The sequence below is a fragment of the Eptatretus burgeri genome, chromosome 7, assembly GCF_056783735.1.
Source record: "Eptatretus burgeri isolate ZD-2024b chromosome 7, Ebu_testis_v1, whole genome shotgun sequence".
Classification (NCBI taxonomy): Eukaryota; Metazoa; Chordata; class Myxini; order Myxiniformes; family Myxinidae; genus Eptatretus; species Eptatretus burgeri.
Window position 1 is genome coordinate 108530460 of NC_140967.1, and position 72089 is coordinate 108602548.

Sequence of the window (72089 nt, forward strand, 5' to 3'; positions counted from 1 at the left end):
TGCGGCAACACCCACATAATGATGATAAAAAATTATCATTTGAGGTGAGACATCTACGATGAAATTAATCAATCATCTACGATATATTTACGATCAAAAATAAAATCACGATGTTAACTTCGTTCTTTTAAAGTATACGATGCATAACTATTTGAGGTGTATATTTGATGAAGTTAGTTAAGATGGCAACCTTTTTTTTGCAAAGAGTTTTCACCCTTGAGAGTTACGTTTTCAGATGAACAGTAAAATTACCTTTCGATCGAATGTGTGGATTGTATTTGTACGATGTTCAGTTTTTGAATGATTCGCACATTTTAGAGGTCTGGTTATTCCTCCTTCACCAATTTTACTGATCATGGTGAGGTCTTAATTGATAGTTATTTTTAACACTTGACACTATATTTGATAATAATCGGAGGTTAATATGGAATAGGCAAAGCCGAGAAGTGAACGTAGAATTTTTCTTACATTCGCTTCTTAAATATATCAAATTAAACAGTCTTTTTGCTATGAAAAAATAAATATTACCTTAACAACTACACCGCTTAGAACAGGATCACATCTGGAAAAAAAAATCCTCAACATTACCTTCACAACAACTACACCGCCTAGAACAGGATCTCATCTAAAAAAAATATTACCTCAACATTATACCTCTAAATTACCTTCACAATAACAACTACACCCAGAACAGGATCTCATCTGAAAAAAAAAATATTACCTTCACAACAACAACTACACCACCCAGAACAGGATCTCATCTGAAAAAAAAAATCCTCAACATTACCTTCACAGCAACAACTACACCGCGTAGAACAGGATCTCTTCTAAAAAAATTAATACTACCTCAACATTATACCTCAACATGACCTTCACAACAACAACTACACCGTCTATAACAGGATCTCATCTGACAAAAAATAAATATTACCTCAACATTACCTTCACGACAACTACCCCGCCTAGAACAGGATCTCATCTAAAAAAATTAATACTAGAAGCGAACGTAGAATTCTTCTTACATTCGCTTCTGACTTTACCGATAACTTGTTGACAACTGTATACGCAATTTCCGGTTACTTCGGCCTGCATTCGGGATCAACGATCAAATAATGTAAATCACGATTAAAAATTATTTTTTGATGATGCGGGAGATATCTTTATTAAAATCAGTGGAGGAAATATACACCATGTCTGATATTATCTGGGTCTTTCATGTCTCCGACGATGCCTTTATCCTCCGGCATGCATCGCTCCCCATGCCAAAAACCAGAAACAAAAAAAAAACCAGAAGCAAAAAAAAAACGGAAGCAAAAGGGTCATAGCCAACGACACGGATTCACAATTGCCAGGGTATTGTGTTGTTTTTGTTGTTTCCTATTCTCTCATGTGCACACGTTAAGTAATATTCACAAGATAGAAATAAAACCCAGTCGTGTTTATACACCGCACAGCGTTTAAAAACAACCGGAAGCAAAAGGTCATAGCCACGACACGGATTCCAAATTCTAGGGGTATTGTGTTGTTCTTGTTGTTGTTGTTGTTTCCTATTCTCTCATGTGCACGCGTTAAGTATGAAGCTCACTGCGTTCGCGACTACTTCACCAAATATATCAGTATCCGGGTTGAAATCCAAAAGAAAATGGGCTTTTTATGAAGCATTGTATTTATGGATCTACCCTTGCTGGGAAGGCGGCAGGTGGCAGCTCGGGTGTTTATAATTTACTCGTGCATACCCGTACGTTTGTGGCCTGCCAAGCGAGTAGTTTGTTCTTCATTCGTTTCAGCTGCACAACGCCTTGCCTCGCATTCAGTGTTGTCTGCCAAGCGAGAAGTTCGTTCTTCATCCGTTTCAGCTGCACAACGCCTTGCCTCACATTCAGTGTTGTCTGCCAAGTGAGCAGTTCGTTCTTCATCCATTTCAGCTGCAAGACGCCTTGTCAAGCGAGCAGCTCGTGCTTCGTTAGATTCCATTGCGCGTGCATGACACGCAGATTCATTCCTTCGCTGGCGTAAATGGCGACTGGATTGGGGTATTGTGTTTAACAAATTGAGAAAGTACAGAAATCGAGAAAGAAAGAATACAGTAAGTCGATAAATCGAGAAAAAATGGAGAAAGAATACAGTAAATCGTCACTATCTGGAAGTCCAGAAGTTAAGTCCTCACTCTCCGGAAGTTCGCATATCACAGTTACGATTATTCGCAATTTAGTTTTAATGGCCAATTATTCAATTAGCGCCAACGTATTTTGCCTTTTCGCAATGTCATCGCAAGGAAAAACACAAAGAGAAGTGAAGAGAAAAAAAACAAACAAAAACACGTACGTGTAAAAAAAAACATGTGCAAAAAAAAACAACCTTTCAAACAACCACACAGGCCGTTCCTTCGTTCTCGTAAACGACGACTGGATTGGGGCATTGTGTTTATCTAGAAATGCGCATAAGAAATCGAGAAATTATTAGAATACATTGTCATCACTATCCGGAAGTCCATACGTTGTAACCCGTAATGGGGAATGTGACCGAGGTTCTCTTCCCCATCGGCCACGCCCACGCAGCAACGTGTCTTGTCATTGGTTGGTAAATAAATGGCCATAACTTGGGAAGCACTTGTCCGATTAATATCAAACCTTGAAAAGGCATATCCACAGGGCCCCAGCAATATACCTGGCAAGTTTCAATTATATTGGACCAGTGGTTGTCGAGAAACAGTGGTCACAGACACACACACACACACACACACACACACACACACACACACACACACACACACACACACACACACACACACACACACACACACACATTGCTGGAATTATAGATAGATGATTAATGAGAAAAAGACTGTTTAAAACCCCTATTTAGGTACACCTTGGTATGTAATGTGATCATATAAAATTTCGTAGTGATTAACCTGAGGGGCTCAGAGGAGTAGGGTCACAAACAAACAAACAAGATATTTCACATTTATATACATCTTCTTCTTCTTCTTTCGGCTGCTCCCGTTAGGGGTCGCCACAGCGGATCATCCATTATGATCCGCATAGTGATTTGGCACATGTTTTACGCCGGATGCCCTTCCTGACGCAACCCTGGTCGCCTCTTACGACACAGGGATATGGTACACCTATTTTAACCGGGGTATACACCGGCCCAGTATACTGGTACTCATTTCGCCGACCTCGGAAGGATGACAGGCTGAGTCAACCCCCTGGTGTATTAATTCAGTGGCCCAACGGGGCTTGAACTCGGGACCTCTTGGATCCCAAGCCGCTGCCCTAACCACTGCGCCAACACCAGGCTCATATTTCACATTTATATACATATTTGTGTTATAAGACATATAAATAACTGAAAACAGTGATTGGAAGTTGAAAAATTAAGCTCAGTAACATTTTATGATTTACTAAATAATAAAAGTACTGTTAATTATTTCTGGTCATTGTAAGTCTTAATATTACTTTCGATGCATCACACAATGATATGATCACGTCTCCAAAATTCTGGGAATGGATAACTGGTCTCTCAAAATCTGGGAGTGTTTAATCACCATGGTGAAATGATACTTTTAAGGTTTATGGCACAGTGCATGACAAGTATGCTAATGGAATCACAGAAGCTTTATTACATTCCAAAAACCAATTACAGAATTGGAAGTGTTTCCACCAAAGGTAATTTAGACCAAACTAGTGGCCCTAAGGATTGATGTCTGCGGTATTTCCGTAATCGAGCTGGTCTTCCTGTACTTTAGCACATTGGGGCATACCGAGCAAGCGACCAGAAAATTGGTGAAATGTATTCATCATTTGGTTAACCTATTATGATCATTCAACACTCTTCACTGTCCTCGCAGGGAAGTGGGTACAGCTTTGTGATGATCTTGGATGTCCAGATTATAACTTCACCCGTTCTTCTTCATATTAAATAATAGGATGTGAACAACCAAAATTGTGAGAATTAGGGTTGAAGAGTTGATGAAGGATACATATTGGCACTATTACAGATAAACAATGAAAGGGGTGTGAAGGTGCCAAAGACATGCAAATGGAAATGAGTGATGAGATTGAATTTAAAATATGAAAGAAGAAAGAAAAGACCTGATACAATTATAAACTATGAGTGTACAATGGTGGTCGCCTCGCCATGAACAAGGTGCAGACGGGAACAATGCAGGCTTGCAAGGACCTTGAGGGCCCCTCGTCGTCGTGGAGTGATTCGCTCTTGCAGCCGCACAGTGCCACCTGCCGCGATGGATCTGGGGTGTAAAAATAGTGTGGTCTTCACTCATATTTTCAACAAAGATTTTAAATCTTTGTTTTCTGAACACATGCCACAACCTTTCACTCTTCCACCTTCTTTCCCATAAGTTGCCTTTTCCTGACTTACTGTGGCTGATTTTTTTTTTTTTTAATCTTCTGATTACAGTATTTTAAAACAAAGTTAGTCATTCAATTTCTTCTGATTGACGATTGTGGCTCAGCAGTTTGTGTACAATTCAAAGTGTGTATTGAAAAACCAATGATGACAAATGTGAACTCTGGATGGCAACTTGTGCGTGAACACATAGACTTTGCACCAGACCTTTGTTGGATGCGGCGGCTCTCCTGTGCTCCCGTGGCTTCAAAGAGGAACTCAACATCAGTCAGCTCCTCAGGAAGAGGGTTGTGGAAAGTGATTTCTATCAAGATGTCACGTCCCACAACAGGCTCACCGAGAACCTGAAAGTGCAATAGTTGCAGAAAGGTGATCTGCAGTCCTCATTTTCATGCACTTAAATCATTTTAACAAGGGAGAACAAAGAGCTTCCCAAATGGTAAGGAAACATATTTGGATCTATAAATGTGTATATATATATATATATATATATATATATATATATATATATATATATATATATATACAAACATACATGTACACACACACACACACACACACACACACACTCATGTATATGATGCAGATGGGCCAATCCACCGTTGGGTTAATGAGTGTCGAGAAGTGTTTTAGGCACCCACAAAAAAGCATTATAGGCTCTATCTGTCTATCTGTCCAGGACAGAGCTTCAAAATCAAAATCACCACCATTTTGTTTGCTCCACGTTGGCCGAAGGCTTCAGGCCTCTGGTGTACATTTGAAGACTGAACAATGTGTCTTCTATCGTGGAATAAAGGTGTGTTTTGAGAAAATAAAGGTAGATTTTGATTTAAATTCATGTAGAGAAAATGAGGTAACGCATATTTGGTTCGGAGTGATCGAGGCAGTGGTCTGTTATACACCACCAAAATAAGGAAGGTATGTTCTCATAATGCAGAGGAAAGAAAATGGTAGAGTCTTTCACAAAAAAAAAATTGATTTCACCCGAGTTTTCAAGACTGAATTGTGTGCAAATGCAGGATTTTATGAACAAGCTGTATTTCACATGTGAATGGACATGTAATTCACAAATTATGTGAAATAAATAAACATACGTGGGTCGGCAGGAATCGAAAGCAGATTTTATTTTATTTCTTTACTCTTCCCAAATGTGGTGAAAACGCGATGATTCGACATTGTCAGCGACATGAAATATACCGGAATACTGAGATCGGTGTTTATTGACGAGTAATGATAGGGATTAAGGAGGTTCCAAGAAAGACAACATCAAGCTTGGTGATTGTGATGACACCATATTATACACGTAATGATCCACTTAAGAATGCCTTCACTTTTATGAGCGGGAGTAGAGGAGGTGGGGGGTAGTGGGGGGGGAGAAATAAAGTTTGGACAGAGTTGGGAGGGAGAGATTTAGGCTTTTGGGTGGGAGGGGGTCAGTCGTTTAGGACTTTCCAGGGGGATTGAGGAATTGGAGTAGGGAGAGAGGGTTTTGGACTTCGTGTTTGATTTGGGGTGGGAGGGGGGGGCAAAGTGGGGACAGAGAGTTAGGAAAGGAGGATAAGGTTGAGAGAGGGGGTTAAGTTGAGGACTTGAGGAAATTTAGAGTTCTTTGTCACTTTTGTTTCACATTGTAACAGGAAGATTTTTTTTTATTTTTGACCATTAATATATTATTTCAGCTCTGTTCATTATTCACAAGGAAATCTCCTTACATGGAGAATCCAAACTGTTAGATTGTGCAAGACCCTCTAATCAGTATTATCATGCAGGATATGTTTAATTAGCATAACAAAATCTTGCTCACTTTGATGTTGAGCTGAGGTAGCCGCAATCGAATGGTCTTCTGTTGCATGATTGGTTGGTTAGTTTCAGCCACACGGCCCGTTATTGTGAGTAGCATCGCAGCTTGGGTAACCAGCAATGGGCCATATTCTGAATAGGGCAGTTGTAGCCATGTAGTGATGCCTGTGAGAGGAACGATAAAGAGGAAAGTTGGAATCCAGGTAAGACCGAGTGAGAGGTGTTGATGGACAGGTTACCAAAAGCATCCTCAGTCAGCTGGGTTCGGTGGCCTGAACAGTCGTGATTGTTGTTGTAAAGATGAACATACTTGGCAAAAGGGAAAGGTTTAATTCCTAAATCCTTTGATATTTTACTTGAATTATCCAATATTTCTTCTTATCTTCTGCTGAAGGCTCACTACCGAGGGCTGATATGGTGGCTGCAGCCAACCTCCAAAGGATAAGTGCAATTTGTTTGTGATCCAGCATAAACTTCCAATATCTTTTCAAATGATACAATGAAATACTGTATTTTCTCAACTATGTCCATTTTTATTTGTCTTTTCTTTTGTTTTCATGTTTGAAATGACCTCATTTTTAATGCTGTGCATTGTTCCTCCACATCACTATTAGCATCAGGCATGTTTTGAGGAATAAACATGAGAACAGAAATGCGAAATGTATATATTTATCCATATTAATAAATGTCAGTGTGTCAGCGTGTCAGTGTGTCTCCTCCATAACTCCAAAACCATGAAACCGAGGAGCCTGAAACTTTGCATGGATACCAATGGAACTCCAAGGAAGTGTGAGGATGAAAATTGGATGTTTGAGTTAATTAAAACACACATTTTGAAGATAATTACGTCCTTATTCAATTATTTATTTTATCATGCATATCCCCAGACACTTCGCTCCCCCTTCGATGGGGTCTTAATTCGGCATTTTTTGGGGAGGGGGGACTCCTCAACAATGCTTCGACTTGGAACAGGCCACAATGATTTCTTAACGATAAAGTTTTGTTTTTCACTTTCCTCGCTTCTATGATCGAATGCTTAATCAACATAGCTATGAATCGCTAGATACATTGCAATGCTTATAAACACCTGGATACACCAGCATTAATGGCTTTATTTCATTTCCGCACATGCAATAAACTTGAGAATCTATGAACCTGAGTTGAATAAAAAAAAAATTAATCTCCAGATTTGAACTTATCAGCAGTTCCGACGCTAAAAAAATAGTGTTCATTTGTCTAATTCCGAAATAGTTTGATATTTTGGGTGTCTCTGGGAGGTGTGTAATGTGACGGATTGTTGATCGCTAGTCACTTGCTAAGCCAGCTGTTCCTCATCAACCTTTTTATTGGAGTGCTTCCTCGAGTGCATAATGTACTTGGCGAGCACTCTACAATATTCGCACTATCACTGAATACTGTATATTTGATCAAGTTGAACAAAGTTCAGGGGCCACTTGCCTGTGTTGGCCCCACTATGTTGTGTGGTGCATCGGGTGGTGGCTGGCTCATTGAAAATGGGCAATTTTATTTTACACCACGTTTCCCCTTTTTATATGATCTTCTTTTGGCATCGCCCCCCACTCTTCCTCGCTCTTCTCCGTTCCTGGCTCCACCTTTCCTCACCCCTCCTAGCTCCCTCTCACTCTTCTTCCCTTTTCCCTGGCTCCCCTTCTCCTCCATCCTCTCTCTCCCTCCACTCCCTCCCTCTCTTCCCTCTGCCCTTTCTCCCTCCTCTGCCTTGTTCTCCCTCCCCCTCATCCACCCTTTAGTATTCCCATCAGCGAAGTAACAGGTTGTACTTGCAAGAATAAAATAAGTGCATGAGTGGAAATACAGTACAAATACAGAGTGGAGTTTCTCGAAGCCCTTCAACAACAGATGAACCAAAACTTGACGCAAAGGGGAAAGGAGAGAAGAAACAAATGAATCGAAGGAGAATGCGGTTGTCCTGTTTCGAGAAAGGGGATAGTTTTGTTCAGTGTGAGATAACTGACATTTTTACATGGTATTGCTGAAAAATGTACCTGATATCAAGATTGAACGGGTCGAGAAAATGTCAAGGTCATGCTCCGGACCCGCTTAGCATGTGACGGCTAATTGAATTAAAATCGTGTTTGCTCTCATTTGTGAGTGATGGTGACAATCAATAACAAGACAAGGTGGAGAAAGGTGGAAGGAAGAAGATGTTAGGATGTATGCTGTTGTGGAAGTGGAAGAGAGATGTTGCCTTGAGATGCCAAGTCAACCTTGCTCTGGTGGCACTTCCACATTGAAAGATTCCTTGTGTGCACAGCCGTGCACAACGCCGGTGTAGTACATGATGTCACAGCGCACGTGCAGAGTCACGTGACGCCAAGCGGATTCACTCGCGCTGGCCACGTGTAGTCCAACCGTGATGTCTCGGCCCATTTCTGGGATTCCGTGCACGACGATTGTTAACGAGACGTCATCTGGCTGCGGACGCGGTTCAGTAATGGGCTCTCCGACTCCCCGTTCAAGCAGTCTGCCGTACAGACCCGGCTTGCTGCCATAACGGCATGCCATCTCCACGGCGATGCGTTCTTTCTCTGAACCTTTGGTGGGAAAACATTGTTCAGTTCAGTGTTGCATTTGGTGGTCAGAGGGATGGAATTGGCTGAGCAGCAATTAATAAGCTCAACCAAGATGCAGTTTTGAGTTTTGAGTTGATGATCAAGCCAGATTTGACATGGATCAGGGATGGCTAGAAAGATCAATCATGAACACAAAAACCAATGAACTATCCCTGATGCCCCATACATGCAGAGATCAGAAAGAGTAATAACTTATGGAGATACAAGCAAAGTTTGACTTCAAAGTGAAACAGGAAAACAATGACTCCCGATATTCCCACGAATCCCACAACACATACCACTACTACTATGCCTCATACTCCTCATACTCCTTCCTCTGATCCTGTGGAATCAGCCAGTCAGGACTGATATTCGATTGAAGGTAATTTTGGCAGTAGTTGGTAATTTGGTCAGGATGACGGCAACAACTTGCCTTTTCTTCATGAAAGTTCCCGCCGGATCTTTAAAATTCACCAATGAGCAATGCTGCCAGATGGAACACTGGGCTTAAAGTTCATTTGAGGAAACAGTGCATGTTACGATGCAATGTTCTGCTTGAAATGTCCCAATCTGACAGTTTACAGTCAGGATGGGGGTGGAACCCAGACAAGACAACTCAAAGGTAAGAGAATGATCTCTTTTTTGTTGGATATGAGTGCCTTTGTGCTCTGTGTCATCCTGTCACATGAGAGCGAGCCAGGAAATGCAATTCCATTCTCTATGTGATAAACTGCAATAATATATCATGTTAGATTGGGTGAACCTGAGACGGATTCCAATACAAGTGGAAGAGCAGTCATTTGATTTGGATCAGGGTTATGGTTAGGTACCTTCAGTGTGCTTGTACTGATGTGTGATGTCTTCTCTTTCATCGGATCCGATGGCCTTGGTGCTGATGTTAACGCCAACCACGTTGCGATCCACACAGATGGCTTTGAACTTCCCATCATCGCCCAGCTGCCAGTATACTTTGTCGCTGTTTACCTACAGCAACCACAACAAGAAGATAACACTGTTTGTCATAGAGGAAGATTTAGGCAGGAAGACAAATTTAAATAGCAACAGCAGCTTCTCCAAAGTCAATCCCTGGGCTGTTGCTCAGGCAGCTGGGTTTTTGTATTCTAGGCTCAGGGAAGAGCATAAAACCAGTTCATGGAAGAAGAGCTGAGTTTCTGCCTTGTAATCTCGTGCATGAAACACAGGCAGTCCGAGAAAGTCCCACTTTGTAAACTTCGCTGATTTGGTAGTCAAAATTGATGCATCATTTGTATTGGTTTAAAATGGAATGACATCAACAACCAGAAAGCCTCACCAATCGAGGCCATAGGTTAACATCATGTATGCAGGACATTCATCTGAGAAATACAACACAAACTCATGGTTTCATGGAATTCCCAGAATTTTCAGAAAACTTCATTGTATCCTTGGGAGAGTGAAGGGAAGCAGATAAGTCCCAACATACATTGTAGATGAATGAACATATTAGAACACGAGCAGAAAACGCAACCGGGTCGTGAGATCGAGATTAAGGGAAAGATTGAAGTGAAAGCTAATCGCTCTTCCACAAGCCGAGAGCATGGATACCTATATTAATAAATGGCAGTGTGTGTGTGTGTGTGTGTGTGTGTGTGTGTGTGTGTGTGTGTGTGTGTGTGTGTGTGTGTGTGTGTCAGTGTATCTCCTCCATAACTCCAAAACCATGAAACGTAGTAGCCTGAAACTTTGCATGCACACACAGAAAACTCCAAGGAAGTGCAAGAGTGAAAATTGGATGTTTGGGTTAATTAAAACACCCCTTTTGAGGATAATTAACGGCATTATTTAATTATATCCTTTATCAGGCACATCCTCGGGTACCTCACTCTTTGGAGGCTTAAGGCCTATCCGAGGTAACTTTGCTGGGGTCTGAAGCCGCCATGTTTTTTGGCCTGCTCAACCATGTCCTGACTAGAGAACATTGTACTTTACGGTACTTCTACATATCGACGGTCCCCTGTGCCAGTGCGCATGCGCAGCCTGAGCCGGAGCCAGGGATGTTGTGGGTGTTTCAACCTGTTCAATACTTGTTTGATTATTGTCGTTCCACGCTAATAAAGTGGTCGAACAAATTGAACTCTGTTCTTATTTATAATCAAACAACTTGATGCAGTCGAGTAAGGATCGTCGGTGCTGAGGAGGACACGACTGGGTGAAAACGGACCACGAGAACATCGACAGCGAGTTTGGATTTCTCGGGTACTGTACCCAATCTTCGCACCCAGGACACTGTACACACGTGTGCATCACCGAAAATAGAACGTTTACTCCAGAATAACTGTTCCTATGGCGCCGGTGGAAGCAGAGTGCCCAATCGAGGGTTGTGACTATATGGCTACACACACAGAGGCGGCAGTGGTGGCGGCCATGTTGAGTATACACGCCACTGTGCACGTCGCCGCCCCCAGGGCGGCGAGCTCGAATGCCAAGGTGGAGAAACTCAAGCGTCCCTCCATAGCACTGGCCGGAACGGGCGAGGCCTGGTCGTACTTCATAACCCGCTGGGGCGAATATAAAACTGGTACTAAGCTTGTCGAACCCGACATGGTCACGCAGCTACTGGAGTGCTGTGAGGAGGAGCTGAGAAAGGACCTCACTCGTGCGGCGGGTAGGAGCCTCGTGGGCAGCAATGAAGAAGACGTCCTCGCCGCCATGAAGGCGCTAGCCGTCCGGACGGAGAATACGATGGTAGCTCGAGTGGCCCTGTCTAACATGCGGCAGGGACACGAGGAGCCTGTCCAGTCGTTTCACGCCCGCATCAAGGGGCAGGCGGACACGTGCAAGTATGAAATGAAGTGCACTAAGGCGGGGTGCGATCAGATCAACGACTTCACGGAAGAGATATTGCGCAACGTGGTTGCCCGTGGCATCGCGGACCAAGCAATACAACTTGACCTACTCGGTGAGAAGAACCAGGACATGCCATTAAAGGACATGATAGAGTATATCGAGGCCAAAGAGTCTGGAAAACGCTCGGCATCACGCCTGCTTGACACTCAGAGCACGGACGCGATCAGTAGTTCGTATCGGTGGGGAAAGCAACAGGACGTCCGCGCCAGAGTAGGAGCCAGGCCGGAAAAACGGAAGGCCAAGCCCGAAGGAGTATGCATCTACTGCGGCGAGGTGGGCCACGGCAAAACGCCTCAATGGCGCGCCAGACGCGCCGAGTGCCCCGGATACGGTAAAAAGTGCCGGAAGTGTGACCGCCAGAATCACCTCGACAAGGCGTGCCTGGGTGGCCGATCGGCAAGACCCCCATCTAAGGAGACCGACGGGATGTACGACGAGCAGAGGGCAGCCTTCGTCGAGCTATGCACGGTCACCATGGCCAGCACAGAGGACGAAATGCGCGTGCTTCCCCTCGCTCACCACCTGTACGATGATCTGTGCGATAAGTGGATGAAACGCATATCCGACCCGCAGCCATACGTCAACCTCACTCTCACCAACAAGCGCGAGGATTACAAAGCGCTGGGTTTTAACCTCCTGAAACACACCCGCGCGGTAACCCTACCCGCTATGGCAGACATGGGGAGCCAGAGCTGCCTGATCGGCATTAAAGTCGTCCAACAAATGGGCCTGAGTACCGAGGACCTCATACCTGTATCCATGACCATGAAGGCCGCAAACAACAAAGGAATTTGTATCCTTGGAGCCGTGGTAGTCAGATTCGCCGGTAACAGTGACGACGCTCGGAGATTGGAGACGCGCCAAATCGCGTACGTGACGGACTCTTCGGACCGCATATTCCTCTCCCGCGCGGCCTGCATGGACCTGGGAATGATCTCGGACAGATTCCCGACACTCGGAGAGGTGAATCTGACGACCTCAGAATTGTGCGACTGCCCGCGACGCGCGGAGCCGCCGACCAAGCCAACCGCACTCCCCATGCCAGCGACCGAGGCCAACAGAGAGGCACTACAGTCACATTTACTCAGGATGTATGCTCAGAGCACATTCAACACGTGCCCACACCAGCCACTACCGAGAATGACCGGCCCGCCACTACGTCTTATGCTCAGTGAGAACGCGACACCGGTTGCCCACCACACTCCCATCTCCGTGGCCATACATTGGCAAGATGAGGTAAAAGCAGGCCTCGACCAGGACGTTCGGCTCGGCGTGTTGGAGGAAGTACCCGTCGGCACGCCGGTGACATGGTGTCACCGCATGGTAATTTGCGCGAAAAAGAATGGCAAGCCGCGACGCACCGTCGACTTTCAGGCCTTGAACAAGCATGCGTTCCGCGAGACCCACCACACCCAATCCCCGTTCCACCAGGCGAGACGCGTACCTAACGGGAAGCGCAAGACAGTATTCAACGCATGGAACGGTTACCATAGCGTCCGCCTACACGAGGACGACTGCCACAAGACGACCTTCATCAATCCATGGGGGTGCTACGGGTACCTATCTGCCCCACAAGGGTATATGGCATCGGGGGACGGTTACTCACGACGATACGATGAGATTGTCGCGGACATTGGTAACAAGACCAAGTGCGTAGATGACACGCTACTATGGTCAGACACGATTGAGGGGAGCTACTTCCAGGCGGTCCAATGGCTGGATATATGCGGCCGGAATGGAATCATCCTCAACCCAGAGAAGTTTGTCTTCAGCGCACCCACTGTGGACTTCGCAGGCTTCACCATCACCATGACTGACGTGCGACCGTGCAGCCGCTACCTGGAAGCAATCCACGATTTCCCACAACCGCGTAACATCACCGACGTCAGATCGTGGTTCGGGCTTGTCAACCAGGTGGCATACGCCTTTAGTATGGCCGAACGAATGCAGCCATTCCGGAAGCTCCTGAAAAGTGGAGAACGTTTCCAGTGGTCCATGGAGTTAGAGGACATATTCCGCGAGTCGAAAGACGTGATCGTACAAGAAATCGAACACGGTGTCCGCATATTTGACAAAACTAAGCCAACATGCATCGCCACGGACTGGTCGAAGGAGGGAATCGGATTCTGGTTGCTTCAAAAGCACTGCCGATGCGTACCAGTTAGACCATTCTGCTGCACTGATGGATGGAAAATAACCCTGGTCGGCAGCAGATTTACACACGCGGCAGAATCCAGTTACGCGCCCATAGAGGGTGAGGCTCTCGCAGTCGCGGACGCCTTGGACAAGGCGCGCTACTTCGTACTGGGCTGCGAGAACCTGATCGTTGCGGTAGACCACAAACCACTGCTGAAACTCCTTTCGGACAGAGCACTTGACGACATACCCAACCCCCGCCTCAGGAACCTCAAGGAGAAGACCCTGCGTTATCGCTTCCGCATCATATATATCCCGGGCATGAAGAACAAGGCGGCAGATGCCATGTCGCGCAGGCCGGTCGGCACCACGCGACCTCCACTCATGAACCTTCCAGATGACAATGCCACCATAGCGACCCACCTCCAACCAAGCACGCACACCGACGTCCTTTCTCTCCTACGCCAAACTGAGCCGGAGTATGACGACGACGTCGAGGAGGACAACCTGGCATGGTGTGCCGCGGGCCTCGAATCATTGCGATCAGTAACATGGGATCGCGTCAGGGAAGCCACCAGCAGCGATGGCGATATGCACATATTGGAGGGAATGACAATGAACGGCATCCCCGACTCAAAAATCGAGATGCCAGAGACAATTCGCGACTATCACCAGCACCGCGAGAACATTAGATCGACAGATAGAGTGATCCTATACAAGGACCGAGTAGTCATACCACCCTCACTCCGCGGCGATGTGCTGAGCGCCCTACACGCTGCCCACCAGGGTGTATCAATGATGACCGCCCGCGCAAAATCCTCTGTATTCTGGCCAGGCATGTCGGCCGACATCAGCGCCACTCGGAAAAACTGCGAACACTGCCACCGGATGGAACCATCACAGCCTGGAGCGCCACCAACTCCACCTATCCCAGTCGTTTACCCCTTTCAGGCAGTGTGCTCGGACTTCTTTGTACACAGGGGTGCACACTACCTTGTGACGGTGGACAGATACTCGAACTGGCCGATCATCTCAAAGTCGACGGGTGGTGCCGCCGGACTCATAAACCACTTACGTCGCGCCTTCGTGACGTACGGGTCACCAGAAGAGCTCGCGTCGGATGGGGGACCGGAGTTCACCTCCACCGAGACCAGGTCATTCCTGCACAGATGGGGCGTGCACCACCGTTTGTCATCAGTGGCCTTCCCTCACAGCAACTGTCACGCGGAGATTGGAGTTAAGACAATGAAACGACTTATCACGGACAACACCAGCCCGCAGGGAGAACTTGACACTGATGCTGTGCAGAGAGCGATACTACAATATCGTAACACGCCTGACCCTGACACGAAGATCTCCCATATTTCGGTTGATTGAAACAAGTGTTTACAATCACAAGATCATTCTCCATGTAAAACTCAAGTATTTCACTCCCATTAGCTCATTTTGGATTCCAAGCCCGTTCATTTCTGCAATCCCTGGTGCTCCTGCCTCTGCAAAGTTTGCATTAAAGTCTCCCATTACAATTGAAACATCTCATTTAAGCACCTGTTCTACCAGTTCCTCCAACCTCCCACAAAACCTCTCAATATTTTCTTCATGCGCTGCAGAAATTATAGATCTGGCACAAAAATATCCTACCACGGCACCATCAGATTTAGTTCAGCAACAAGTCCATGGGAGGTTTAAGCTTGTTCCGCCAGAGGGGTACTAAGCTTTGAGCATGTGAAAACATGCCGAGTCATATGCCTTGAATTGTATCAACATTTCTCCATGGAGCATTGATGCAACAATATGCTGGATGTGGAAAGGCAACGCAATATTTTTTTTTTCATGCACTCAGCTTGGCAGCGGCAGATAACTGCCTGCACGGAGCGAATCTTCATCACAGCCAATCAGGACATGAGCATCACTCCCAGATTACTGTCATGCTAGTGTACAGTGATAATAACAGAGATTGATTACAGTGGAAGGTTACTGTTATAAAAACCACAATTTGTGAGAAAGTTTTGCCCTTCATGTCAAAGAGCTGGAGGACTTTTGTGGAATGTGCCCGGAAATTGAAGAATTTGGATGGTGAATGGCCATGAAGTCTCTGTATCGAACGAACTCACAAAATATTCCGGCATCTCTGAATAGACTCAACAGCATACGGTTTCACCCACTGTGTTATCAAAGATTTACTGACAAAAAGCGTCTGCAAGCTCATGAAAAAGGTGCTGTACTCATCCTGCTGTTGGAAATGTGCTGATGACACAAACAGAATCACAATCCGAATCTCTTAATGCCTCCAGAACACGCTTGCAGTCAAATATCCCCCTAGCTCCATCATCAGCGACGAAGGTCCTGCTGAAGATTTGCATCATTTGTGGAAAGGAGAGAAATGTGAAGAAAATATCACAAGGGACACACCTGATAGATGCACTCCTCCAAGCACAAACCATCAGTGCTGGTGTGTACCCTCGATACTCATCATGACCTGTTTTGTAAGATATTGATCAGATGAAGTCCATCTTAGGTTAAACTAGGTGTTTCTGCCTGTCCTTCCATCCATCCATCAGGACCATACTCTGTGCAGAGCATTGCTGCTGCCTAAGCAGTCTCCTTGGCTATTGGGCACAATTCTGGATGGGTCGCCACTCCGACACAGGATACCAGCAAACTGGTACTCATTTTTCCGACCTCGGAAGGATGACAGGTAGAGTCAACCCCACCTGGTATTAATTCAACAGCTGAACGGGATTTGAACTCAGGATCCTGGGATCCCAATCCCACCACCCTAACCATTAAGCCAATACCAGGAATGCTGTCCTTCGCTGTCGGGTTTACTCATGTCGGATATGATTCATGATAGTCTTGCAGTTTCATTGTTTGTATGAAATCACGTTTCCAGGGCATTTGTTGGAAGCTGCCTCCTTCAAAGCCAAATATGGAAATACAATGGATCAAAAACAGCCGAGCATGTGCTCTTGCACTGCAGTGGGACAGATTGTTTGGCAGCAGAAATACGATACGACCACAATTGTTTGTTGCTGTTCACTCAATTTCTGACAAAGTCTAAGAAAGTAAACCCGGTTACTTGATACACAGACAGGTAGATTCATGGAGCATATCCAAGTCAAGTAGTCCTGATTCATCCTCTTTTAGTCAGAGGCGGATACGTGCCTCTTGCTGCACACACGTCATGCAAGTTCCGACCATGATAGCATCATCATTCACAGACCTAATACTGATGTAGCCATCAAAGCTAAAAGTTTGTCGAAAAACATTCAGTCGAAGCTTTTGTTCTCCACTGGGAATTAAAAAAAAATACATCCAGAGTAATTGATATCGGACAAATCCGTAGTCGTCTTGGTGACAGGGTCAGCGATAGCCTGATCGGGCTGCAAATTTTTTACCAGATGGGATTCCACCAGTGCTTTCAAAGCATGAGGAAAACGGCATCCATTCACGATGTTATTCAAATACTCAGCATATCAGACAGCCTTCACTGAGCTGGGATCTACATCGTACAACTTGAGCGAACGCATCAAGACTACATCGGAGAAATTTGTCTGTTCTGTATATGTCCGTTCAAAACGTCCTCATATTTTCACCAAACGAGCGAACACTTCCATGCATGTCCAAAAGATGCAAGTTCACCAGCATGCTCTTTGAAACACGTTTCAGGCTTATATTCATCGTCATTCACTCTCCGATGAATCATGCGACTTCACCAAGTGGACGTTGGTGAGTCGTGGATGAGGATGACTTCAACAGAATCTGAATGATCAAATATCCAGCCCCAAAATCTATTTCGGAGGGAGTGAGTTGTTCCTGCAAACTATCAAAATCGGCATCTGGTCGATGTTTTTAGTAGATGTCGGGTCTTTTTTGGACCGATATTTGTTTCGTGCCTTAATTGTGAAAATTGCTCAAGAACAACCACTCAACTTTCCTTGGTGAACGGGGATATCGAGGATTTGAGTGATGAAGAACAAATTGAGTGATGACTGATGTAAATGTTTGAGCAACCTGCCATTAGCAAAGTTCAATTTGGATGTTAATTGTGGATATGCATATTGTCAATCAGAGAGAATTTTTATTCCATGTTCGTTTTTGCAAGTTTCCTCTTATTATGATAGAAATTGAAATATTTGGAATTTGAAATATGAGACTCCTATTGATGTATTAAATGTGAACATTGTTGTTTTCAAAAGTGAACAAAGTCTTAACAAGAAGGGCACTTGATAGAACGCACACCTCCGCCACACAATGGATGATCCACGAGAACATATTGAGCCCAATACATTTTTTAAATATCATGCTGTATATCCAATTTGCTGTGGTCACACATCCAACTGCTCCACAAAGTTTCATCTGAAAAAAATTATCAGTTCCACATTCAGATCTTCACCAAAATTGAATCAATTCGTCCTTGTCACAAACTGAATGTGTCCACCAAGTTTCGTCTCAATCTGTCCAAAACCTTTTGAGATATCGTGCTATATATCGTTTTTGGCCCTATCTCTCAATGGTGAAGAATCACTTTAAAAATTCGAGTAGTCAGATCTTGATCCAGATCTTTACCAAAATCTAATCAGTTGGTCCTTGTCACACACCCAACCTGCCACCAAATTTCATCCGAATCTGTCCACAACCTTTTGAGATATCTTGCACACAGGCAGGCAAACAAACAAACAAGAAAAAGACGTCGTGCAGAGCACGATACTTGCAAAATCCACCCCTACCCCTCTCAAAAGGTTGCCATGGATACGTCAAATGGTCAATTTCATCAAGATTAAAATTGACAATCTTAATCAAAGCTGAGGTCAATCGGATGAAAATTGATTATTTTTCAGATTGAAATTGATGATTTTAGAGGTTTGACCTTGAGTTGACCTTTGACCCTATGACCTCAAAAATAGTTGCTTTCCCAATTCAGTGATGCACGATGAAGTTGCTGTTTCATTTTCAAGTCAATCGGATGAAAATTGACTATTTTTCAGATTGAAATTGATGATTTTCGAAGTTTGACCTTGAGTTGACCTTTGAGCTTTTGATGTCAAAATAGTTGGTTTCCCAATTCAGTGATGCAACGTGGGAATTTCAAGTCAATCGGATGAAAATTGACTATTTTTCAGATAAATAAATGATGATTTTCGAAGTTTGACCTTGAGTTGACCTTTGACCTTTTGATGTAAAAAATAGTTGGTTTCCCAATTCAGTGATGCAACGTGGGAATTTCAAGTCAATGGGATGAAAAATGACGATTTTCGAAGTTTGACCTTGAGTTGACCTTTGACCTTTTGATGTAAAAATAGTTGGTTTCCCAGTTCAGTGATGCAACGTGGGAATTGCAAGTCAATCGGATGAAAAATGACGATTTTAGAAATTCGACCTCAAGATGACATTTAACCTCAAAATCAATATAATAGGCTTCTCCGATGAGACTACCACTACAACTTGGTAAAGTTTCGTGAAGATCGATTTTAATTTGTGAGCGTCTGCGATAAACAAACAGACAGCCAAACAGACAGACTAACAAAATCAACTAACCAACACACTGGAAAAATCTTCGATTTTGCAACTAATGACCGGTTCACGTGAATGCATCAGGATCTTACGTGGAGAACTTTATATACAATGTTTGACCGGGTCTGGAGGGACATATTGCATTGATTTGTGAATGCCTGTGATTCCAGTTATGACAGCAAATGCACACAGCACGTGTGAACAGGTCGCTTACCGACACAGTGGCTTACCTCCGCAAAAACAAACTTGATGTCGTACTTCAAGTAAACGACACCATCTCTGACTGCATTCACAGGTGCTGGACCACAGCGAAACACTCCTGCACAGGTAATTGCGGTCAAGTGTGAGGCAAACCGTACAGGTGGTCACTCTGAGGGTGATGATCCATGATCAGGTGAAAAATACATAAAGTTAAAATAATAATAATAATAATATTGTTTCTTGTGGAACTCATGTAGCAGATACATTCCCTTGAATTACTTCCCAAATAATTGGCAATTAGTTGTTGTAAATGACTGCTGTGGAGATGTACACACAGGGATAGTGCATTTGAGGGTGCAGTGCCCCTCAGTGGAGACAACGACACAGCTCTCCTGATGATAGTACTGACTTATGGCCACAGGTTATGCAATCAACTGCGATAGGCACAATCCACCTTCACTAGTCTCCTGTGGTGTGGGGTCTACCACTTGCCAACCACCATTGCCAAGTGGTAAGTCTGGTCGTGCCATCCAGCCCTCTGCCCAGCTGTGGTAATTCCTGCAAAAGGTCACAAAGCAAGGTTGCCTCTGTAGTCACGTTTTTAGTATTTCGGGTTATTTTGTAGAAGACAATTTCATGACGAACAGTGGCGGTGTACACGGGCCTCAATTCATCAGCAGTGAGGACATGGGAATGTTAAACCATGAACATGCAATGGAGGCCTCAACATAACCATCTTGGGAAGTGAAATTGATCATCCCGACACACATGATGGAAATGCTCCCAAAGCAAAGACACACATCTTGCAATATACATAGAAGACTGAAAACAGCAACAAATGTGAAAAAAAATCTTTAAATCCTACCATTTTGAATCCTTCATGCGGTCCTTCAAAATCTTCATGTTTTCATCGACAAAGATATCGAATGACAGGCTGGCGTCAGCATCGTGAGCAGACTCGAAGTTTGTGACAGGGCGACTGGGAATTCCCAAGGAGCGCAGAACTGGAAAACCAAAAAAACATCCTTGGTGGGATCAGGGAGTGAGACAGACATTCCGAGAAAGGCTGCAACTGTACGCCACGAGAGATTGGGTTTGGATGCAAATATCGGTCCTGGTTTACTCCGAGTCGTTCTGTTGTACTCGAACAATGATTTAGCTTACAGGTACTGCCGGGTATGACTCACCTGTAGTAGCAACACCAGAAAAGACCCAGCATTGGCCATAGCAGACAGGGCTGCGTGTGGCTCTGTAGTCCAGGAGAATTGCGGTGCTGCCATTCCAGGCCTCGGGGGGTGTTCCTAAGCCATAAATCCCAGACCAGTTTCCCTCCAGCACTCCGTTGTCATCTTTCGAATTGACCTGTAACAAGGCATTTTCAGACATTGAATATATCACGATAATGGTCGATATGAAGCCAAACATGTCACAGATAATGACATTGTAAACCAGGTTCATCATTGTTAACTTGTGCAGATCATAAGATCTTCAGGATGACCTTCACCTCTGTAATCATGATGATGATGATGATCATCATCATGTTATTTATGCGAAGAATCCAATTTCCTTCCATCTCAAACTAGTTTCAGGTATATCTATTTATTTGTAGATAAATTATTTTATGTGCGCATCCTTCTTCATGTCATCCCTCTTCCATTATCAACTTGGAGGAAGTTCAGATCAAGAAGACAAAGCTATCATGTGCTACCCTCAGGTCAGGTCAAGTATGGGAGCATGCGCCGGAGCAGCGCGTCGCAGCGTCCACTTTCCACCGGTACTCCAGAGACCTCCGTCTGGCCACCCACCCCCCCCCCCCAGGCAGATGCCTGGCCCATCCCAATCTCCTTGAGATGCCAATCAAACTGCTGCAACCATGTGGAACGTGGTCGGCCCATTGGCCTCCTCCAATCACAAGGCTCCCTCGCTGAGAGAATCTGATGAGCAGGATCAGCATCAGGAAAACGAGCCACATGTCCATACAGCCGTAGTTGACACTCACGGACTATGCGGGTAACAAATCTTATTTGAGTCTCTCTCTCAGCAACCACTCGTTGGACACAAAGTCCAATCAGCGATAGCCAAGGATTCTCCGAAGAGACCTGGTACCAAAGGAATGAAGTCTCCATCTCAGATCCTTTGTCAGAGTCCAAGTCTTGCATCCATAGAGGAAGACTGGAAGCACCAAGGACCTGAAGACTCGGAATTTCGTCCTCCTGCACAGGTACCGGCAGCACCACACCCCATGATCCAATGAATCCATGACTCCCCAGGCTCGACCCAGATGTCTGTTGACCTCTGACTCACAGCCAGCAGAGACATGAATATCACTGCCAAGGTAAGTGAATCTCTCCACGATCTCAACATCCTCACCACAAACAGGCACATATAGGACAGCAGCATCCAAGATGTCATTGAAAGCCTGGATCTTAGTTTTGACCCAGGAAACCCATAATCCCAGCGGCTCCGCCTCCTCATTCAGCACCGTGAGGGCCCCCAAAAGGATATCTAAAGTCTCTGCAAAGATGACTGCATCATCTGCGAAATCGAGGTCAGAGATCTGGACATTCCCAAATGATGCACCGCAGCTTGATCTCTCAGACATCCTCCTTAGATTCCTGTCCATACAAGTGCTGAAAAGTGAGGTGGTCAGTACACACCCCTGACGAACTCAAGTAACAACTGGAAATAAGTCAGAGATGGTACCACCACATCTCACAGCACTCTCAGTACCAGAGTAGAGTTCAAACATCAGTTCAATCAGTTTTGGTGGAACCCCACGAAGACCAAGAATCCTCCAGAGGACATCCCAATTCACTGAATCAAACGCTTTACAGAGATCAACATAAGCTGCAAGCAGCCCCTGCCGAAACTCTTGTCTGCGGTCGGTGAGGACCCGAAGAGCAAGGATACGGTCAATCGTTGACCTCTTTGGTGTAAAGCCTGACTGCTCTGGACGCTGGTGCTCAAGGAGATGGTGGCGAACCCTATCAAGAATTATCCGAGCAAAGACCTTGCCCGGCACTGAGAGCAGCATCACCCCTCGGTAGTTGTTGCAGTCTTGGCGATCACCCTTCCCTTTCCAGAGAGGGACAACAAAGCCCCTCTTTCAGACAGTTGGGATGATGCCTGTGTTCCAGGCAGAGCACAAAACTGCATGCAACAACACGAGTGCAGCAATTCCACCAGCCTTGAGAAGTTCAGCATGGATGCCATAGATCCTTGGAGCTTTAACCCATTTCAACCGGTTCACCGCAGCCTGTGTTTCCACAAGCAAAGGTGGACCACAGTTGATTGGAGGGTCAGCAACAGGGATTGTAACACCATTGACGTCCAACTCGACAGCTGGGGGATCAGCCTGTAACAACCGCTCAAAGTAACGGGCCCAGCGGGCCTTCACTTCGGACTCCTCTGTCAAGAGCCTACCACCCTCTGCTCTCACTGCAGTAAACCGATGGATGGGCTTGGATGAACGTAATGCGCGAATTCCCCTGTAAGCGGGACGAGAATCACTTGCCCACAGGTGATGCTCTACCCCCTCACAGATTCCTCGCACATAGGCCTCCTTATCCACCCTCAGTGCACGTACAGTTTTACTCCTCAGTTCCCTGAACAGCTCAGCTCTGCCATTCAGCCTGGCCCTGCGACTCTGGTCAATGGTATCCAGTGTCCCTTGAGAGACAAAATTCTTCTTTGCCCTGCGGTGAGTTCGAAGACATCCACCAGCAACATCAAGGATGGTGGTCTTGAAGGCACTCCACAACTCTTCAGGACCTCCCAAAGCACCCAGACCACCCAAATCTCCACTCAGCGTTTTTGCAAACTCCTCAGCTGCCCTCTTATCCTTGAGCTTGCCAACATCCAGCCTAGGCTGGGATAGTACCATTCTCCAGGATTTAAGGTGCAGCTTTAGAGTTGCTACAACAAGCCGGTGGTCGGTATTGAGGAACTGAGCACTCCGGTAGACCCTGCAGTTTTGGATCATCCTTCAGTGACCATCAACTAGAACATGGTCAATCTCCTTTGCCACACCGCCAGCGTTGGAATACCAAGTCCAGCGATGAGCTTGTGGGTGCTGACACCATGAACCAGCCACCCTAAGTTCATGACTTCTTGCAAAGTCAAGGAACTTAGTGCAATTCTGGTTTATAGTTCCTGACCCATGGGGACCAACACATGTCTCATAACCATCCCTATCAGTTCCATTCGATGCATTGAAATCCCCCAAGACTAGAAGTGTATCTCACCTGGGGCAGTGATCAACCACAGACTCGAGCGTGGCGTCGAATGTGTCCTTCACGGTGAAGTCACTGGCCTCAGTCGGAGCATATACACAGACCAGGGAAATGACACCCAAGGAGTGACGAATCATTAGTCTCATAATACGCTCGTTGACTGGTGTTACTTTAATTATCATTGGAGTCAGTTTGTTGGACACAGCTCCAGCAACTCCTTGGGAATCGTAACCATCAGAGCGACCAGACCAATAGTAGGTATAACCACCCACCATGATCTCGCCGCAATCCGGTGTCCGAACCTCAGAGAGTGCTGCAATACCGATGTCCAAACGCTTGAGCTCAGATGATAACAGACAGTTGATCATCGTCTCTTTGGGATAGGACATTCCAGGCACCCACCCGAAGGGACCGCCTCAGGTTAACCCAAGGAGACTGCCGTCTGGTGGATGACACCTCAGCACCACTCCCACACACTCTCCCGCAATCTGACCCAGGAATGTTACCCCGTGGTTTCCCTCCTATCATCAGCGATTGGGGGTCCCGAAGGCTTTGCCCCAATCCCGTCATCCGATGAGCTGCCCTGCGAAGGGAAGCTGCACAGGAGGTACTCCCACGGAGTGGGTTTTCAGATTTCCTTGCGTTTTTGTGTTTTGTGGAATGAAGGGTTTTACGGTGGCCGGAGTGCAAATCCTGCCACCAACCTCCTAATAAGAAGTCACCAAACTGCAGGACGACGTCCGCAGACACAGTTGGGCACTAGATATGGATGGCGTTGGCTCACAAGGAGCTCCTCCACCCTTTGACAGGTTTTGTTTTTAATCCTGCTGGGTGTCCATATCCAAACACCCTCCTCACCAAAAAACCTGGTGGGGGAGATGGTTTAGTCACCGACAACCCGACCATGGAACAGTTTAGTACAGGTTTACATGATACCTGTGCTAAGTCACCGGTCTAATCTGGCCTGACCTGACATTAATCTGGCCTATAGGGTCTTAGGGTCCTAATGGATCTTCGGGTTATAAAGGTTTGAAAGGGACAGAGCAGTTTAAAGCGTCTTAAAGAGTATATAGGGTGTAACAAGTATAAAGGGTCTGAAACGGTCTAAAGAGTTTAAAGGCTTCAAATGGTCTAAAGGGGTCCAAAAGGTATAAGGGCTCTATCACTCTGTATGTCTAAAAGGTGTGTTCCAATTGTCTGTAATTAATAGACGTAGTCACGGTCCAATAATAAGTAATTAATAGACATACTCACAGGGGTCGACCAATACTTCACCTTTATGACCATCCACCCATGCCTTTCAGTATGAATTACATAGATATCAAGTGAATTGGTTTATAATTATTGACGATTTATGTAACCTTGACATTTGACCTTTTGACCTATTGACCACAAAAACAATAGGCTTCCAGCTTGTCACTATGTATAATACGTGGTGAAGGACCATTATGACAAACTCTACCATGTGGTGAAATTTCGTGAAGATCGGTTTGAAATTGTGATCTCGAGGCGATTGATAAACAGACAGACAAGCCGGTAGGTGGACATGGGTTGTCGATCAAGTCGAATTTAGTCGTTTTTCAGCTGTTACTAGCCAACAAAAGCGTCCATAGCAACGGTTCTTTCTCACACATAACTAGGACATACCATGAACCTACCATACCAGTTTCATGTAAACCTGACTCATAGTCTCTGAGATATAACGAACTTCGTTTTTTTTTGTTTTCGACCAGGGTTCATTCAAAGTCTATCTTCTCCGACAGTTTTCATAAGATCCGGCTGGAAATTTTTGACAATATGGCTGAATGTACTGCCCACAGTCGCTCGTGGCCCGATTTTTGATTTTCGAAAAAATAATTTTTGAGATGTTTTTTGAAAATTTCAAAGGTCCGTTGCTAGGCAATGGATTGGTCCATAGCAACGGTTCTCATTTGCACACAACTAGGTCATGGTATGAACCTACCAACCAAGTTTCATCGAAATCGCCATTGTATTAACGGAGCACTGGACCGAACAGACATACAGACAGACAGACAGACAGATAAACATATCGACGGAAATACTGATAATAAGGGTAGACTAGATCGACTACCCAACAAACAGACAGAATAACAAAATGGAGTGACCAATATACTTGAAAAATCTTCCATTTTTCAAGAAACAAACAAACAAACAAACAAATAGACAAATGGACCCAAACGCAATTCCCTCTCCTTCGGCGAGGGTAAAGAGGAGCTGATACTCTACGTCCCCCCCGCATTTTCGGTGGTATGAGGAATAGATTTGTGTCATACGAAAGCTCAACCTTGAACGGCTTTTGAAATATCGCGTACACAAGTCAAGTTACCGAAATCGTTGTCACGTCAACAGAATTCAGCCAATCACGGCCTTGATCTCATGAGGCTGAGATCATGTCATGAGGAATAGGCATCTGCAATGAGAAAGCTAAATGTTCAAAGGTCTTCAAAATGGCCATATGCAAAATGGACGGATAATCAGACGGATGATCGGTTGGATCAAGTAGCTCATTTTAATGCCCCCCCTCCCCCAATCCCATCGTCAACAACATTAAAATGACAAGAAGGAAGGAATCACAAATGCGAGGCATCTTTGAACCATATTGCCAATTAAATTGGTTCATTATCGATGAAATGAAATGTTCTTCGACCACGTGAGATGAAGGATATCAGGAAGCATTCACAAGGATTTTCCAAAAACAAAGACTTGAACATTAACAAACAATACATAAATATCAAAAGACAAGGCAAAAGGTCATTTGACCCATCACACCCATCTCACCTAATTTGGTACACAATACTTGGTAGGGATAGGCATCTGATATTTTATCAATCCATTAACCCAAACTCTGAAACAAAATGATGTTCTGCATAATGATGACCACACCTGACACCTTTTTGCATAAAAAAACGGAAAGAAGAGAGGGAAGGAATCAGGATGGTGAGGGGAGGCTTTCATGGATAGAAAACCGTCACGAGTAAGGATAGAGGATGACCTAAGGAGGCGGTGGTCTCCCGACTTGCAGCCCTGGAGGAACAGACTGAGGAAAGGTAGTTCCACAAGTTTGAGAAAAGAGGAAGAGAGGAGGTGAGATGCAGTGAGTCTGGATTTTGGGAGTTTCGCAAGGAGGGAGTTCCGAGAAGAAGGTGTATGATCTAAACTCAGAGAGGGATCGGAGAGAGATTGTGGAATGAAAGAGCTGATGAAGGTAGATGGGAATTGTACCGCAGTTCAAGAGTTTGACTTACCAATGCGGAGACGACTCGAGATATCGTCACTGGACTATCCCTGCCTTGCAGAGGAAGCTTTCCTTGATCCAGCAGTAGGATGCAGGCATCCAGAATGCCAAAGTCAAACTGCAACAGGTGAAACAGGCAATGATTAAAGGTGGGTGTCATCCGTGATTAAAGATATGGACACAGGCAAATGAAGGTTAGTCTTTGGAAGATGAAGTTTTGTCCCAGAAAATGTCCTTTCGTGGATAGTTGGTGGAACTTGTATGCGGCAGGAATGATGGATGTCTGGTCTGTCCTCGGTAGACATGCTTGCAGTGCTATATAAACACACATTCATATCTTTGTGCGAACCTGCCCGAAATTCCAGGACCTCTGCATGATATCGTCTGCTGAACCATAGTAGATGTGGCCCACATCTTGCAGTACGTACTCACGCCGTTGTGCCTCGTTCTCCATGTACACCAAGTCATCTGTGGCCACACCCAATATGCACCAACTCATTATAACTTATCAACTTTCATCATTATCGTCTCTCTCCTCATCATGCCCATTGTGTGTACCGACTAACATCCGTCTCCACCGTGTGTACCAACTACCATCCATCTCCACCGTCTGTACCACCTACCATCCATCTCCACCGTGTGTGCCAACCACCATCCATCTCCACCAACTACCATCTATCTCTACCATGTGGACCAACTACCATCCATCTCCATGCTAGTGCCACAGTAATACAGCATGGCAGTCCCATAGCAAGATATTATTGTGAGGGGGTGAGACGTGGAATTGATACAGACATGTTGCCAACAGGATGGGTAATGGTAAGTTCAAAGGAAGCATTTTTGCATACATAATAAATCGACTGACCATTGTCAGATTTGACATATTTTGTGCTGAAGGAAGGATTTGTTTCATCCAAGGTTATCGGAAATCTTAGTAGAAATTGTCGTTGGCTTGTTAAATGTTCCTGTAATGAAATATCTTAGTGGTCCAAGTTAAACTGGGTTCACCAATGTTGGTGCTACAAGTTAAACTGGGTTCACCAATGTTGGTTGTACAAGTTAAACTGGGATCACCAATGTTGGTGGTACAAGTTAAATGATGTTAACCAATGTTGGTGGTTCAAGTTAAATGAAGTTAACCAATGTTCATGGTGCAGGTTAAAAGGACATGACCAATTTTTGTGAAACAAGATAACTGGGTTCACCAATCTTTCTCGTACAAGTTTATTTCTCTGGATATTCACAGAGAGCTGACTCAGCTCCAGTGAGTCTGGCAGTTCACTCAGGAAGATTGGCTGGGACTGAAAGGAGTCATCCCTCTTCAGGACTGGTCTCCCATATTTACTGCCCCTGATGTTAACTTAGTCTGGGAATTCTTCCATATATCTATCTCTATCTCTATCTCTATCTCTATCTCTATCTCTATCTCTATCTCTATCTCTATCTCTATCTCTATCTCTATCTCTATCTCTATCTCTATCTCTATCTCTATCTCTATCTCTCTCTCTCTCTCTCTCTCTCTCTCTCTCTCTCTCTCTCTCTCTCTCTCTCTCTCTCTCTCTCTCTCTTCAATTATCCGACTTTTCTTCTGGACCATGGTACACTGAATCCTGTGGTGAGTCAGTTGCTCTGAAACGATTTGTCTTCTCTTCCTGGAAGGCAAATCCGACTGTAGGCAATCTCAGCTCATTCCAAAAAAAGTTCCCTAAAAACGTGGGTCCACTCTTGGGAGCACCAGAAAACATCTGTCCAACCTCAAAAATGAACTTTCAAACTGGTCTCCCTCCTCTAATACATGGTGACACCTTGTTAAGTCTGTCTCTGGAGTGTGCTCCCCTTACATCCCTTTCCTCTCTTCAAAATAGCACCACACAGATTCCGCTTGTGAGAAGGTTGAATACCTCAATTCCATGTTTGCTACCAAATCTTGTGCCCCCAACACCTCGCTCTCTGTACCCACCCTACCCTCTCATACCCAACTGTCCCTGGAATATGTGTCTTTTGCCCCTGTGAAGGTGGATCATTTTTGGGCAACCCTCGACTCTGATTCTGTAACGCAACCAGACGGCATCAGCTCACGTGTCCTAAAATCCTGCTCTGAAGATCTTGCACATTCTCTCTCTCTGTTCTTTTCACCCTGTCATTTGTGCTAGGTCATCTTCCTTCTACTTGGAAATCTGCCCACATCACTGCACTACATAAAAAGGTGCAAAAACTGATCTCCTCAACTACACACCGATCAGCTTATTTCCAATCATCAGCAACGTCATGGAATCCGTGATCGCAGTTAATATGAAATCCTTTTCTCCAACAACCACATCTCAGATTACCAATTTGGTTTCAGACCACGTCACTCCACATTGGACATGCTGCTTCGACTCTCCCAACAATGGATGGAGGCCCTCAATGTCAGACATGATGAACATATCGCAAGCCTTCAATACAGTCTGGCATCCTGCCTTACTCTCCAAACTCTCTGTCTATGAAATCCAAGGCCAACTCATCACAAAGCTTCCTGACTTCCTCTACTCTCGTCGACAACATGTGACTCTCAACGGAATCCATTAATCTCCCCTCCCTGTCAAAGCCGGAGTGCCTCAAGACAGTGTTCTCGGCCCAGCCCTTTTCCTGATCTTCATGAATGATCTCTGACTCTGGAAAATCCTCCTTTTTTCTTTGCTCCACCCTCTGATCAACATCGTTCATCCTTCATGGGCAGGCAGCAGCCTCTACCCACTCTTCAGACCTTGACAAAAATCACAAGCTGGTCAATTACTTGGAATACGTCTTTCAATCCTGACAAATCTCACACTCTCACTTTTCAAAAGGACCATCTGGCAAACCCTCTTATCCACTTTCTTATCTTTCCTCTTGAGGAAACTCAGTCATTCAAACTCATGAGTTTGAATGAGTCTCACGATCAGCCATGATCTTTCTTTGGCAAAACCACAATTCAAAGTTCGCCTCCAAATCCAGCCACCGACTGAGGCATCCTCCGTCATACAAAGTCCTCTTTTGCACACCTGAACTCCTATCCACCTACAAAGCCTTCATCTACAGATTGGTGGAGTACTGCTCTCCCCTCTGGACTACAAGCTCCCCTGCCTCACTCACATGTTGCTCGGCTTGATGCTGTGGAAACCAAGGCCTTCAAGATCATTAGAATCACCTGCGTTGAGGCAGCATCTATGGGCCTATCACTTCACCATCACTGACAGGTGTCTGGTCTCTCTGTCTTATATTGCCTCCTTTCTGGTCTTTCACCCTCTGCTCTCTCTCTCTCTCTCTCTCTTTCTATCTCTCTCTCTCTCTCTCTCTCTCTCTCTCTCTCTCTCTCTCTCTCTCTCTCTCTCTCTCTCTCTCTCTCTGCTTTGTCCCCCACCCCACCCAAGTTTCTGCATGGTGCATGTGATCCACCATTAACCCCTTTCTGGTGAAACTCCAAAAATTCAGAATGACTGCTCACCTCCACTCATTTGTTCCTCTTTTTTCCCCACCTGTGAAATCGACTTGCACATTCCCTTCAATCTCATTCTTCCCTTCAGGTATCAAGACAGCTGTTCACCACCATCTCAGATCATCCCCCATTCAAAACAATGATCTTTTCTACCCTCGGTAAGCCCTCCCCCACACCTAGCAGTCCACCTCCATGCCGACCTCCTCCCAAGTTTCCATTTTTCCGTCCTGACAGTTTGCTTCTGTATCCATCTTGTTAACCCCGTGCGTCCCCCCGACACTTCTTTCCTTATTTCTCCAAGAATCCCTCTATTTTATCCCTTCCCCTTGTTTTTGGTAACCCCCCCCCCCCGGTCTCCTGTTCTGATGTTCTGTTGCATCCTGATCCATTCAGTGTTCTCGCTCTTCCACAAACCTTGACCGTCCATAACCTTTTGAAATATCGTTTCATCCGAATCCGTCCACAACCTTTTCAGATATCGCGCTACGTATCGTTTTTAGCCCCGTCACTCAATGGTGACGAATCGCTTAAACTTTCATATCCAGATCCAGATCTTCACAAAAAACGAGAATCATCTTGTCCTTTACACACACCCAACTGGTGCGCCAAATTTCGTCCGAATCCGTCCCTAACTTTTTGAGATGTCCTGTTCACAGACAGACGGAGACAAATAGACAAGAGTGAAAACAACCTCGATCCACCTTCGGTGGCGGAGGTATTTATACATGATGTGAGCAGTGCCTTAATCGTTAATGTGATCAGTAGTACAATCTTCTTAAAACCCCAACTTACTCCGAACAGTTTCACCTTGTCCAACAAAAACAATACCATCACTTAGCAAAAAACTTGAAGGAATTCCCCTCCAAACCACTCTCTTCTCACCTGGACACCAAGGGTTGAAGATGAAGTAGACATTTGGTGCAAGATGGCGCGCCGTGCGGAACAGGTAACCGTGGCACAGCGTAGCCACGCACACCTGGTATTTACCCACAATGGATTTTGGTGACGTGTGCACAAGGAGCGTGAGAACGCTTCCCTCCGACTTTAAAACAGTTGTCCTCCACAAGAGAGTTTCCCGTGTCTGCAGCTCGTCCACCAGTGGTATGGGAATGTACGTGCCACGCTCAAAACTCGGCCTCGACCCTAAACGTCCATAAACACACCAACAACCGTTCTTCGTGCATCCTGTTATTCTTGTACTCACGTGTGCATGTTTAGAAATTGTCCATCAGCTTGTCTGTAGTTCATATCTAAACGTTTTCAAGACTTGGTTTAGTGACAACTATCATGGGGACAAACAAGGTGAAGGTTCATGTGGGTGGACACAATGTAATCAGAACAAAGGGTCTTACAACTGCCACCTCAAACACAACAAAACATATTCAAGAGTCTAATACACAGAACAGGACACAAAAGGATGGAACAAAATCGAAAAAGGACAAGAGTGATGTCAGAAGAACGCAGCGTTCGACAGGTAAGCATAAATATTGACTTACCGATAAAAAGTTCCATTTGCAGGCGATCTGCAGATGGTTCGAATGGGCGGCTCAGTCTGAGTTCTACCTTGAATGGAAACCCACGTCGTAGAACCGTGTATGCACTATCATAGTCTTCGGTGTGATGGGTCTTTTTCGCCTCGATATGGTCTATATTCACATTCCTCACCTGCAACACCTTGGATTCTGCACAGACACAATTCCATGTCTGGTTCTCCTGGGATCGTCGAGGAGTACAACAATGCAAACATGAATTATCAGGGAACTTCATTCACAAGTGAAAAACCTTTGGGAAAGTGAGGTCCTCTGAGATCTGAAGTCATTGCCTAAAGTTTCCAGAGCGAAACAAGCAGGAAGGATGGAACCCTGACCATCACTGTTATCGTGGAGGACTTGAGACAATTTCACCCAAACTATAGAAAACATGCCACTTATCATCGGTCAGGAGGCAGTTCCTCCAAGGTGCCACAGACCCTGAACAAAATCAAGATTAATTTCAAACTTTCTACTTCCAAATTAAAATGGTGCAGGGACCTGATTTGGAGCAGATATCATTATGTATGTTAAGGAACAGATTTTTTTAAAAGATATTAATCAAACCAAACCATTTTTGCATCAATCAACTGCTCCACAGAAAACAAAATACATTGTTTCACTAAAACTGCACTTGGTAGAGTGCATACCTCCGCCAGGTTGAACCGCCAGGCTGAAGTTTTCTCATCATCCATCCACTATTCACAAGTCCCAATTTCTCAATGCAGAACAAACAACTTATAAAAATGAAAAAAAATCCTCATATACGGATCCGGATTCAGATCTTCACCAAAATCTAATCATTTCGACCTTTTCACACACCCAAATGGTCCACCGAATGGTCCACCGAATCCGTCACGAACTTTTTGAGATATCTCGTTCACAGACAGACAGGGGTTAAAACAACCTCCATCCGCCTTCGGTGGTGGAGGTAATTATACATGACGTCACAGTGCCTTCATGGTTCATGTGATCAGCTATGGCCGGGGTATTGTTTGAGACTGATTGGCCCTGGTGATATCAAAATACACAAAACCATGAAACTTCGAAAATATGTTCCATGAACAAGGATGGCATCGAGTTTAACTCGAATATATATATATATATATATATATATATATATATATATATATATATATATATATATATATATATATATATATATATATATATATATATATATATATATATGTTAGTAGATTGATAGATAGAGATAAAGATATATTTTATTTTTTATTTTTTAGAAAAACATTTTGTTTCCTTAACATGTAGAACAATCATAAGAAACTGGTCTTTGTGAAGTCAATCACAAAGTTTTGGTAATTGAAATAAATCATCCCTGTTGAAGATATCAGCCATAAGTTCATGTCAATCCCATCGAAAGGACTTGCCTTGTTGATAATGTGGTCCTCCAAAGCCCCTGGGTTTAAATGCAGTCTCTGTATTTGGATCGAGGTCTTGTCCACTTGGTGGCAAAACACCTTCACAAATATCCGGTCCTTCGCACCTGCATCCATTACCAGGTGAGGTCTGTGTCAGCAGCAGGAAATGGAAAAAGTTGCCACCACATTTTAGTGTTTACCTCCTTACGACTGAATAATTATTGCTAAATCACCAAAACATTTTGTTTTCGTCTGAGTGCCATAGGCACGTGATACGGTGTCCTGTACCCAAACGCAATATCGAGGGGCACCAAGGTGCTAGGCCTCGACTTTCGGCCTTTGTCAAATCCCGAGTCACCAACCACGAAGTCCGTATCCCACATAGTGTGCACCTCGACAACTGCTGACCTGCAAAGAGAAACAAGAGCATCAGACAAGCAGCCAAGTTTGGAGTGATTTCCATATCTTGCCAGAAAATGTGGTGGCACCAATAGAAGTGAAGAGATCGATGTGGTGGCACCATTTGGAGTGAAAACATAAATGTGGTGGCACCAATTGGAGTGAAAACATAAATATGGTGGCACCATTTGGAGTGAAAATATAAATGTGGTGGCACCATTTGGAGTGAAAATATAAATGTGGTGGCACCAAGAGTAAAAATATAAATGTGGTGGCACCAAGAGTGAAAATGTAAATGTGGTGGCACCATTTGGAGTGAAAATATAAATGTGGTGGCACCAAGAGTGAAAATATAAATGTGGTGGCACAAAGAGGAGTGAAAATATAAATGTGGTGGCACCAATACAAGTGAAAATATAAATGTGGTGGCACCAATAGAAGTGAAGAGATCTATGTGGTGACACCAAGAAGAGTGAAAACATAAATGTGGTGGCACCATTTGGAGTGAAAATATAAATGTGGTGGCACCATTTGGAGTGAAAATATAAATGTGGTGGCACAAAGAGGAGTGAAAATATAAATGTGGTGGCACCAATAGAAGTGAAGAGATCTATGTGTTGACACCAAGAAGAGTGAAAACATAAATGTGGTGGCACCATTTGGAGTAAAAATATAAATGTGGTGGCACCAGGAAGAGTGAAAATATAAATGTGGTGGCACCAAGAGGAGTGAAAATATAAATGTGGTGGCACCAAGGAGTGAAAACATAAATGTGGTGGCACCAAGAGGAGTGAGAATATAAATGTGGTGGCACCAAGAGTGAAAATGTAAATGTGGTGGCACCATTTGGAGTGAAAATATAAATGTGGTGGCACCAAGAGTGAAAATATAAATGTGGTGGCACAAAGAGGAGTGAAAATATAAATGTGGTGGCACCAATACAAGTGAAAATATAAATGTGGTGGCACCAATAGAAGTGAAGAGATCTATGTGGTGACACCAAGAAGAGTGAAAACATAAATGTGGTGGCACCATTTGGAGTGAAAATATAAATGTGGTGGCACCATTTGGAGTGAAAATATAAATGTGGTGGCACAAAGAGGAGTGAAAATATAAATGTGGTGGCACCAATAGAAGTGAAGAGATCTATGTGTTGACACCAAGAAGAGTGAAAACATAAATGTGGTGGCACCATTTGGAGTAAAAATATAAATGTGGTGGCACCAGGAAGAGTGAAAATATAAATGTGGTGGCACCAAGAGGAGTGAAAATATAAATGTGGTGGCACCAAGAGGAGTGAAAATATAAATGTGGTGGCACCAGAGGAGTGAAAATATAAATGTGGTGGCACCAAGGAGTGAAAACATAAATGTGGTGGCACCAAGAGGAGTGAGAATATAAATGTGGTGGCACCAAGAAGAGTGAAAATATAAATCTGGTGGTACCCTTTGGAGTGAAAATATATGTGGTGGCACCATTTGGAGTGAAAATATAAACGTGGTGGCACCATTTGGAGTGAAAATATAAACGTGGTGGCACTATTTGGAGTGAAAATATAAATGTGGTGGCACTATTTGGAGTGAAAATATAAATGTCGTGGCACTATTTGGAGTGAAAATATAAACGTGGTGGCATTATTTGGAGTGAAAATATATGTGGTGGCACCATTTGGAGTGAAAATATAAACGTGGTGGCACCATTTGGAGTGAAAATATAAACGTGGTGGCACTATTTGGAGTGAAAATATAAATGTGGTGGCACTATTTGCAGTGAAAATATAAATGTGGTGGCACTATTTGGAGTGAAAATATAAACGTGGTGGCACTATTTGGAGTGAAAATATAAACTTGGTGGCACTATTTGGAGTGAAAATATAAATGTGGTGGCACTATTTGGAGTGAAAATATAAACGTGGTGGGACTATTTGGAGTGAAAATATAAATGTGGTGGCACTATTTGGAGTGAAAATATAAATGTGGTGGCACTATTTGGAGTGAAAATATAAACTTGGTGGCACTATTTGGAGTGAAAATATAAATGTGGTGGCACTATTTGGAGTGAAAATATAAACGTGGTGGCACTATTTGGAGTAAAAATATAAACGTGGTGGCACTATTTGGAGTGAAAATATAAACGTGGTGGCACTATTTGGAGTGAAAATATAAATGTGGTGGCACTATTTGGAGTGAAAATATAAATGTGGTGGCACCATTTGGAGTGAAAATATAAATGTGGTGGCACAAAGAGGAGTGAAAATATAAATGTGGTGGCACCAATAGAAGTGAAGAGATCTATGTGTTGACACCAAGAAGAGTGAAAACATAAATGTGGTGGCACCATTTGGAGTAAAAATATAAATGTGGTGGCACCAGGAAGAGTGAAAATATAAATGTGGTGGCACCAAGAGGAGTGAAAATATAAATGTGGTGGCACCAAGAGGAGTGAAAATATAAATGTGGTGGCACCAGAGGAGTGAAAATATAAATGTGGTGGCACCAAGGAGTGAGAAGATAAATGTGGTGGCACCAAGAAGAGTGAAAATATAAATCTGGTGGTACCCTTTGGAGTGAAAATATATGTGGTGGCACCATTTGGAGTGAAAATATAAACGTGGTGGCACCATTTGGAGTGAAAATATAAACGTGGTGGCACTATTTGGAGTGAAAATATAAATGTGGTGGCACTATTTGGAGTGAAAATATAAATGTCGTGGCACTATTTGGAGTGAAAATATAAACGTGGTGGCACTATTTGGAGTGAAAATATATGTGGTGGCACCATTTGGAGTGAAAATATAAACGTGGTGGCACCATTTGGAGTGAAAATATAAACGTGGTGGCACTATTTGGAGTGAAAATATAAATGTGGTGGCACTATTTGGAGTGAAAATATAAATGTGGTGGCACTATTTGGAGTGAAAATATAAACTTGGTGGCACTATTTGGAGTGAAAATATAAATGTGGTGGCACTATTTGGAGTGAAAATATAAACGTGGTGGCACTATTTGGAGTGAAAATATAAATATGGTGGCACTATTTGGAGTAAAAATATAAACGTGGTGGCACTATTTGGAGTGAAAATATAAACGTGGTGGCACTATTTGGAGTGAAAATATAAACGTGGTGGCACTATTTGGAGTGAAAATATAAATATGGTGGCACTATTTGGAGTAAAAATATAAACGTGGTGGCACTATTTGGAGTGAAAATATAAACGTGGTGGCACTATTTGGAGTGAAAATATAAATGTGGTGGCACTATTTGGAGTGAAAATATAAATGTGGTGGCACTATTTGCAGTGAAAATATAAATGTGGTGGCACTATTTGGAGTGAAAATATAAATGTGGTGGCACTATTTGGAGTGAAAATATAAATGTGGTGGCACGGAGGAGTGAAAATATAAATATGGTGGCATGAAGAGGAGTGAAAATATAAATGTGGTGGGACGAAGAGGAGTGAAAATATAAATGTGGTGGCACGAAGAGGAGTGAAAATATAAAATCTGGTGGCACGAAGAGGAGTGAAAATATAAATGTGGTGGCACCAAGAGGAGTGAATATATGAATGTGGTGGCACCAATTAGATGAACGAAGTGACAAGAGATCAATTCTAATCTCAATATAAAATTAACCCTTTCCATCCCTGTCGTGTTGTAACTTTTAGACCAGTGGTTCTCAAACTTTATTTGACTACAACCCCCTTCTGCCCTGTTGGACCGGCCCAATGCCCCCTTGTCCTATCGTTCGTGGTCGGACACCCAGTGGGCAATAGGATAGTCCGAATTTATGTAGATAGGAAGCAAAATAATAGAAGCCAAATATTTTCTGAATAATATTTTACTTTACTCTTCCTTTACTTTTCTGTTTTATTTTGCACTACCTACAATGTTTCAGCAGAACAGGTCCAGGTGAGGCAAACTGGGAATGTGTTATCACAGGTCCAAATACCGTTCGTGTGAAGGGTGGGCCTGGTGACTCGCTGCGAGATTACAAACGTTTGGCTCCATCTCGGTGAGGTGGAGACGCAGATCGCCCCTCTTGGTAATGTCAAGGCGGTTTCGATACTTGGTCAGCGGCACCATCATGGCGCTGAACTCTCTTTCAACGAGGTATGATGTGGGGAATGCCATCAGCAGCAGTTCTGCCTCTGTCCACATTGTGGGGTATTCGCCCCGTCCAGAATCCAGAATTTGCCGTATTCATGCTGTGAGAATCTTGCCTTCACCTCATCATCATTCCACAAGTTGATAATTTCGTCCTGTAATTCGCGCTTCACATCTCGAATGTCACATTTGAATGGGTTGATCACCCATGCTGGCACCGACAGTTCTAGCATGTCTCTGAAACGCTGCTCCATATCTCCACGAATCTTCTCAAGGTGATTGCAACAAACGAGCAACTCTTCATCAGAAACAGCAGTTTCCTTTGCCAACCGGGGAAAGTGGTACATATCTCTGCGGCCGAGGGTTTCCCTGTGCAGAGTCCCCTTGGTTACGAACGTGCCGATCACTTTCTTTGCTTTAATCAGCCTCATATTGTCACCCTGGAGTTGTTTGTTGACATCATTCAGTATACTGTATATGTCCGTGAGGTAAGCCACATCATGCTCAATCACATTCACTTTCTCCAATAACTCTGTATCAATTTCCAACAGAAACTCGACCACTGTCGAGAAGAGGGCAAGGAAACGGGTCAAACGAGTGCCTTTGGACAACCACCGAACTTCGGTATGCAACAAGAGCCTCTCGAATGGTTCATCATTCTCCTGGCAAAGCTGACGAAACAGCCAATCATGCAGAGACGACACCTTGATTTTATTCACTGCTTTGTTTACTATTTTGAGTGATGTATGAAGTCTGATGCTGAGAGCTTTTGCTACAAGATGCTGGCGGTGCACGACACGGTGAATGGCGAACACGGACGGTACCTGGTTCTTCAGAAGCGCAATAAAACCACGCTGGCGGCCAACCATCGCTGGTGTAAGCGAGAATGTCCTCCATCGGTATGTTCTTATCAGTAAAGTACTTCTCCAACGTTTGGAAGATTGAAGAACCCTTCATATCGGTCTGGAGAGAGCGGGCAAACAACAATTCTTCCACCATTTCCTGATCACGGATAAAGCGCACATAGCAGAGAAACAGAACTTCACTGTCACGCAAAGTGGACTCATCCAGCTGGATGGTGAAGTGCGTGCTTCTTAGCTCACAACACAGCTTATCTTCTACATCTGATGACATTTCATCAATCCGCCTGGCCACGGAATCATTGCTGAGCACAATCGACGAGAGAACTGGATACGGATCCTGGCCCATAACAGTTTTTTCACTTCCTCAACAGCCGGTTTGATCAACTGTTCGCCGATTGAATACGGTTTTCCAGATCTGGCGATGAGCAATGACAGCTTATACGACGCTTCCAGTCCTTTATCGACGAGCTTTTGGCTGGCTTTGAACATTGTCGTTACCATGGATCGCTTCTCAAATTTCTCTTTCAGCGATTGGAAATAGCTGACCTCTGCACGAGCCTTATCATTGTGCTTTTTACTCAGGTGCTCGCTCAGTCGAGATGGTATCATTTCTTCATTGGACAACGTGATGCCACACAACAAACACATCGGTAACTGTATGTTCGCCAGGGATGGAATGAATCCATACTTGATGTATTCAATGGAATACTGACGACACTTTTTCTTTGAGGCCGACATCTTGAAGCCGACTGGATGTGAAGCATATTTGAATAACGAAATCAATACGCCAAGATGTCGAAAGACTAACACCAGTGATAAAGGCCCTGTCACACTTTGACGTTTGAGCCAGCGTATGCTGACGTATCAACAATTTGCCGAATACGTTGGCACACGTCGAATACGTTATGGGTAAGTTTCGTATACGTTAAGAGCATGCTGAAGCATGCTGGCATACGTCGTAGTACGCCGAGTACGTCGACAAATTTTCAGCATGTTGAAAAATTTTCGACATATGCCAGCGTATGACGCACACGTTCCGCATACGCTGGCCATAAGTTGTAGGCACGTTACGCAATCATTGACACACGTCGACACACGCTACTTGTAAGTTACTCACAAGTCGAAACACGTTGAGGGAATGGTTAGCGTCAGTGTTCCAGACTCCCTGATTTTTGAAATTTTTTTTTCTGCGGTATGACGGTGATGTTGACACTTCGATTTCTAGTGTGGTTATGATTTAAATTGTTGAGCGGCAGCCTATTAATTATATTATAACCGCACTAGAAATTGAAGTGTCAACATCACCGTCATACCGAAGAAAAAAGAAAAAAAAAAACAGAGAGTCTGGAACACTGACGCTAACCATTACCTCGACGTGTTTCGACTTATGAGTAACTTACAAGTAACGTCTGTCAACGATAGCATAACGTGCCTACAACTTATGGCCAGCGTATGCGGAACGTGCGAGTCATACGCTGGCATACGTCGAAAAATTTCAAGCATGGAAAATTTGTCTAACAGCTCGGTGTACTATGACGTATGCCAGCATACGACGACATATGCCAGGGTGCTCTTAAAGTATACAAAGCTTACCCATTGCGTATTCGACGTGTGCCAGCGTTTTAGACAAATTTTTCATACGTCAGCATACGCTGGCTAAATTGTCAAGGTGTGACAGGACCTTAAGGCCAAACAATAATAATATATTTCCGGTCTCTGGTCAGTCCGCATCGATCCCTGCACATCAAAAACATTTATTCTTCACATTTCCAACGGTAGCGACAACAGCGCGCGCCTAAAACACAATGCCGCGCCGCTTCAGTACTCGTACCTCACTGGGAATTGCGCTGCCGGATCATAACACATGTATATGGTATTCATACCATGTGTGTATTAAAAAAACACTGACTTGCATTGTTCGTAAACAAGTCTGTAATATGTTTGAAGAACTTAATGATTTTCAGAATAAATACATTTTAAAATGTTTTCATTATTTACAAAAAGGCCGACCTGTCCCATTGCCTGCCTTTAATTACTCTTTGGACGGTGTCACGGTAAACTAGGAGGACCACAACGGGCATTGTATGGCCAATTCGCTGAATGGCGCCGGGTAACCTGTTCAGACTGCAGGAAGCCCAATGAGCGCTCCGAATCGCCGCTGCTCTTCGAAATCGCCAGTGCCCCCCCAAATCATTGCCAGCGCCCCCTACCACTCGTGGAGTCTGGAGCGCCCCCCTGAATGTTCCCACAACCCACTGGGGGGCGGTAGGGACCACTTTGAGAACCACTATTTTGGACTGTTCGAGAAACCAGAAACATTTGCGACGTGTAGAAGAGATGTCGCAACTCATTAACACTCATTTAACACAAACAGCACGGACATGACCATGGTGTACGATGTCACATGAGACACTCACAACAACAAAAAAAAAAAACTTTGTAACTTACACCACCAACAGCTCTTACATGTCGCTCAAATAAATAATTAAGTTATAAAGAAGTGAACAAAAATAAATGAAGGCATACATGTTTCAAAGTTTGTTTTTAGCTTTAAATTGTTTTACAGTAAATGTTTCGAACAAAAGTAAAAGTGCATATCCTCTACATTGCGCAGTAAAAACCAATAAATACCTTCTCGTTTACAAATTGCCTTCCTCGATTGTGCCTGAGATCGCAGTCTTCCCAAGAGCCTTAAACACGGTCACTCCTCCCAGACACACTCGCTGGGCCTGTCCTCATAACCATGGTCACTCCTCCCACAAACACACACACCATGGCTGGGCCTGCCATCATGGCCATGGTCACTCCTCCCACGCACACACCCTTGCTGGACCTGTCCACATAACCATGGTCACTCCTCTCACACACACACCCTTGCTGGGCCTGCCATCATGGCCATGGTCACTCCTTCCAAACACATTTGGTGCCTGTTCCTCATTACTAGTCAGCCTCACAGGGAAACAAACAGAGGAAAAGAGGGTGGGAGGGAAGGGAAGTATGATGAACAGGACTGGACGAGGAAAGAAAAATGGAATTTAAGAGGAAAGAGGATTTTAAAACTTGAGCAATAAATGAACGTTAAATATGAAGAAAGATAAAGGATGAGGAGCAAGGAGTGATCAATAAATCTATGGCCTCACATAAAACCTTTTTCACTGAGAATGATGACTGAGAATACATGGTGTTTGAAGATGGATATACCAAAAAGGACATTATTAATAATGATATTATTATTATAATATTATTAATTATTAAGATTTATAATAATAATAATTAATATAATACTTTTTAATAATAATTAATATAATAATAATATATATTATTATACACCACATGTTGGTGCCACCCTTCGATGACAAGGTATCAACAATATGATGTTTAAGGTCTTCAAGGTGCCTTAGTTTGTGAGTGCAGACTTTACTTTTTTATAAACCCCAGAGATAAAAAATCTAAAGGTGTTCAGTCAGGTGAACGTGCGGGGCCATTTCATCGGTCCTCCTCGACCAATCCAACGGTCTAGTGAAGTTTTCTTAAAAAACAGTTTTATAATTTTTAAATATTCTCTCTATATCTTACAATTGTGACGATTAACTTTGCCCGATATGTGAAACGGAGCCTCATCAATAAAAACGAGGGTTGATAAAAAACAAAAAACAAATGTTCGTCCGATTCTATCCATTCAATTAACCATTATTGACAAACGTTCACTCTTGTTTCATAATCGTCTAAAAGTTTATAAACTGTTTACATTTTATAACATTTAAACCTCAATTCTTTATCAAGGATATCATGTACAAAGCTTTTCGGAATGTTTAACTCAAGTGATGCTTTCCCTCTCCCAATTAAATTGACTTTCTCGGGCTGTTGGTAAATTCCTACATAACAGCATTCGACCTTTCACTTGACTTTCTTGACCTTCCAGCAGATTTCTCCTTCAGGACAGATTCTGGAGTCTCAAACTGAGCCAGCCACCTTCATATGGAATGTCTTTCATTGTGTTCATTTCATTGTGTTCAGTGGAAACACTGGTTTGTTCATTTCACAATGAAAACACCTTTGGGATTGAGTGATTGAACCACATTCATGTACAAATCTCACAAATTTTGTTTTCTCTTGAAGACTTGTCATTATATCAGAAAATGATAAATATTCACAACAAACTAAAACGTACAAAGTATAATTGCATGCATTCAATTTAAATTCATGTCAGGATCGAGAACAACAATAATACGATTCAACGTTCTTTTTGGTAGAAACATCTTCAGATGCTATCCATCCATCCATTGGGACCATACTCTGTGCAGAGCGTTGGTGCTGCCGAAGAAGTCTCCTTGGCTATTGGACACAATCCTGGACGGATCGCCAATTCGACACAGGATACCAACAAGCTGGCACTCATTTTGCCGACCTCAGAGGGATGACAGGCAGAGTCAACCCCACCTGGTATTAATTCAACAGCCAAGTAGGATTTGAACTCAGGATCCTCAGATCCCAATCCCACCACCCTAACTTCAGACACTATGTATGTATGTCATGTATATGTATGTAATGTATGTAATGTATGTATGTAATGTTATGTAATGTATTGTTGCGAATTCGCGCCCGCTGGCGTGCGGACGGCCACGTCACAAGAATCGCGACCGCGTCGACCACCGGACGGACAATTCAGTCGTGACCCTCTCGGAACAACGCCGGGAGCTAGTCACGGGTGGGTGTTTAACCCCACCACGACCGTGCCAATTGCCCACCCGCGCAGGATAGGGTTGCTCGCCAAATTCGATCTCCCTAAGTACCTGCATGGATGGTCGACTGGGCGATTGTACCACACCACAGGCCGACTCCGGACACGAACCGCTAAAGCGGTCTGTTCCGTGATACAGTAATAACCGAGCAGTGTTATCAACGGCCTCGACGGTTCCGATTAATTACTAGGTGTCAAGCCCACGATGAACCCTTTACGTGAAGCAGGATGGAGGGTCAATAAATAAAAGACGAAGCGAAACGGGAAAACAGTTAACACAAAGCACATTTATTTCCCGGCACACGGAAAGTACACATCTACAGCCAAACAGTCATAATGCACATAGAGCAACAAAAACAAAAGCAACAACGACGCAGAGTTACTACCGACTACGCGCACACACGGCAACACTTATACAGTTCTACTTTACAGACGGCGCCAACACACATTTACTCAAAAGCAAAGGAAAGAAGCCACCCTCATAGACAACGTGGCAGATGGGCCTATAGGCCAATATGCGCGCGTGACTTGAAGGAGCGGCCAGGCCCGCGAGACCAGGAGGGGGGGGGGGTCCTACCCGCGTCCTCGTGGCGCGTTGGCGGACGAGCCGCAGATGTGGCCGCGTGGCTGTGCCCCGACTCCGTGCTCCTTGGCGGGTCTCGTTGGCACAACATTTGGAGTGGGATGGGAACGGGGCCCCCTTGTTGCACTATCTCAGCACGGGGCAAAGGGGGAATTGTTGATGCCTTGGCTGGCTTGGGTCCTGCGACAAGCGATCCCACACCGCGACCTCGTCGCCGACCGCCGTCCTTCTCGCCTCGGACCTGAGCTCCTTGGCATCTTCGCACAACCCTTCTCATCCGATTCCAGAACCCAACTCGATGACACTGATGACTTTGCCACCCGACTCGACTCACTCTCCACCCGAATCGACTGACTCTCCACCCGACTCGACTCACTCTGCCATGATTCGCCTTGCGCTCGCCATTTTATAGGCTGGCAGGAACAGTTAATATGCAAATATTAGACAGCCCGTCGCTCAGTGTTCACAGGTGATGCGGGAATGGCCGTAGAAGGAGAGAGGCGAAGGTGGTGGAGGGTTTTCTTTGGTGGTTTGATGGTTATGGTGCCGTCTGGGAATGGCGGTGATGCGATGATGTGCGAGCGAGTTGTGAAGGTAAAGGTCGTGGCCGTTGGCGTTGTTGTTGTTGTCCGAGGGTTGGAGTGTGGTTGCAGTTGGTGACGATGGCTGGCGTGGTGGTTGTTGTATGATGGCGGTTGAGACGTGGTTGGTTCAAAATAAAGATCGAACAGAAAAACGGCTATCTCAAAGCGTTGCATCCCGGATGAATCACATAAATTCCCTCTATACAACGGGTTTGGGGCTAACTACACATGTACTTGGAGATATCTCACCTACGGGCCCTGAATGGTGTAATGCGAATTCCCACAGCCGTAAGACGACCTCCTCCCTTTTTACAGACTCGTCCCGAGTCGTCAAATTTTCGTGTGCCATCATGTGTATTTCTCCCCTAGTATGTTTTACCTACGGATCCCTGAGTGCGACATTCATGGTATTCGTGTCCCCAAAATAAATAACCTGAGGGCTGAGTAACTAACTAAACAAACCCACTCATATGGACAACTTAAATAAAATTGCCGGCGCTAGACATACATTCCGGGGGCGCACTCATATTTACAGTGCAACTTAACTTTAACTTACAAATTTTACACTAAACCATGGCCCAGGATCAATGGACTCTGCAGGAGAAAGGTAAAAGAGTCAAAAGAGAACCGGCGCACGGGCCGCCAATGCAGGCCCGTGTTGTAGCTGCCAACAGGACAGTTCTTGCAGCTTGCAAACTGTTGCTACCATCCTGGCGCACATGGCAATGAACAAGGGGGGCAAAGCAAAATTGAACGGGTGCAAAAAGTAGATGAGGGCAGTGGGCATGGCATGGCAAAGGCAGCAGGCAAACACAGAAAGCAGAACAAGGCCGTTGCAGGCAAACACAGCCGGCAGACGAAGTGGCCGGCATAGGCCTTGCAGTAAAAACAGCCGACAGATGAACTGGCTGGCACAGGCCTTGAAGCACAGCAGCTGCACATGATCCGGCCGGAACAGGCCTTGCAGCAAAACAACAGCTGCCGATGAAGTGGGCCGGCCTTTGCCCTGCAGTGGAGGTTGGTAGAGGGAGTGTGGTGGTGCTGGCCACTCGGAAGGCGGGCTCGGACCTACCCTACGGTCTCCCTCCCAACCTATCGCATTTGACTGTTACTGTCCATACCCACTCCCTTAATTTGTAAAACCCAATTTAACCCCAATTAATTTTTTTTGTTTTATTTCCTTTATTTCTTTTTACTCTTCCCCATGAAAAATCGTCCCCTAACCCCCTTTATGTCTCTGTTCGGCTGATCTATCCTGTCACTGAGCCTCCTCCCAACCCCTACGTTCCCTTCCCGGAGGGGAATGAGGGAGAGAGCATCATGTGTCGAGGCCGAATTCAAGCGTCAGGATGGCCTCCCCAGACTTCAGCGATCGAAAACCCAAAGTGGGTCCAGCAGCCCAGAACGAGAGCGAAGGGATGGATGGTGTGGAGGGGTACACTTCCTAATATACCCCATTCATTAACTCTTAAACTACCCCGGGGCTTTCAACAAACGCCTCTCTCTTAAGCTATCGGTTCGAACAACCAAGATTCCCATCGCCTGTGTTGGTGTCCTCTCAATTTCGGGCCTCGCCCCTCAATTTTCTTTACGTGCCCTCACACGGTCTCATGGCTGGGACGCGTGGCTCCCCTTGGCAGGCACTACCCTCTGCTGATTCTCCGACGATGGCACCCCCGGGTACTATACTGCCTCCGAGCCTACCAGCTCCCTAAACACCGGGGAGTGCCCTCCCTGGCGACTCCCCTGAAACGCTCACATGGCAGGCTGGCTTCCCGGGCCCCTTTCCGAGGGTCACCCGTGCCTACAACACTGCCCACGCGGCTAATGGCACCCCGGGCCCCCGCACCATGCGAGCACTTCCGTGCCCACTACGCTAACCCGGCCCCCCATGGGCCCTTGGCCTACTAGCCCGGTGCCCGGGGTACCCACTCAGCGATACTCACCGTTCGTAGCCATGCTCCCAGCCCGTCAACAGGGCTCCTGCACGCCTCTAAATTGGTATCGAGCCTACATTCACACCAACAGCAAAACGACCTCCATTTTTGTTAATTTGACTACCCCAGCTAACTCACTTTATTCTGACCCCGGGGTCCCTTGGGCAGAAGTCACTCCTCCCCCCAATCACTCATCGCACCAGGCATTCCACATTCGCTCCATTCACACAGACCTGCTGGCCTCACTCACTCACCAAGCACAAGTTTCCACCCAACTCACCAAATCTTAAACACACCCACCGCTGAACTCTGCCATCCTTCTCACTACTTCCCCTAACTACCTCGTGCTCCCATGTCGTCCCTTTTAACAATACGTAGCTAAGCTACGTCCCCACTACACATGCAAAGTCTGTCTCTGTCTCCAAATAATCCCATTAATCAATTTCCCAACCTAAATCACAACTAAAACCCTCCACCAAATCCATTCTATGGGCCCCGTGAGGAGTTACCCCTGCCCCTTGAAGCCGGTCTAGCTAAACTTAGCCTTCCCCCGAGCTAGTTCCATCCTGTGCCCTGGCAGGGGGGTCTTCCATCCCATGCCCGGGAATCCTGTTCACCCGAAAGCGAGGCTTTCTTTCGTTAATTTTAATTTTTTTTTTTCAAAATTTTGCGCAGCACCAGCGCGGCAACTCACAGCTCGCACATTTGTGCCTGCCCGTGACGTCATGCAGCTGTAAGTGTACCTCACCCCTTCTTGGAAGGCACCATCTGGCAGGGTTTCAACCTCCTGCCGGATTCCAACCCTACGTGCAGCCATGACGTCACCGTGCGCACCACAAAAGCAAACCTCGCACTCCAAGGGGCTCCCCACGCAAACACATGTGCTCTGCCCATTGGAGCTGAACAGAAGCTCGTGTGGAGAACCCGTCCGGTTCAAATCCGTCTACCTGCCTAAACTTTGTCCATCCACGGGATCGGCAACATTCACCGCTGGCGTTTCCAGACCGGGCTTCACTCCCGCAAGCGAGCACGTAATACCCACAATTATGTACCCAGCGAGATTGTAACACCCAAAATAATGAGAAGAAAACCAAGAGGGTATCACAGCCTGTAAAGCATGTAATACCCAAATAAAGAGAAGAAAAACAATGGCGTATCACAGCCTGTAAAGCATGTAATACCCAAATAAAGAGAAGAAAAACAATGGGGTATCACAGCCTATAAAGAATGTACTACACAAATAAAGACAAGAAAAACAATGGGGTATCACAGCCTGTAAAGCATGAACTACCCAAATAAAGAGAAGTAAAACTATAGGGTATCACAGCCTGTAAAGAATGTACTAGCCAAATAAAGAGGAGAAAAACAATGGGGTATCTCAGCCAGTAAAGCATGTACTTCCCAAATAAAGAGAAGAAAAACAATAGGGTATCTCAGCCTGTAAAACATGTAAAACCCAAAGAAAGAGAAGTAAAACTATCGGGTATCACAACCTGTAAAGCATGTACTACCCAAATAAAGAGAAGAAAACAACATGGTTTCACAGCCTGTAAAGAATGTAATACCCAAATAAAGAGAAGAAAAACAATGGGGTATTACAGCCTGAAAAGAATGTAATACCCAAATAAAGAGAAGAAAAACAATAGGGTATCACAACCTGAAAAGAAGGTAATACCCAAATGAAGAGAAGAAAAACAATGGGGTATCACAGCCTGTAAAGCATGTACTACCAAAATAAATAGATGAAAAACAATGGGGTATCACAGCATGCAAAGAATGTAATACCCAAATAAAGAGATGAAAAACAATAGGGAATCACATCCTGTAAAGGAAGTACGACCCAAATAAAGAGAAGAAAAAAAATAGGGTATCACATCCTGTAAAGCATGTACTTCCAAAATAAAGAGAAGAAAAACAATAAGGTATCACAGCCTGTAAAGAATGTAATACCCAAATGAAGAGAAGAAAAGCATTGGGGTATCACAGCCTGTAAAACATGTAATACCCAAATAAAGAGAAGAAAAACAATGGGGTATCACAGCCTGTAAAGCATGTAATACCCAAATAAAGAGAAGAAAAACAATGGGGTAACAAAGCCTGTAAATAATTTACAACCCAAATAAAGAGACGAAAAACAATGGGGTATCACAGCCTATAAAGAATGTACGACCCAAATGAAGATAAGAAAAACAATGGGGTATCACAGCCTGTAAAGCATGAACTACCCAAATAAAGAGAAGTAAAACTTTAGGGTATCACAGCCTGCAAAGAATGTACTACCCAAATAAAGAGAAGAAAAACAAGAGGGTATCTCAGCCAGTAAAGCATGTACTTCCCAAATAAAGAGAAGAAAAACAATAGGGTATCTCAGCCTGCAAAGCATGTACTACCCAAATAAAGAGGAGAAAAACAATAGGGTATCTCAGCCTGTAAAGCAAGTACGACCCAAATAAATAGAAGGAAAACAAGAGGGTATCACAGCCTGTAAAGCATGTACTACCCAAATAAAGAGGAGAAAAACAAGAGTGTATCTCAGCCTGTAAAGCATGTAAAACCCAAATAAAGAGAAGAAAAACGATAGGGAATAACAACCTATAAAGCATGTACTACCCAAATAAAGAGAAGAAAAACAAGAGGGTTTCACAGCCTGTAAAGAATGTAATACCCAAATAAAGAGAAGAAAAACAATGGGGTATCACAGCCTGTAAAGAATGTAATACCCAAATAAAGAGAAGAAAAACAATAGGGTATCACAGCCTGTAAAGCAAGTAATACCCAAATAAAGAGAAGAAAAACAATGGCATATCACAGCCTGTAAAGTATGTAATACCCAAATAAAGTGAAGAAAAACAATGGGGTATCACAGCCTGTAAATAATTTACTCCCCAAATAAAGAGAATGAAAACAATGGGGTATCACAGCCGATAAAGAGTGCACTACCCAAATAAAGATAAGAAAAACAATGGGGTATCACAGCCTGTAAAGCATGAACTACCCAAATAAAGAGAAGTAAAACTATAGGGTATCACAGCCTGTAAAGAATGTACTACCCAAAAAAGAGGAGAAAAACAATGGGGTATCTCAGCCAAAAAAGCATGTACTTCCCAAATAAAGAGAAGAAAAACAATAGGGTATCTCAGCCTGCAAAGCATGTACTTCCCAAATAAAGAGGAGAAAAACAATAGGGTATCTCAGCCTGTAAAGCATGCACAACCCAAATAAAGAGAAGGAAAACAATAGGGTATCACAGCCTGTAAAGCATGTACTCCCCAAATAAAGAGGAGAAAAACAATAGGGTTTCACAGCCTGTAAAGAATGTAATACCCAAATAAAGAGAAGAAAAACAACGGGGTATCACAGCCTGTAAAGCATGAACTACCCAAATAAAGAGAAGTAAAACTATAGGGTATCACAACCTGCAAAGAATGTACGACCCAAATAAAGAGAAGAAAAACAATGGGGTATCACAGCCTGTAACGAATTTAATACCCAAATAAAGAGAAGAAAAACAATAGGGGATCTCAACCTGCAAAGCATGTACTACCCAAATAAAGAGAAAAACAATCAGGTATCTCAGCCTGTAAAGCATGTACTACCGAAATAAAGAGAAGGAAAACTTTAGGGTATCACAGCCTGTAAAGAATGTACTACCCAAATAAAAGGAGAAAAACAATAGGGTATCTCAGCAAGTAAAGCATGGACTTCCCAAATAAAGACAAGAAAAACAATAGGGTATCACAGCCTGAAAAGAATGTAATAACCAAATGAAGAGAAGAAAAACAATGGGGTATCACAGCCTGTAAAGAATGTAATAACCAAATGAAGAGAAGAAAAACAATGGGGTATCACAGCCTGTAAAGCATGTAACACCCAAATAAAGAGAAGAAAAACAATGGGGTATCACAGCCTGTAAATAATTTACCACCCAAATAAAGAGAAGAAAAACAATGGGGTATCACAGCCGATTAAGAATGTACACCCAAAATAAAGAGGAGAAAAACAATAGGGTATCTCAGCCTGTAAAACATGTACTACCCAAATAAAGAGAAGGAAAACAATTGGGTATCACAGCCTGTAAAGCATGTACAACCCAAATAAAGAGGAGAAAAACAATAGGGTATCTCAGCCTGTAAAGAATATACTACCCCAATAAAGAGGAGAAAAACAATAGGGTATCTCAGCCTGCAAAACATGTACTAGCCAAATAAAGAGCAGAAAAACAATAGGGTATCTCAGCCTGTAAAGCATGTACTTCCCAAATAAAGAGAAGAAAAACAATAGGGTATCTCAGCCTGCAAAGCATGTACTTCCCAAATAAAGAGGAGAAAAACATTAGGGTATCTCAGCCTGTAAAGCATGCAATACCCAAATAAAGAGAAGAAAAACAATAGGGTATCTCAGCCTGTAAAGCATTAAATACCAAAATAAAGAGAAGAAAAACAATAAGGTAACACAGCCTGGAAAGAATGTAATACCCAAAATAATGAGAAGAAAACCAAAAGCATATCACAGCATGAAAAGCATGTATGACCAAAATAAAGAGAAGAAAAACAATAGGGTATCACAGCCTGCAAAGAATGTACCACCCAAATAAAGAGAATGAAAACAATAGGGTTTGTTTTTACAAAAAAGAAAAACAATGGGGTATCACAGCCTGTAATGAATGTAACACCCAAATAAAGAGAAGAAAAACAATTGGGTATTACAGCCTGTAAAGAATGTAATACCCAAATAAAGAGAAGAAAAACAATAGGGTATCTCAGCCTGTAAAGCATGTAATATCCAAATAAAGAGAAGAAAAACAATGGGGTATCACAGCCTGTAAAGAATGTAATACCCAAAATAATGAGAAGAAAACCAATAGCGTATCACAGCATGGAAAGCATGTATGACCAAAATAAAGAGAAGAAAAACAATAGGGTATCACAGCCTGTAAATAATTTACTTCCCAAATTAAGAGAAGAAAAACAATGGGGTATCACAGCCTATTAAGAATGTAATACCCAAAATAATGAGAAGAAAACCAATAGCGTATCACAGCATGGAAAGCATGTATGACCAAAATAAACAGAAGAAAAACCATAGGGTATTACAGCCTGTAAAGAATGTACTACCCAAATAAAGAGAAGAAAAACAAGAGCGTATCACATCCTACAATGTATGTGCTACCCAAATAAAGAGAAGAAAAAAAAATAGGGTATCACATCCTGCAAAGCATGTACTTCCAAAATAAAGAGAAGAAAAACAATGGGGTATCACAGCCTGCAAAGCATGTAATACCCAAATAAAGAGAAGAAAAACAATTGGGTATCACAGCCTGAAAAGCATCTACTACCCAAATAAAGAAAAGTAAAAGTATTGGGTGTCACAGCCTGAAAAGAATGTACTACCAAAATAAAGAGGAGAAAAACAATAGGGTATCTCAGCCTGTAAAGCATGTACTACCCAAATAAAGAGAAGGAAAACAATTGGGTATCACAGCCTGGAAAGCATGTACTACCCAAATAAAGAGAATAAAAACAATAGGGTATCACAGCCTGTAAAGAATGTACGACCAAAATAAAGAGAAGAAAAACAATAGGGTATCACAGCCTGTAAATAATGCACCACCCAAATAAAGAGAAGAAAAACAATAGGGTATCACAGCCTGCAAATAATGCACCAGCCAAATACAGAGAAGAAAAACAATTGGGTATCACAGCCTGTAAAGAATGTACTACCCAAATAAAGAGAAGAAAAACAATAGGGTATCACATCCTGTAAAGCATGTACTCACAAAATAAAGAGAACAAAAACAATAAGGTATCATAGCCCGTAAAGAATGTACTACCCAAATAAAGAGAAGAAAAACAATGGGGTATCACAGCCTGTAAAGAATGTAATGCCCAAAATAATGAGAAGAAAACCAATAGGGCATCACAGCATGGAAAGCATGTACTACCAAAATTAAGAGAAGAAAAACAATCGGGTATCACAGCCTGTAAAGAATGTACTACCAAAATAAAGAGAAGAAAAACAATAGGGTATCAGAGCCTGTAAAGAATGTACCACCCGAATAAAGAGAAGAAAAACAATAGGGTATGACAGCCTGTAAAGAATGTACCACCCAAATAAAGAGAAGAAAAACAATAGGATATCACAGCCTGTAAAGCATGCACTACCCAAATAAAGAGAAGAAAAACAATTGGGTATCACAGCCTGTAAATAATGTAATACCCAAATAAAGAGAAGAAAAACAATTGGGAATCACAGCCTGTAAAGAATGTAATACCCAAATAAAGAGAAGAAAAACAATAGGGTATAACAAACTGTAAAGAATGTAATACCCAAATAAAGAGAAGAAAAACAATGGGGTATTACAGCCTGCAAAGAATGTGCGACCCAAATAAAGAGAAGAAAAACAATAGGGTACCTCAGCCTGTAAAGCATGTAATACCCAAATAAAGAGAAGAAAAACAATGGGGTATCACAGCCTGTAAAGAATGCAATACCCAAAATAATGAGAAGAAAACCAAAAGGGTATCACAGCCTGGAGAGCATGTACTACCAAAATAAAGAGAAGAAAAACAATAGGGTATTACAGCCTGTAAAGAATGTAATACCCAAATCAAGAGAAGAAAAACAATAGCGTATCATAGCCTGTAAAGAATGTACCAGCCAAATAAAGAGATGAAAAACAATTGGGTATCACAGCCTGTAAAGAATGTACTACCCAAATAAAGAGAAGAAAAACAATGGGGTATCACAGCCGATTAAGAATGTACTACCCAAATAAAGATAAGAAAAACAATGGGGTATCACAGCCTGTAAAGCATCTACTACCCAAATAAAGAAAAGTAAAACTATTGGGTATCACAGCCTGTAAAGAATGTACGACCCTAATCAAGAGAAGAAAAACAATGGGGTATCACAGCCTGTAAAGAATGCAATACCCAAAATAATGAGAAGAAAACCAAAAGGGTATCACAGCCTGGAGAGCATGTACTACCAAAATAAAGAGAAGAAAAACAATAGGGTATTACAGCCTGTAAAGAATGTAATACCCAAATCAAGAGAAGAAAAACAATAGCGTATCATAGCCTGTAAAGAATGTACCAGCCAAATAAAGAGATGAAAAACAATTGGGTATCACAGCCTGTAAAGAATGTACTACCCAAATAAAGAGAAGAAAAACAATAGGGTATCACAGCCTGTAAAGAATGTACCACCCAATTAAAGAGAAGAAAAACAATAGGGTATCACAGCCTGTAAAGCATGAAATACGAAAATAAAGAGAAGAAAAACAATAGGGTATCACAGCCTGTAAAGAATGTAATAACCAAATGAAGAGAAGAAAAACAATGGGGTATCACAGCCTGTAAAGCATGTAACACCCAAATAAAGAGAAGAAAAACAATGGGGTATCACAGCCTGTAAATAATTTACCACCCAAATAAAGAGAAGAAAAACAATGGGGTATCACAGCCGATTAAGAATGTACTCCCAAAATAAAGAGGAGAAAAACAATAGGGTATCTCAGCCTGTAAAACATGTACTACCCAAATAAAGAGAAGGAAAACAATTGGGTATCACAGCCTGTAAAGCATGTACAACCCAAATAAAGAGGAGAAAAACAATAGGGTATCTCAGCCTGTAAAGAATATACTACCCCAATAAAGAGGAGAAAAACAATTGGGTCTCACAGCCTGTAAAGCAAGTACAACCCAAATAAAGAGGAGAAAAACAATAGGGTATCTCAGCCTGTAAAGAATGTAATACCCAAAATAATGAGAAGAAAACCAAAAGCATATCACAGCATGGAAAGCATGTATGACCAAAATAAAGAGAAGAAAAACAATAGGGTATCACAGCCTGCAAAGAATGTACCACCCAAATAAAGAGAATGAAAACAATAGGGTTTGTTTTTACAAAAAAAGAAAAACAATGGGGTATCACAGCCTGTAAAGAATGTAATACCCAAATAAAGAGAAGAAAAACAATTGGGTATTACAGCCTGTAAAGAATGTAATACCCAAATAAAGAGAAGAAAAACAATAGGGCATCTCAGCCTGTAAAGCATGTAATATCCAAATAAAGAGAAGAAAAACAATTGGGTATCACAGCCTGTAAAGAATGTTATACCCAAAATAATGAGAAGAAAATCCATAGCGTATCACAGCATGGAAAGCATGTATGACCAAAATAAAGAGAAGAAAAACAATAGGGTATCACAGCCTGCACAGAATGTACCACCCAAAGAAAGAGAAGAAAAACAATGGGGTATCACAGCCGGTAAAGCATGTACTACCCAAATAAATAGGAGAAAAACAGTTGGGTATCACAGCCTGAAAAGCATGAAATACCAAAATAAAGAGTAGAAAAACAATAGGGTATCACAGCCTGTAAAGAATGTACTCCCCAAATAAAGAGAAGAAAAACAATGGGTTGTCACAGCCTGTAAAGCATGTACGACCAAAATAAACAGAAGAAAAACCATAGGGTATTACAGCCTGTAAAGAATGTACTACCCAAATAAAGAGAAGAAAAACAATAGCGTATCACATCCTACAAAGTATGTACTACCCAAATAAAGAGAAGAAAAAAATAGGGTATCACATCCTGCAAAGCATGTACTTCCAAAATAAAGAGAAGAAAAACAATGGGGTATCACAGCCTGTAAAGCATGTAATACCCAAATAAAGAGAGGAAAAACAATTGGGTATCACAGCCTGTAAATAATTTACTTCCCAAATTAAGAGAAGAAAAACAATGGGGTATCACAGCCTATTAAGAATGTACGACACAAATAAAGATAAGAAAAACAATGGGGTATCACAGCCTGTAAAGCATCTACTACCCAAATAAAGAAAAGTAAAACTATTGGGTGTCACAGCCTGAAAAGAATGTACTACCTAATAAAGAGGAGAAAAACAACAGGGTATCTCAGCCTGCAAAGCATGTATGACTCAAATAAAGAGGAGAAAAACAATAGGGTATCTCAGCCTGTAAAGCATGTACTACCCAAATAAAGAGAAGGAAAACAATTGGGTATCACAGCCTGGAAAGCATGTACTACCCAAATAAAGAGAAGAAAAACAATAGGGTATCACAGCCTGTAAAGAATGTACGACCAAAATAAAGAGAAGAAAAACAATAGGGTATCACAGCCTGCAAATAATGCACCACCCAAATACAGAGAAGAAAAACAATTGGGTATCACAGCCTGTAAAGAATGTACTGCCCAAATAAAGAGAAGAAAAACAATAGGGTATCACATCCTGTAAAGCATGTACTCACAAAATAAAGACAACAAAAACAATAAGGTATCATAGCCCGTAAAGAATGTACTACCCAATTTAAGAGAAGAAAAACAATGGGGTATCACAGCCTGTAAAGAATGTAATACCCAAAATAATGAGAAGAAAACCAATAGGGCATCACAACATGGAAAGCATGTACTACCAAAATAAAGAGAAGAAAAACAATCGGGTATCACAGCCTGTAAAGAATGTACTACCAAAATAAAGAGAAGAAAAACAATAGGGTATCAGAGCCTGTAAAGAATGTACCACCCGAATAAAGAGAAGAAAAACAATAGGGTATGACAGCCTGTAAAGAATGTACCACCCAAATAAAGAGAAGAAAAACAATAGGGTATCACAGCCTGTAAAGCATGCACTACCCAAATAAAGAGAAGAAAAACAATTGGGTATCACAGCCTGTAAATAATATAATACCCAAATAAAGAGAAGAAAAACAATTGGGAATCACAGCCTGTAAAGAATGTAATACCCAAATAAAGAGAAGAAAAACAATGGGGTATCACAGCCGATTAAGAATGTACTACCCAAATAAAGATAAGAAAAACAATGGGGTATCACAGCCTGTAAAGCATCAACTACCCAAATAAAGAGAAGAAAAACAATAGGGTATTACAGCCTGTAAAGAATGTAATACCCAAATCAAGAGAAGAAAAACAATAGGGTATCACAGCCTGTAAAGAATGTACCACCCAAATAAAGAGATGAAAAACAATTGGGTATCACAGCCTGTAAAGAATGTACTACCCAAATAAAGAGAAGAAAAACAATGGGGTATCACAGCCGATTAAGAATGTACTACCCAAATAAAGATAAGAAAAACAATGGGGTATCACAGCCTGTAAAGCATCTACTACCCAAATAAAGAAAAAGTAAAACTATTGGGTATCACAGCCTGTATAGAATGTACGACCCTAATCAAGAGAAGAAAAACAATAGGGTATCACAGCCTGTAAAGAATGTACCACCCAATTAAAGAGAATAAAACAATAGGGTATCACATCCTGTAAAGCATGAAATACCAAAATAAAGAGAAGAAAAACAATAGGGTATCACAGCCTGTAAAGAATGTAATACCCAAATAAATAGAAGAAAAACAATGGGGTATCACAGCCTGTAAAGAATGTAATACCCAAATAAAGATAAGAAAACCAATGGGGTATTTCAGCCTGTCAAGAATGTGCTACCCAAATAAAGAGAAGAAAAACAACAGGGTATCTCAGCCTGTAAAGCATGTCATACCCAAATAAAGAGAAGAAAAACAATGGGGTATCACAGCCTGGAATGCATGTACAACCAAAATAAAGAGAAGAAAAACAATAGGGTATCACAGCCTGTAAAGAATGTACTACCAAAATAAAGAAAAGAAAAACAATAGGGTATCACAGCCTGTAAAGAATGTACCACCCAAATAAAGAGAAGAAAAACAAGAGCGTATCACATCCTACAATGTATGTGCTACCCAAATAAAGAGAAGCAAAAAAAATAGGGTATCACATCCTGCAAAGCATGTACTTCCAAAATAAAGAGAAGAAAAACAATGGGGTATCACAGCCTGCAAAGCATGTAATACCCAAATAAAGAGAAGAAAAACAATTGGGTATCACAGCCTGAAAAGCATCTACTACCCAAATAAAGAAAAGTAAAAGTATTGGGTGTCACAGCCTGAAAAGAATGTACTACCAAAATAAAGAGGAGAAAAACAATAGAATTATCTCAGCCTGTAAAGCATGTACTACCCAAATAAAGAGAAGGAAAACAATTGGGTATCACAGCCTGGAAAGCATGAACTACCCAAATAAAGAGAATAAAAACAATAGGGTATCACAGCCTGTAAAGAATGTACGACCAAAATAAAGAGAAGAAAAACAATAGGGTATCACAGCCTGTAAATAATGCACCACCCAAATAAAGAGAAGAAAAACAATAGGGTATCACAGCCTGCAAATAATGCACCAGCCAAATACAGAGAAAAGAAAAACAATTGGGTATCACAGCCTGTAAAGAATGTACTACCCAAATAAAGAGAAGAAAAACAATAGGGTATCACATCCTGTAAAGCATGTACTCACAAAATAAAGAGAACAAAAACAATAAGGTATCATAGCCCGTAAAGAATGTACTACCCAAATAAAGAGAAGAAAAAACAATGGGGTATCACAGCCTGTAAAGAATGTAATGCCCAAAATAATGAGAAGAAAACCAATAGGGCATCACAGCATGGAAAGCATGTACTACCAAAATTAAGAGAAGAAAAACAATCGGGTATCACAGCCTGTAAAGAATGTACTACCAAAATAAAGAGAAGAAAAACAATAGGGTATCAGAGCCTGTAAAGAATGTACCACCCGAATAAAGAGAAGAAAAACAATAGGGTATGACAGCCTGTAAAGAATGTACCACCCAAATAAAGAGAAGAAAAAACAATAGGATATCACAGCCTGTAAAGCATGCACTACCCAAATAAAGAGAAGAAAAAACAATCGGGTATCACAGCCTGTAAATAATGTAATACCCAAATAAAGAGAAGAAAAACAATTGGGAATCACAGCCTGTAAAGAATGTAATACCCAAATAAAGAGAAGAAAAACAATAGGGTATAACAAACTGTAAAGAATGTAATACCCAAATAAAGAGAAGAAAAACAATGGGGTATTACAGCCTGCAAAGAATGTGCGACCCAAATAAAGAGAAGAAAAACAATAGGGTACCTCAGCCTGTAAAGCATGTAATACCCAAATAAAGAGAAGAAAAACAATGGGGTATCACAGCCTGTAAAGAATGCAATACCCAAAATAATGAGAAGAAAACCAAAAGGGTATCACAGCCTGGAGAGCATGTACTACCAAAATAAAGAGAAAGAACAATAGGGTATTACAGCCTGTAAAGAATGTAATACCCAAATCAAGAGAAGAAAAACAATAGCGTATCATAGCCTGTAAAGAATGTACCAGCCAAATAAAGAGATGAAAAACAATTGGGTATCACAGCCTGTAAAGAATGTACTACCCAAATAAAGAGAAGAAAAACAATGGGGTATCACAGCCGATTAAGAATGTACTACCCAAATAAAGATAAGAAAAACAATGGGGTATCACAGCCTGTAAAGCATCTACTACCCAAATAAAGAAAAGTAAAACTATTGGGTATCACAGCCTGTAAAGAATGTACGACCCTAATCAAGAGAAGAAAAACAATAGGGTATCACAGCCTGTAAAGAATGTACCACCCAATTAAAGAGAAGAAAAACAATAGGGTATCACAGCCTGTAAAGCATGAAATACGAAAATAAAGAGAAGAAAAACAATAGGGTATCACAGCCTGTAAAGAATGTAATAACCAAATGAAAGAGAAGAAAAAACAATGGGGTATCACAGCCTGTAAAGCATGTAACACCCAAATAAAGAGAAGAAAAACAATGGGGTATCACAGCCTGTAAATAATTTACCACCCAAATAAAGAGAAGAAAAACAATGGGGTATCACAGCCGATTAAGAATGTACTCCCAAAATAAAGAGGAGAAAAACAATAGGGTATCTCAGCCTGTAAAACATGTACTACCCAAATAAAGAGAAGGAAAACAATTGGGTATCACAGCCTGTAAAGCATGTACAACCCAAATAAAGAGGAGAAAAACAATAGGGTATCTCAGCCTGTAAAGAATATACTACCCCAATAAAGAGGAGAAAAACAATTGGGTCTCACAGCCTGTAAAGCAAGTACAACCCAAATAAAGAGGAGAAAAACAATAGGGTATCTCAGCCTGTAAAGAATGTAATACCCAAAATAATGAGAAGAAAACCAAAAGCATATCACAGCATGGAAAGCATGTATGACCAAAATAAAGAGAAGAAAAACAATAGCGTATCATAGCCTGTAAAGAATGTACCAGCCAAATAAAGAGATGAAAAACAATTGGGTATCACAGCCTGTAAAGAATGTACTACCCAAATAAAGAGAAGAAAAACAATGGGGTATCACAGCCGATTAAGAATGTACTACCCAAATAAAGATAAGAAAAACAATGGGGTATCACAGCCTGTAAAGCATCTACTACCCAAATAAAGAAAAGTAAAACTATTGGGTATCACAGCCTGTAAAGAATGTACGACCCTAATCAAGAGAAGAAAAACAATAGGGTATCACAGCCTGTAAAGAATGTACCACCCAATTAAAGAGAAGAAAAACAATAGGGTATCACAGCCTGTAAAGCATGAAATACGAAAATAAAGAGAAGAAAAACAATAGGGTATCACAGCCTGTAAAGAATGTAATAACCAAATGAAGAGAAGAAAAACAATGGGGTATCACAGCCTGTAAAGCATGTAACACCCAAATAAAGAGAAGAAAAACAATGGGGTATCACAGCCTGTAAATAATTTACCACCCAAATAAAGAGAAGAAAAACAATGGGGTATCACAGCCGATTAAGAATGTACTCCCAAAATAAAAGAGGAGAAAACAATAGGGTATCTCAGCCTGTAAAACATGTACTACCCAAATAAAGAGAAGGAAAACAATTGGGTATCACAGCCTGTAAAGCATGTACAACCCAAATAAAGAGGAGAAAAACAATAGGGTATCTCAGCCTGTAAAGAATATACTACCCCAATAAAGAGGAGAAAAACAATTGGGTCTCACAGCCTGTAAAGCAAGTACAACCCAAATAAAGAGGAGAAAAACAATAGGGTATCTCAGCCTGTAAAGAATGTAATACCCAAAATAATGAGAAGAAAACCAAAAGCATATCACAGCATGGAAAGCATGTATGACCAAAATAAAGAGAAGAAAAACAATAGGGTATCACAGCCTGCAAAGAATGTACCACCCAAATAAAGAGAATGAAAACAATAGGGTTTGTTTTTACAAAAAAAGAAAAACAATGGGGTATCACAGCCTGTAAAGAATGTAATACCCAAATAAAGAGAAGAAAAACAATTGGGTATTACAGCCTGTAAAGAATGTAATACCCAAATAAAGAGAAGAAAAACAATAGGGCATCTCAGCCTGTAAAGCATGTAATATCCAAATAAAGAGAAGAAAAACAATTGGGTATCACAGCCTGTAAAGAATGTTATACCCAAAATAATGAGAAGAAAATCCATAGCGTATCACAGCATGGAAAGCATGTATGACCAAAATAAAGAGAAGAAAAACAATAGGGTATCACAGCCTGCACAGAATGTACCACCCAAAGAAAGAGAAGAAAAACAATGGGGTATCACAGCCGGTAAAGCATGTACTACCCAAATAAATAGGAGAAAAACAGTTGGGTATCACAGCCTGAAAAGCATGAAATACCAAAATAAAGAGTAGAAAAACAATAGGGTATCACAGCCTGTAAAGAATGTACTCCCCAAATAAAGAGAAGAAAAACAATGGGTTGTCACAGCCTGTAAAGCATGTACGACCAAAATAAACAGAAGAAAAACCATAGGGTATTACAGCCTGTAAAGAATGTACTACCCAAATAAAGAGAAGAAAAACAATAGCGTATCACATCCTACAAAGTATGTACTACCCAAATAAAGAGAAGAAAAAAAATAGGGTATCACATCCTGCAAAGCATGTACTTCCAAAATAAAGAGAAGAAAAACAATGGGGTATCACAGCCTGTAAAGCATGTAATACCCAAATAAAGAGAGGAAAAACAATTGGGTATCACAGCCTGTAAATAATTTACTTCCCAAATTAAGAGAAGAAAAACAATGGGGTATCACAGCCTATTAAGAATGTACGACACAAATAAAGATAAGAAAAACAATGGGGTATCACAGCCTGTAAAGCATCTACTACCCAAATAAAGAAAAGTAAAACTATTGGGTGTCACAGCCTGAAAAGAATGTACTACCTAATAAAGAGGAGAAAAACAACAGGGTATCTCAGCCTGCAAAGCATGTATGACTCAAATAAAGAGGAGAAAAACAATAGGGTATCTCAGCCTGTAAAGCATGTACTACCCAAATAAAGAGAAGGAAAACAATTGGGTATCACAGCCTGGAAAGCATGTACTACCCAAATAAAGAGAAGAAAAACAATAGGGTATCACAGCCTGTAAAGAATGTACGACCAAAATAAAGAGAAGAAAAACAATAGGGTATCACAGCCTGCAAATAATGCACCACCCAAATACAGAGAAGAAAAACAATTGGGTATCACAGCCTGTAAAGAATGTACTGCCCAAATAAAGAGAAGAAAAACAATAGGGTATCACATCCTGTAAAGCATGTACTCACAAAATAAAGACAACAAAAACAATAAGGTATCATAGCCCGTAAAGAATGTACTACCCAATTTAAGAGAAGAAAAACAATGGGGTATCACAGCCTGTAAAGAATGTAATACCCAAAATAATGAGAAGAAAACCAATAGGGCATCACAACATGGAAAGCATGTACTACCAAAATAAAGAGAAGAAAAACAATCGGGTATCACAGCCTGTAAAGAATGTACTACCAAAATAAAGAGAAGAAAAACAATAGGGTATCAGAGCCTGTAAAGAATGTACCACCCGAATAAAGAGAAGAAAAACAATAGGGTATGACAGCCTGTAAAGAATGTACCACCCAAATAAAGAGAAGAAAAACAATAGGGTATCACAGCCTGTAAAGCATGCACTACCCAAATAAAGAGAAGAAAAACAATTGGGTATCACAGCCTGTAAATAATATAATACCCAAATAAAGAGAAGAAAAACAATTGGGAATCACAGCCTGTAAAGAATGTAATACCCAAATAAAGAGAAGAAAAACAATGGGGTATCACAGCCGATTAAGAATGTACTACCCAAATAAAGATAAGAAAAACAATGGGGTATCACAGCCTGTAAAGCATCAACTACCCAAATAAAGAGAAGAAAAACAATAGGGTATTACAGCCTGTAAAGAATGTAATACCCAAATCAAGAGAAGAAAAACAATAGGGTATCACAGCCTGTAAAGAATGTACCACCCAAATAAAGAGATGAAAAACAATTGGGTATCACAGCCTGTAAAGAATGTACTACCCAAATAAAGAGAAGAAAAACAATGGGGTATCACAGCCGATTAAGAATGTACTACCCAAATAAAGATAAGAAAAACAATGGGGTATCACAGCCTGTAAAGCATCTACTACCCAAATAAAGAAAAGTAAAACTATTGGGTATCACAGCCTGTATAGAATGTACGACCCTAATCAAGAGAAGAAAAACAATAGGGTATCACAGCCTGTAAAGAATGTACCACCCAATTAAAGAGAATAAAAACAATAGGGTATCACATCCTGTAAAGCATGAAATACCAAAATAAAGAGAAGAAAAACAATAGGGTATCACAGCCTGTAAAGAATGTAATACCCAAATAAATAGAAGAAAAACAATGGGGTATCACAGCCTGTAAAGAATGTAATACCCAAATAAAGATAAGAAAACCAATGGGGTATTTCAGCCTGTCAAGAATGTGCTACCCAAATAAAGAGAAGAAAAACAACAGGGTATCTCAGCCTGTAAAGCATGTCATACCCAAATAAAGAGAAGAAAAACAATGGGGTATCACAGCCTGGAATGCATGTACAACCAAAATAAAGAGAAGAAAAACAATAGGGTATCACAGCCTGTAAAGAATGTACTACCAAAATAAAGAAAAGAAAAACAATAGGGTATCACAGCCTGTAAAGAATGTACCACCCAAATAAAGAGAAGAAAAACAATTGGGTATCACAGCCTGTAAAGAATGTACTACCCAAATAAACAGAAGAAAAACAATAGGGTATCACAGCCTGTAAATAATGTAATACCCAAATAAAGAGAAGAAAAACAATGGGGTATCATGGCCTGTAAAGAATGTAATACCCAAATAAAGAGAAGAAAAACAATTGGGAATCACATCCTGTAAATCATGTTCAACGCAAATAAAGAGAAGAAAAACAATAGGGTATTACATCCTGTAAAGCAGGTACTCCCAAAATAAAGAGAAGAAAAACAATAAGGTATCACAGCCTGTAAAGAATGTACTACCCAAATAAAGAGAAGAAAAACAATGCGGTATCACAGCCTGTAAATAATGTACTTCCCAAATTAAGAGAAGAAAAACAATGGGGTATCACAGCCTGTAAAGAATGTAATACCCAAATAAAGAGAAGAAAAACAATGGGGTATTACAGCCTGCAAAGAATGTTCTACCCAAATAAAGAGAAGAAAAACAATGGGGTATCACAGCCTATAAAGAATGTACGACCCAAATAAAGAGAATAAAAACAATGGGGTATCACAGCCTGTAAAGAATGTAATACCCAAATGAAGAGAAAAAAACAATGGGGTATCACAGCCTGTAAAGGCATGTAATACCCCAAATAAAGAGAAGAAAAACAATGGGGTATCACAGCCTGTAAATAATTTACCACCCAAACAAAGAGAAGAAAAACAATGGGGTATCACAGCCTATGAAGAATGTACTACCCAAATAAAGATAAGAAAAACAATGGAGTATCACAGCCTGTAAAGCATCGACTACCCAAATAAAGAAAAGCAAAGCTATTGGGTATCACAGCCTGTAAAGAATGTTCTCCCCGAATAAAGAGGAGAAAAACAATAGGGTACCTCAGCCTGCAAAGCATGTACTCCCCAAATAAAGAGGAGAAAAACAATAGGGTATCACAGCCTGTAAAGCATGGAAAACCCAAATAAAGAGAAGAAAAACAATAGGGTATAACAGCCTGCAAAGCATGAAATACCAAAATAAAGAGAAGAAAAACAATAGCGTTTGTTTTTACAAAAAAAGAAAAACAATGAGGTATCACAGCCTGTAAAGAATGTAATACCCAAATAAAGAGAAGAAAAACAATGGGGTATTACAGCCTGTAAAAATGTAATACCCAAATAAAGAGAAGAAAAACAATAGGGTATCTCAGCCTGTAAAGCATGTAATATCCAAATAAAGAGAAGAAAAACAATGGGGTATCACAGCCTGTAAAGAATGTAATACCCAAATAAAGAGAAGAAAACCAATGGGGTATTTCAGCCTGTCAAGAATGTGCTACCCAAATAAAGAGAAGAAAAACAATGGGGTATTTCAGCCTGTCAAGAATGTACTACCCAAATAAAGAGAAGAAAAACAATGGGGTATTTCAGCCTGTCAAGAATGTAATACCCAAATAAAGAAGAGAAAACCAATGGGGTATTTCAGCCTGTCAAGAATGTACTACCCAAATAAAGAGAAGAAAAACAACAGGGTATCTCAGCCTGTAAGGCATGTCATACCCAAATAAAGAGAAGGAAAACAATGGGGTATCACAGCCTGGAAAGCATGTACAACCAAAATAAAGAGAAGAAAAACAAGAGGGTATCACAGCCTGTAAAGAATGTACTACCCAAATAAAGAAAAGAAAAACAATAGGGTATCACAGCCTGTAAAGAATGTAATACCCAAATAAAGAGAAGAAAAACAATGGGGTATCACAGCCTGTAAAGAATGTACTACCCAAATAAAGAGAAGAAAAACAATGCGGTATCACAGCCTGTAAATAATGTACTTCCCAAATTAAGAGAAGAAAAACAATGGGGTATCACAGCCTGTAAAGAATGTAATACCCAAATAAAGAGAAGAAAAACAATGGGGTATTACAGCCTGCAAAGAATGTTCTACCCAAATAAAGAGAAGAAAAACAATGGGGTATCACAGCCTATAAAGAATGTACGACCCAAATAAAGAGAATAAAAACAATGGGGTATCACAGCCTGTAAAGAATGTAATACCCAAATGAAGAGAAAAAAACAATGGGGTATCACAGCCTGTAAAGCATGTAATACCCCAAATAAAGAGAAGAAAAACAATGGGGTATCACAGCCTGTAAATAATTTACCACCCAAACAAAGAGAAGAAAAACAATGGGGTATCACAGCCTATGAAGAATGTACTACCCAAATAAAGATAAGAAAAACAATGGAGTATCACAGCCTGTAAAGCATCGACTACCCAAATAAAGAAAAGCAAAGCTATTGGGTATCACAGCCTGTAAAGAATGTTCTCCCCGAATAAAGAGGAGAAAAACAATAGGGTACCTCAGCCTGCAAAGCATGTACTCCCCAAATAAAGAGGAGAAAAACAATAGGGTATCACAGCCTGTAAAGCATGGAAAACCCAAATAAAGAGAAGAAAAACAATAGGGTATAACAGCCTGCAAAGCATGAAATACCAAAATAAAGAGAAGAAAAACAATAGCGTTTGTTTTTACAAAAAAAGAAAAACAATGAGGTATCACAGCCTGTAAAGAATGTAATACCCAAATAAAGAGAAGAAAAACAATGGGGTATTACAGCCTGTAAAAATGTAATACCCAAATAAAGAGAAGAAAAACAATAGGGTATCTCAGCCTGTAAAGCATGTAATATCCAAATAAAGAGAAGAAAAACAATGGGGTATCACAGCCTGTAAAGAATGTAATACCCAAATAAAGAGAAGAAAACCAATGGGGTATTTCAGCCTGTCAAGAATGTGCTACCCAAATAAAGAGAAGAAAAACAATGGGGTATTTCAGCCTGTCAAGAATGTACTACCCAAATAAAGAGAAGAAAAACAATGGGGTATTTCAGCCTGTCAAGAATGTAACACCCAAATAAAGAGAAGAAAAACAACAGGGTATCTCAGCCTGTAAAGCATGTCATACCCAAATAAAGAGAAGGAAAACAATGGGGTATCACAGCCTGGAAAGCATGTACAACCAAAATAAAGAGAAGAAAAACAAGAGGGTATCACAGCCTGTAAAGAATGTACTACCCAAATAAAGAAAAGAAAAACAATAGGGTATCACAGCCTGTAAAGAATGTAATACCCAAATAAAGAGAAGAAAAACAATGGGGTATCACAGCCTGTAAAGAATGTAATACCCAAATAAAGAGAAGAAAAACAATTGGGAATCACATTCTGTAAAGCATGTTCAACCCAAATAAAGAGAAGAAAAACAATAGGGTATTACATCCTGTAAAGCAGGTACTCCCAAAATAAAGAGAAGAAAAACAATAAGGTATCACAGACTGTAAAGAATGTACGACCCAAATAAAGAGAAGAAAACAATGGGGTATCACAGCTTGTAAATAATGTACTACCCAAATTAAGCGAAGAAAAACAATGGGGTATCACAGCCTGTAAAGAATGTAATACCCAAATAAAGAGAAGAAAAACAATGGGGTATTACAGCCTGCAAAGAATGTTCTACCCAAATAAAGAGAAGAAAAACAATGGGGTATCACAGCCTGTAAAGAATGTAATACCCAAATAAAGAGAAGAAAAACAATGGGGTATCACAGCCTATAAAGAATGTACTACCCAAATAAAGAGAATAAAAACAATGGGGTATCACAGCCTGTAAAGAATGTACTACCCAAATAAAGAGAAGAAAAACAATGGGGTATCACAGCCGATTAAGAATGTACGACCCAAATAAAGATAAGAAAAACAATGGGGTATCACAGCCTGTAAAGCATCTACTACCCAAATAAAGAAAAGTAAAACTATTGGGTATCACAGCCTGTAAAGAATGTACTACCCTAATCAAGAGAAGAAAAACAATAGGGTATCACAGCCTGTGAAGAATGTACCACCCAATTAAAGAGAAGAAAAACAATAGGGTATCACAGCCTGTAAAGCATGAAATACCAAAATAAAGAGAAGAAAAACAATAGGGTATCTCAGCCTGTAAAGAATGTAATACCCAAATAAAGAGAAGAAAAACAATGGGGTATCACAGCCTGTAAAGAATGTAATACCCAAATAAAGATAAGAAAACCAATGGGGTATTTCAGCCTGTCAAGAATGTGCTACCCAAATAAAGAGAAGAAAAACAACAGGGTATCTCAGCCTGTAAAGCATGTCATACCCAAATAAAGAGAAGAAAAACAATGGGGTATCACAGCCTGGAAAGCATGTACTACCAAAATAAAGAAAAGAAAAACAATAAGGTATCACAGCCTGTAAAGAATGTACTACCCAAATAAAGAGAAGAAAAACAATGCGGTATCACAGCCTGTAAATAATGTACTTCCCAAATTAAGAGAAGAAAAACAATGGGGTATCACAGCCTGTAAAGAATGTAATACCCAAATAAAGAGAAGAAAAACAATGGGGTATTACAGCCTGCAAAGAATGTTCTACCCAAATAAAGAGAAGAAAAACAATGGGGTATCACAGCCTATAAAGAATGTACGACCCAAATAAAGAGAATAAAAACAATGGGGTATCACAGCCTGTAAAGAATGTAATACCCAAATGAAGAGAAAAAAACAATGGGGTATCACAGCCTGTAAAGCATGTAATACCCCAAATAAAGAGAAGAAAAACAATGGGGTATCACAGCCTGTAAATAATTTACCACCCAAACAAAGAGAAGAAAAACAATGGGGTATCACATCCTATGAAGAATGTACTACCCAAATAAAGATAAGAAAAACAATGGAGTATCACAGCCTGTAAAGCATCGACTACCCAAATAAAGAAAAGCAAAGCTATTGGGTATCACAGCCTGTAAAGAATGTTCTCCCCGAATAAAGAGGAGAAAAACAATAGGGTACCTCAGCCTGCAAAGCATGTACTCCCCAAATAAAGAGGAGAAAAACAATAGGGTATCACAGCCTGTAAAGCATGGAAAACCCAAATAAAGAGAAGAAAAACAATAGGGTATAACAGCCTGCAAAGCATGAAATACCAAAATAAAGAGAAGAAAAACAATAGCGTTTGTTTTTACAAAAAAAGAAAAACAATGAGGTATCACAGCCTGTAAAGAATGTAATACCCAAATAAAGAGAAGAAAAACAATGGGGTATTACAGCCTGTAAAAATGTAATACCCAAATAAAGAGAAGAAAAACAATAGGGTATCTCAGCCTGTAAAGCATGTAATATCCAAATAAAGAGAAGAAAAACAATGGGGTATCACAGCCTGTAAAGAATGTAATACCCAAATAAAGAGAAGAAAACCAATGGGGTATTTCAGCCTGTCAAGAATGTGCTACCCAAATAAAGAGAAGAAAAACAATGGGGTATTTCAGCCTGTCAAGAATGTACTACCCAAATAAAGAGAAGAAAAACAATGGGGTATTTCAGCCTGTCAAGAATGTAATACCCAAATAAAGAAGAGAAAACCAATGGGGTATTTCAGCCTGTCAAGAATGTACTACCCAAATAAAGAGAAGAAAAACAACAGGGTATCTCAGCCTGTAAGGCATGTCATACCCAAATAAAGAGAAGGAAAACAATGGGGTATCACAGCCTGGAAAGCATGTACAACCAAAATAAAGAGAAGAAAAACAAGAGGGTATCACAGCCTGTAAAGAATGTACTACCCAAATAAAGAAAAGAAAAACAATAGGGTATCACGGCCTGTAAAGAATGTAATACCCAAATAAAGAGAAGAAAACAATGGGGTATCACAGCCTGTAAAGAATGTACTACCCAAATAAAGAGAAGAAAAACAATGCGGTATCACAGCCTGTAAATAATGTACTTCCCAAATTAAGAGAAGAAAAACAATGGGGTATCACAGCCTGTAAAGAATGTAATACCCAAATAAAGAGAAGAAAAACAATGGGGTATTACAGCCTGCAAAGAATGTTCTACCCAAATAAAGAGAAGAAAAACAATGGGGTATCACAGCCTATAAAGAATGTACGACCCAAATAAAGAGAATAAAAACAATGGGGTATCACAGCCTGTAAAGAATGTAATACCCAAATGAAGAGAAAAAAACAATGGGGTATCACAGCCTGTAAAGCATGTAATACCCCAAATAAAGAGAAGAAAAACAATGGGGTATCACAGCCTGTAAATAATTTACCACCCAAACAAAGAGAAGAAAAACAATGGGGTATCACAGCCTATGAAGAATGTACTACCCAAATAAAGATAAGAAAAACAATGGAGTATCACAGCCTGTAAAGCATCGACTACCCAAATAAAGAAAAGCAAAGCTATTGGGTATCACAGCCTGTAAAGAATGTTCTCCCCGAATAAAGAGGAGAAAAACAATAGGGTACCTCAGCCTGCAAAGCATGTACTCCCCAAATAAAGAGGAGAAAAACAATAGGGTATCACAGCCTGTAAAGCATGGAAAACCCAAATAAAGAGAAGAAAAACAATAGGGTATAACAGCCTGCAAAGCATGAAATACCAAAATAAAAGAGAAGAAAAACAATAGCGTTTGTTTTTACAAAAAAGAAAAACAATGAGGTATCACAGCCTGTAAAGAATGTAATACCCAAATAAAGAGAAGAAAAACAATGGGGTATTACAGCCTGTAAAAATGTAATACCCAAATAAAGAGAAGAAAAACAATAGGGTATCTCAGCCTGTAAAGCATGTAATATCCAAATAAAGAGAAGAAAAACAATGGGGTATCACAGCCTGTAAAGAATGTAATACCCAAATAAAGAGAAGAAAACCAATGGGGTATTTCAGCCTGTCAAGAATGTGCTACCCAAATAAAGAGAAGAAAAACAATGGGGTATTTCAGCCTGTCAAGAATGTACTACCCAAATAAAGAGAAGAAAAACAATGGGGTATTTCAGCCTGTCAAGAATGTAACACCCAAATAAAGAGAAGAAAAACAACAGGGTATCTCAGCCTGTAAAGCATGTCATACCCAAATAAAGAGAAGGAAAACAATGGGGTATCACAGCCTGGAAAGCATGTACAACCAAAATAAAGAGAAGAAAAACAAGAGGGTATCACAGCCTGTAAAGAATGTACTACCCAAATAAAGAAAAGAAAAACAATAGGGTATCACAGCCTGTAAAGAATGTAATACCCAAATAAAGAGAAGAAAAACAATGGGGTATCACAGCCTGTAAAGAATGTAATACCCAAATAAAGAGAAGAAAAACAATTGGGAATCACATTCTGTAAAGCATGTTCAACCCAAATAAAGAGAAGAAAAACAATAGGGTATTACATCCTGTAAAGCAGGTACTCCCAAAATAAAGAGAAGAAAAACAATAAGGTATCACAGACTGTAAAGAATGTACGACCCAAATAAAGAGAAGAAAAACAATGGGGTATCACAGCTTGTAAATAATGTACTACCCAAATTAAGCGAAGAAAAACAATGGGGTATCACAGCCTGTAAAGAATGTAATACCCAAATAAAGAGAAGAAAAACAATGGGGTATTACAGCCTGCAAAGAATGTTCTACCCAAATAAAGAGAAGAAAAACAATGGGGTATCACAGCCTGTAAAGAATGTAATACCCAAATAAAGAGAAGAAAAACAATGGGGTATCACAGCCTATAAAGAATGTACTACCCAAATAAAGAGAATAAAAACAATGGGGTATCACAGCCTGTAAAGAATGTACTACCCAAATAAAGAGAAGAAAAACAATGGGGTATCACAGCCGATTAAGAATGTACGACCCAAATAAAGATAAGAAAAACAATGGGGTATCACAGCCTGTAAAGCATCTACTACCCAAATAAAGAAAAGTAAAACTATTGGGTATCACAGCCTGTAAAGAATGTACTACCCTAATCAAGAGAAGAAAAACAATAGGGTATCACAGCCTGTGAAGAATGTACCACCCAATTAAAGAGAAGAAAAACAATAGGGTATCACAGCCTGTAAAGCATGAAATACCAAAATAAAGAGAAGAAAAACAATAGGGTATCTCAGCCTGTAAAGAATGTAATACCCAAATAAAGAGAAGAAAAACAATGGGGTATCACAGCCTGTAAAGAATGTAATACCCAAATAAAGATAAGAAAACCAATGGGGTATTTCAGCCTGTCAAGAATGTGCTACCCAAATAAAGAGAAGAAAAACAACAGGGTATCTCAGCCTGTAAAGCATGTCATACCCAAATAAAGAGAAGAAAAACAATGGGGTATCACAGCCTGGAAAGCATGTACTACCAAAATAAAGAAAAGAAAAACAATAGGGTATCACAGCCTGTAAAGAATGTACCACCCAAATAAAGAGAAGAAAAACAATTGGGTATCACAGCCTGTAAAGAATGTAATACCCAAATAAAGAGAAGAAAAGCAATGGGGTATCACAGCCTGTAAATAATGTACTACCCAAATTAAGAGAAGAAAAACAATGGGGTATCACAGCCTGTAAAGAATGTAATACCCAAATTAAGAGAAGAAAAACAATGGGGTATCTCAGCCTGCAAAGAATGTTCTACCCAAATACAGAGAAGAAAAACAATGGGGTATCACAGCCTATAAAGAATGTACTACCCAAATTAAGAGAAGAAA

At 41.7% G+C, this 72089-nt stretch overlaps 1 protein-coding gene across 2 annotated transcripts; it reads right to left on the reverse strand.

The window, feature by feature from the left end:
• Window positions 1-3602: 3602 nt before the first annotated feature.
• On the reverse strand, window positions 3603-41584 carry LOC147024069 (protein-glutamine gamma-glutamyltransferase K-like). Of its 2 annotated transcripts, XM_085890242.1 has the most exons (16): window positions 41355-41584; window positions 33647-33766; window positions 33368-33483; window positions 31944-32129; window positions 31330-31590; window positions 27340-27458; window positions 27001-27108; window positions 20690-20864; window positions 20368-20506; window positions 19957-20060; window positions 19532-19620; window positions 9596-9749; window positions 8421-8747; window positions 6179-6339; window positions 4582-4718; window positions 3603-4255 (listed from the first exon to the last, which is right to left on the reverse strand). In XM_085890242.1, the coding sequence occupies exons 2-16, from the start codon at window positions 33739-33741 to the stop codon at window positions 4114-4116; spliced, it is 2313 nt and encodes a 770-aa protein (XP_085746368.1). In that variant the 5' UTR covers window positions 33742-33766; window positions 41355-41584; the 3' UTR covers window positions 3603-4113. The 2 variants fall into 2 exon arrangements, with proteins under 2 accessions (XP_085746368.1, XP_085746369.1); XM_085890243.1 differs by lacking the exons at window positions 8421-8747; window positions 41355-41584 and adding an exon at window positions 40839-40857.
• Between the last annotated feature and the right edge of the window lie 30505 nt (window positions 41585-72089).

Coding starts and splice junctions, on each gene's coding strand:
- LOC147024069 (XM_085890242.1), bottom strand. CDS start 33,741: ATGTGGGATACGGACTTCGTGGTTGGTGACTCGGGATTTGACAAAGGC. Junction 6,340..8,420: donor GGAAGTGCCACCAGAGCAAG/GTTGACTTGGCA, acceptor TTCCTCTCACAG/GCATCACTACATGGCTACAA. Junction 4,256..4,581: donor AGCCGCCGCATCCAACAAAG/GTCTGGTGCAAA, acceptor TTTACACCCCAG/ATCCATCGCGGCAGGTGGCA.